At 34.1% G+C, this 64,507-nt stretch overlaps 2 protein-coding genes across 2 annotated transcripts; both read right to left on the bottom strand.

Moving 5' to 3' along the window:
* Nucleotides 1-4,043: 4,043 nt before the first annotated feature.
* LOC138328845 (sodium- and chloride-dependent glycine transporter 2-like) lies at nucleotides 4,044-16,080 on the bottom strand. The gene is made up of 13 exons (XM_069275569.1): nucleotides 15,945-16,080; nucleotides 14,813-14,930; nucleotides 13,548-13,823; nucleotides 13,028-13,160; nucleotides 12,273-12,407; nucleotides 11,864-11,967; nucleotides 10,483-10,607; nucleotides 10,212-10,324; nucleotides 9,610-9,741; nucleotides 7,769-7,868; nucleotides 7,080-7,180; nucleotides 5,253-5,420; nucleotides 4,044-4,713 (listed from the first exon to the last, which is right to left on the bottom strand). The coding sequence occupies exons 1-13, from the start codon at nucleotides 16,078-16,080 to the stop codon at nucleotides 4,597-4,599; spliced, it is 1,758 nt and encodes a 585-aa protein (XP_069131670.1). The 3' UTR covers nucleotides 4,044-4,596.
* Nucleotides 16,081-21,631: 5,551 nt separating this feature from the next.
* Nucleotides 21,632-25,831, bottom strand: LOC138329802 (uncharacterized). The gene is made up of 5 exons (XM_069277096.1): nucleotides 25,705-25,831; nucleotides 25,269-25,335; nucleotides 24,627-24,860; nucleotides 22,256-22,504; nucleotides 21,632-21,861 (listed from the first exon to the last, which is right to left on the bottom strand). The coding sequence occupies exons 2-5, from the start codon at nucleotides 25,324-25,326 to the stop codon at nucleotides 21,632-21,634; spliced, it is 771 nt and encodes a 256-aa protein (XP_069133197.1). The 5' UTR covers nucleotides 25,327-25,335; nucleotides 25,705-25,831.
* Between the last annotated feature and the right edge of the window lie 38,676 nt (nucleotides 25,832-64,507).

Below are 64,507 nucleotides of genomic sequence, written 5' to 3'. Positions count from 1 at the left end.
ACCTACTTCCTGGTTCGAAAACATTTCGGATTTGATACTCTTAAGTCACGAAGGAGATGTTTCAAGAAAAATGGTCTTTTTATGAAACCCCCTCGTATTGACACATTAGGGAAATTCGAGAGCCTATTCCTAGAAAGTTCAATGTTTATCAATATTATAATTATTGATAACATTATTGTAATGAAAATGCATAATTGCCGTGATAAGATGATCCTTCGGGTCATTTAAATAATTTTGATTACTCGTTAACTTTATATTAATTCCTTTCTCACCGCACCTGTCCAAATGCCATTGACCATAATTTTGCCTATTTAATGACACGGTGTGTTCCTTTATAGGATTCGTACCAGTGGTACAACATTGGCATGTGAAATGAGTTTTATTTGGAATTTTCTGTACTGCATCCTAGTACGTATCGAATATAAAACATTTGTCTTATAAGCCTATCCAGTATAAAAACAATACTCAAATAATAGTTAAAATGCAAACGTAGAACAGGCAAATGTGTATCATCTAAACGAAAACGTTAATGACAATAAAAACAATTCGCATCCGCCATCTTGTAAACAAGTGATTCGCACGGGCCGCAAGATAGGACAGTTCATTATTGTTAATTTTTTTAAAGATAAATGATCCGTTTACATCACAGACGACGTCGGACATTATGGCTTTATAATTCATATATAAATCAGGATTTTGTGAGGATTAAACTATCATGTGAACATAATAAATATGCTACAACGCTGAAGAATGGTATTTTTTTATCTGTCAAAACAGGAGCAGACGAAGTAGTATATTTCATCAGCTATATAGAAGTTACTTTATGCATCCTCCATCTTGTCACATAAACAACAAAAATAGTTTTGTGTCAAATGGCCACCGGATGGTGACATTTAATATTACACAAAATATATAGACAAACAAATAAAAAGTCAGACTGACTAATACATAGCATTATACATGTCAAACAAAGGAGACACTTTGTAAAATAAAGAAAAGCATGAGTGGGGTTTACCAAAACTCTGCCAAACATAAGATCTAAAACAAGAAAGCATGTATAAATAACTAACTGGAGTAAAATAAAAGATCATGGCTAGAAATCTAAATTTATATAAAAGAAATTTAGGACGGAAATATAAGAGAAATTGTGTTCCACAAACGATAAATTTAGGATGAAAGAGTGTGGGTAATTGCTAAAATTCAAAATTGGAGCTCGCACTTTCTTATCAAAATGGCGCCTTGAAATTTTTTTTCTACCCATGATCCTTTACTCCTAACAGTAAAGGGAAGTAATCCGTACAACAAATTTGGGTACTAGATCAAAGGGAGAAAACTCCTACAAAATATATGTGCAAGTATCGATATGCATAATTTAAGCTAAGTACTTAGCTGCCTTTTATGCATCCTCCATCTTGTCACATACACAACAAAAATAGTTTTGTTTTTGTGAAATGGCCATCGGATGGTGATATTCAATATTACACAAAATATATAGACAAACAAATAAAAAATCATACTGACTAAGGCATAGCATTATACATATAAGGAGACACTTTGTAAAATAAAGAAAAGCATGAGTAGGGTTTACCAAAACTCTGCCACAAAAACAAGATGTTGAAAACATCTAGGTTATATATATGTGCAAGTATCGGAATGCATAAATTAAGCTAAGTACTTAGCTGCATTTTACACTATTTCGTCATCGAAAAGTTTGAGCTTCTCCTTTGACTTCATGTTAATAATGTAATGTTGAAAATCTTATGGTTGTCTATGTTGTGGAAATGTAGAACTCCAACGCAGATGGAGTGGATGGTACGTTTATTGGAGTCTTAGGAGTCGATTCTGTACAGAGATTACTGACGAGTTAATATAGCAGTACACCGGGATAACAAATGTCAATATTTGGATATGATATCCAATACCTGGAACAGTTGATACCAATGTAGCTGCTTTATTACATAGGGAAACATGGTTACTTATTAAGCTATTGTAAATAAGAAACACATGTGTTTGACATACACAATGTAGCATATTTGAAAGCCGCACATGTAAATGTAGATAATCATATATTAGTCCAAGTTTCAAACTCTAAAATTCTTATCATTAATATATTATACCACAATAATATAAAAAAATAATTACGTACCAAAAAAGTCCCTAGCAGTATGCTATATATGGAATGATGTGCATCCGCCAAGAGCAAAGCAAATAAGTTATCTTATACTCTTTTAACATTTACATCAGTAAACATCAATTAAGTATTGTTCAAAGGAAAAGTATCCTTTATGCTCTGTCGGCGGTGAAGCATCTTTAAGGATCTGCTGCTCTGGTGAAAAGCTAAATTTTTCGATTTCAAATTTATTTCTTATATAGCTTTGTTGAAATAGGTGCTTATACAAAAGTTAAAGTGACAAAAATAATATGATGGTGTACTAGATTTCGAGCTATTGTGATTCAAAAAATAGTTATTTAAGGCGTGGCCATACACACAAGAAACTAAAGCAATATTTTCTAAATCGGTAGTGGGATTCGTAAATTGGGCAATGACAATATTATAATGTCATTCAATTCGTTTTGCTCAGAGTAGCAGTATATGTTATCCCTACCCTCTAAATTTTGAAGATAAACATTTCACGTTTTATACAATTTCTGACAAATTCAACACTTCACAGAAAGAACTTTTTCTAAATCTTTGCAGTTAAAAAGAAAAACGGTTTCTCTTTCTAAAACAATAACGAAAGTGGGGGTCAGTGAGCTTCATATTTTGTCCCGTTACAAAAATTGTTATTTTTCAGCATTTCCTAAAAATAAATGCACATTACTTTAACTTCACTTAAATGCTTAATGTGTTAATCATAGAAAACCTTGAAATGATGTATTGCAAATACGAACTTTGTAAACGCTGTAGCAAAATGTTGTCTCGCGGACGATTTAAAAAAGGTAAATTTTCATCTATCTACAAAGTATAAGAAATGCGCTTTTTGAAAATAGCCGCCAATTTGGTCATTTCGTAACATTTGAATACAAAACATCTACAAATATTATTTAACGACACATTTTCTTCGTGGCAACTTGCTACAAATAGAAATATTTTCTTTCAAAATAACAAAAACTCTTTATTTTTAAAACGAGAATTCAACGGAAATGAAACCTCACCAGAGAAGATCCGAAACATTTCAATGTTAAAGTACGGCGCCCCTTTCGACTGTGACTTAGGAATAATATAAAGGATGTGATATGATTTATTTCTTTTGATGAACATTTTGATATGCTGCATTCACGCACGCAATATGGCTTGCACTCGACTTAACATTAATGTAGAAAGTAATTCTTATGGTAATAAATATGGTTTAGATGATGTCTTACTTCCTTTAAATTTCTTTTGAAGTCCTGAGTGATAAAATGCCAGTGACATTTGTTAACTTTCGCGAAAAGGAGCGTTTCAGCTGTTGCAATTATCGATTTAGTATAAAAAGAAGAGATACCTGTCTATGAAGCTGAATTGGACTATAAAATGGTAATCATAATCTGTAAATTGAAACATTATATACATAACCTGAATCGTGTTTCAAATAAAAACATGTTTACGTCCGTAACTTTATATAAATTCATACGGAAATACGGGTATTATTTGTTAATTATATTCCGATCGACTAAAAGAGAGGAGTTGAGCTAACACTACAGTTACGTAAGGATGTTGTATTCCTTCAGAAGCAAAATACCGACCGAAGCGTACGTCATTGAAATTTGTTGCTTATTTGGTCTGCTATATTTTGAATAGGGATAGATAACATTTTTTTGAGATAAAAATGAAAAGTCTATAAATTGCAAATGCTTACTTATGTTTTGTCAAAACTACTTAGGACATCATTTCATGATTTGTTTTCCATTGTTCGGCTTGAACATTACAATTCTTAAGCCGTGTTGATGTAAAGCAATAAATACAATATACATGAATCATTACTTAATAGTTTTGGTATGAAAAAGAAAATACCTTTAAAATAATGTATCACATTGTTATGGTGTAAACCATATTATTTGTATTCGCGTTGTACATATTAAACAGGGTACGATTCGATCATGTCTTTTTCGTCATTGAATTTCATATCTGAAACGAGGAGATTACCATTTATGCAGCGCAATGAGTCAGTTACTATAGGAAACTGGGATTTTAACTTAACCTATTGGATTATATCTAGGTGTAGAACAGGTTAATAATATGTATAATTCATTCATTTCGTTTAACCGTCACCACGATGTGAACAGTCGGGCGTGTTAGCGGATGTTAATAAGATAATGAGCCCAAATACACATTCAAGTTTATCAACATTATCAATAATATTCTTCTTTGAAAATATTTTGATATAAAACAACCAGCCCTAAACAAATTGTACTATAAACATACGTTTTGTAAATGTGGATATGTATGTTGTTATCATAATTTTTAACTTTATTTTTCAAGTAATTGCCTGAATCAACCACACACCAATTTCCTCGTCATCCGGGCTCCAATGACACTTAAGCCTAGCTTATATTTACGTTGACAACATATTGAAAACAAAACTTGTGCGGATGTAGCTAAGACTGCATCCTTCCCTAATATTTGGTTGGCTGGCTTGGTAAGGAGGTGAATTCTATACCGTCCTGATTCCCATTCACGTTACAAATAGCAGGTTTCCAGTTAGCAGACGGAATGATGCTGCCTCTGATTCGCTAAAATAAAAAGTAAATGATACACTCTTGTAAATCAGACATTAGCCTACGATATTTGAATACAATCATGTTGTATATTTCATTTCACATGATTTTTCATCTTTTTTCTTGAAGTGATTGTATTCTGCGTGTTTTAATGTGAACACAACTCTAACGATACATAAACTAATAAAACATATATGCATAAATGTTCAATTAGCCGATAAAGATATGCATAAACATACAATACCATTATACGAATACATAGAAGTAGTAAGCAGAAAACTGCTGATATAACATTAAAATGCAATGTTAACAAAACAAAACAAAAACATAATTAACATTTAATATTAACTATAAGTATTCTTATTTTACAACAATCGAAAAGTTATCTTGATGAAATTAGCGAAATTATGAATTCGCGTAGTGATCATAATAGCAATGAAACGATTTTAATTACATAACAAACATTTATATATAATTAGTTCAATCAAAGTGTAGTGATTAAAGTTATAATAAATAACTAAGCCTTAAATAGCGTGAGTAAAAGAAAAGCCAACCTCGAATATGCCTCCTTTTTGTAGTGCAAGTTCTTTTGCTATTCCGAGTGGTATTGGAACAAGGGAGACAATCGCTATCATCCAACCAAACACAATGGACCATGCAGGATAGGCTTTGTTGGCGTACTCGACTGGTTTCATTTTCGTAGCATTGAATACAAAATTCAACTAAAAATATAAATTATTTTAGCAAAATTAAATTTAAAATAATTTTCTGCGAGATTGAAATTTTCCTTAACTTTACGATGTACTCGTTAGTAGCTCTAGCTAACGTGGATTTAAAGGTTTAAATTCTATAAATTTTACAATGTATTCAACACGGATTTATAAGTAATATCTACGTCCGTGTGTACAATAAAAACACCATTATAACAATAAAAGCACAATTATAAAATTAAAAGCACTGGAAGCACCATTGTAACAATGAAATCACCATTATAACAATGAAAATACCATTATAACAATGAAAGCACCATTATAACAATGAAAATACCATTATAACAATGAAAATACCATTATAACAATGAAAACACCATTATAACAATAAAAGCACTAATATAACAATGGAAGCACCATTACAACAATGAAAGCACCATTGTAACAATGAAAACACCATTATAATAATAAAATCACCATTATAACAATGAATTTAAAGCACCATTGTAACAATCATACAACACAGTTACAATTAAAGCACCGTTATAACAATGAAAGTACATGTACCATTATAACAATGAAAGCACCATTATAACAATGAAAGCACCATTATAACAATGAAAGCACCATTATAACAATGAAAGTATCATTATAATAATGAAAGTACCATTATAACAATGCAAGCATCATTATAATAATGAAAGTACCATTATAACAATGCAAGCATCATTATAATAATGAAAGTACCATTATAACAATGCAAGCATCATTATAATAATGAAAGTACCATTGTATCAATGAAAGCATCATTATAACAATGAAAGTACCATTATAACAATGCAAGCATCATTATAATAATGAAAGTACCATTGTATCAATGAAAGCATCATTATAACAATAAAAGCACCATTATAACAATGAAAGCACCATTATAACAATGAAAGCATCATTATAACAATGAAAACACCATTATAACAATGAAAGCATCATTATAACAATGAAAGCACCATTGTATCAATGAAAGCATCATTATAACAATGAAAGCATCATTATAACAATGAAAGCACCATTGTAACAATGAAAGCATCATTATAACAATGAAAGTACCATTATAACAATGAAAACACCGTTATAGCAATGAAAACACCATTATAACAATGAAAGCACCATTGTAACAATGAAAGCACTATTGTAACAATGAAAGCACTATTGCTATTAATATACTTTTTTGCGAAATTAGGGAAGTATTAGCAAATATGTTAAAATGAACAAAGATTCGAAATATTGTATACGCTAAATATAGTGGTAAAGATGATCGATTGGAGTGCATCTCACTGCGGCAAGAAGGTTATGGGTGATTCAGATAAATTACATGTTCAATTTAAATTTTGACATTTTAAAATTAAAAGCAATAGTTTATCTTTACTTCTTTTTGCAAATTAGACTTATAACATATCCCTTCCCTATAATTGTACTATGTAAAGTTAAATGCTTTGAAAAAAAAATCTAGATTTGTTTTGTAAACCAATGTTTATTATTGGTGAATTTGTCTACATATTTATTTAAATAATTTGGACAATTGACGAATATGTATTACCTTTTTATCAATACACATATTGATATGACCGATATGTATATATTAATTAGTATTTGGTACCAGAAATTTCTTACGAATATCACAGATGGGGTTATAAACTTCCACATCACTTTCCAAACAGGATTGGGTCTTTTTCCTATCATCGTCTCTACGTCATCCATAAGCCTGTCAGCTCCTGTAAATAGGGTTATTCTTAATTTATTATTTTATTGTACCTAGGTTGTGACAAATGAAAAAATAAAACAAAATAAAATATTATACATGCATTCAAAACGTTATGTAAGTGATAGCTAGGTATAGTGTTTTTTCGTTTTTATTTTTTTCGATACTGTTAAACCAATCTTTTTTAAAGTGAGATTTCGAATATATGATAAGGGACTACAGTGCTTTGATGAAAATCATAAAATGCTCCTCGGATTTTTCTTGATTTATTTCCTAAGCAATGGAAGGGATAAATGCAATAAGCTTCCTAAAATGTCAGTAAATACCAATGAAGATACATTAGCATTGCTACCTATAGATCCGGCAATGATTAATAAACGTCATTATAGTCAAACCTGTCTATAAAGACTACATAAGGGACCATGAAAGAAAGGTGTTTATATGGTGTCATACAATGAACAAAAAATGTGTTAAAATTGGCCATTGAGACCCAGCTAAAGTGGACTTAGTACGCAGGTAGTCTTTATACATAGGTGGTGGCTAAGGCAGGTTGGACTGTTTGTTAGTCTATTTCTTACAAACGATAGCCGATACTACTTACCATAGATCCATGCCACCACAACAATCTCAAGTAGAGACAGAAACATCACAGAAACACTAGAACAGTACCAGTCAATCAAAGTTAGGACGTAAATACCACCCTAAAACATAGGTTTTCAGTAATTTTCAATAATAAACGGCAAAACAAAACTGCCTAAAATGATATTAGCACTGACTTTAATTGCACTTTTGAATGACGACAAACTTAAGTAGAAGAGCTGTGTAGGAATTTACTTTTTAAAAAGCCATAAACGTCAAAAAAGTTTACATCCCATCGATCAAAACCTACATTTTGTACAATAATCTAGAGCTGGTTAATTCTTGTGTATTTCATTTTCAATTAATGTCAGTGAAAATCGGATTCATGTGTAAACGCGTGTACCTCTTTTATTTGGATATCAGAAATCTGGTTGAAAAATAATTAAAAGTTTTTAAAAACAATCGCAAAAATACCGACTATAGAGTATTAGGATACTGTAAACTGATTTTTTTTGTGTGTGATTATCGCGGTTCAGCAAATATTTATCCCGTCTAATTATAACAGGTACAGACATGACTTATATTAAGAGTATTTTCAATTAAATGTTTAAATCCGCAAACGCGAATCTTCGCGAACCTGTATTGAAAAACAAATCGCGAAATTTGGTAGTTTTTGAAGTAAATGAGCTGTTCAATAGTAAGTCGTATGTTAAAACCGACAAGAAATAAAATCAGTTTGTACATTTGAAATTCACTGACTCATAGACCTATTTAGTACTATTGTGTCTGTTACAACCAACGTTATTCTATTCTATAAATTCATATACTGACTTATCGACTTATTATGAATAAAAGTGTGTCATGAACACTAATGCTGGCCAACTGTTCAGTGTATGGGGATAGGCTAATTGGAAGGTCCTGAAAACAGCTGGGAGATATGAACGATGATGTAGATAAGCAAGATAAAATTGAGATCCAAAGCGTCATAAATATCACAGCTTATGTAAAGATTGGTATCTTCATTGTCATATTAATGAAAATGAGGGGAAAATATTTTAATTACAATGATAATATCTTCAATAATAAAACAATCGTCGAAACAACAAACAGAAAGCGAAATAAGCATTTTATGCTGAATGCATTAAATGAGATTTCATTGCCGTTATTACGACGTCATAAATGTATATACATGTTTTCATTCATGAACAACGCTTTAATTTTTCCTGTTTGGAATGGTAAACTTTCAAAAATTACAATATACAAACGGAAATATAATTAGAAAAAAATAACACCTGTTCATTCAATATTGGCATCAGAATAATAGGCGTTTGTATTGTACCTTTTACTTTATTAGAAGTTGAACAATTATAAACTCCTTTATTTGCTTTTAGTATGTATAAGAGAAATAAAATGGAGACTGAATATTTCAGCTTTTTGTACCGACGCCACATAAGCTAAGATATGACCGCATCCAAACTATTGCAATTTGTGGTATCCATAATTATCCTCATGGCAGTAAATTGTAGTATACTGTCATAAAAATATATTTTATATAATTTTGATTTACGTTATATTCTTAATATGTCAGAAATAATATTAATTATTAATAATAAAAAAAACATGTGAATTACATAGACCTAATATGGAAATTCGTTACTTCCTTATGCGTAGGTGAATGTTAAGTACAAGTGCATTTGCGCAAATGTATTAACATTCTATGTATCCAATTAATAACATAGTACATTCTCAGATAGATTTTGTATAATATTGATAATAACTATATACATTTTGATATGAATATAAATTAATTAATTACATAGATAACATGATTAATATGTTGTGATGACAGACAAACAAACGCACCTGCGTAACACATGACATTCCCAGTAGAAAACTAGTTAAGCATACAAATGCCGTTAGAATGGTACTTCTTTTCTGAAGTAATCTTGGGAAGCTGTCTGTCAAGGCACTTGTAATTGTTTGAACCAGTACCATCTGCAAGATAGATAATACAGATTTCCATTAAAATTCCAGACGGTGTGCACGTAAACGTAACTATGGTAATTTCGGGATTGCATTTACTAAAATTAAATCAAATATTACTGTTAACCTTAGGTTCACTTGCAATTACATTTCGATTTAATCGCGAACATATATCGCCCCCAAAATGATTCGGAAGTTGGTCCAGTAGACACAAATGAAGCAGATTAAAATCGCTGTCGTTGGGTAGGATAAATCAAGTCGACACGAAAAGTTCGTTTACAATGTATGAGTATCATATATACAGGTATATAAATTTTTTCAATGTTTGATGATTGAGAATCTACTAGTGATTTGACGCGATACATAGCACGTCCTTCGTTATAACAATGACAAAATGGCTAAAAGTACATTAAACTAATCATTAAAGGTAGCCATATGACAATATATACATATAGGTATGTAGATGAACAATACTTGATTACCTGACTGTCCAGTCCAACAGTAAACAGCATGAGGAAGAACAGGACAGACCAGAACTGCGGTAGAGGCAGCGTCGACAACGCTTCTGGGTACACCATAAAGGCAAAACCAGGACCTGCAGGTTGGCAATAGCAAACCAATACGGTTAAAAAATGCGACTCAACATATTTTGGATGTAATATTTCCATTTATAACATCAGAATTATGACGAATGTTAAGTTTATTCGATATAATTTTCTTAGCCTCCTGAACACATGTGCATCGTGGACTTACCGCTAGATATCACTTCCTCTATGTGTACACCAGCTGTCTTGGCCATGTAACCAAGGGTAGCGAAAATAACCATCCCAGCGAACCAGCTAGTCAGAACATCGATGAGGGGAAGGAACATGCCATCTCTATATAGAATTTAAAGACGAACTGTTAAATATAGGATCTTAAATGAGTGTTCATTTCATATCAGATTTTATGAAACGAGTCTTAAGAAATTTTTTTCCGAGCCTGAAAATAAAAACTTCGAGACGAGTTTCATAAAATCTCATATAAAATGAACACAAATTTAAGATACCTTTGACCACGTAATTACAATATTATACACTTCGAAGAATCTTACCTCAAAATATATTGTGAAATATCAGCGTATGCCGCCATTTTGTCCCTCGGTCCTGTCATTTTTCTTGACGTAATTTTATTGTTCCTGTAATGACGTCACAACGAATTTCCAACCAATGGGAATGGCTCGAGGTCATATTACAGAAGTGACAATAATACACGGGCGAAATCACTGAATATCAGGCGGATTATGCGATAAAAATAATAAACACTTTCGGGGCTAAGAATCAGATTGCGATAATTAAAGGAGAAATCATAATGCATTTCGAAGTCATAAACGATCCAAATTAGGCAGAATATGTAGTCTATAAAAATAAGAAAAGCTAAATGTCGGCAGTATTAGACCTCATCTTATAAATATATACATTATAGACATGTATTACAAATGAAAATAATGAAATCTCTAAATTTCAAAAAGTTTTATACCAAACAGTTTTTCTGTGCCTTATGATACGAAACTATCCTCTTTAAAATATGCGGTTTTAGAGACAACTTTGTGCATTCCGTTAAGATATTAGTTCTAAGTTGGGATACACATTTGGACCCGGACTATATAAGGACGGCATTCCATGTAGATGGTATTTTGCTTGTGTGAAGTGCGTGGGTTTGGAAACTATGGTATAAATGTGTTGTGTCTTCTGGTATAGTGGAACTCTTGCCCATTTTTATAGTGCAATATCACTGAAGCGTACTGTCGAAGGCAACAAGCAACACATCCCATCCGGACACAGGCGAACCAGTCGTCACACCCCCTTAATGCCGCGCTGAGCAGGAAGTACCACTTTTATAAACTATGTTGTGTCTTGGCCAGGGGACCAAACCAAGAGACTACATCACAAGGGCGAGTGCTTAACGGAACACTAAAAGTGAAGCAATATCAATTGAGATGTTAGAAAGAAGAAAGATAGTTAGGAAGAAGAGAAAAATAAAATTCTAGATTCATTCGTCTTTTACGACATCATGCCATAAGGCAACAGCTAAAATTCTACCAGTGATTAAATACAGGTAGATTTTGTGATCATATTAGATAGGTTTTTGGTACCTGTAACAGTTGTTGTTGAAGTGGTTGTAACTAGCTAGAGTAGCCATGCCTCCCCATCCTATTCCTGCTGAGTAGAACATCTGAACGGCTGCATCACCCCAAACCTACGGCCAAAAAAAACAAATATCGGTTATCTAATTAATTCGTAATATCATTCTCAGATGTTGCGTTACACCTAACATACATTCGGTCACAAAGGATTTAGATTGGTATGAAAATGAAGTTTTATCTTACTAATGCAATTTATACCTCGATTCAACAACGAACGTGAGGTAGAAGAAATAACTGAAATATTTTTAACTAATTGGCCTATAATCGCTTAAATACAATTGGAGTTTCTCCAGTGAGACGACTTGACATTTTTTAAAACCCAGCTGAAAAAGTAAGTTTGGAAAACCTTTCAACGTACCGACAATTTACCTAGGTCTGCCCACCTGGGAATGAGGTAATACAGAAGACCTTCTTTCGATCCCGGCAATGTCATTCCATTTACGAAGAGCACGAACAGAAACAGATAAGGCACTGTCGCTGCTACATACATCACCTGCATATCACGTAGAGGAAAATGTTTTTTTTTTGACATCTGTTGTTAAAAAACAGTTTTAGTATTAACGTGATATAACATATAACAAGATATAACACATCAATGCGAGTGTACTCTAAATAAACCTTGAAGCGATTTATGATGAAAGTACACTCAGTTGTTTTTTTCATATATCTCCATAACATTAAACATCTGTACTAACTAATTTAATATATTAAAGATAATCTCTTCAAAATTCCACAATTATTTTGGCACCTTTTTCATTGAAATCAGTACGCCGATGTCGCTGTCATTCAGAAGCAATGCTATAAATGGCGAAGATAGCGGAAGATTTGGTTGTGTATTTTCGATAAATTGTAATTTGAAGGGGGATATATAAGTGTTCATTTATCACTTTCGACACTGTGGTTATGTTTATATTGGAAGATAGGAATAAGACTTAAAGCGTGAGCTGCAATACATGTGCTATATACTAATTTATAATCTATTAAAAGTGAGGAAGTCATCCTGGATATGTTTTGACTATTAGCTTTAATTGAACGCTGAAGGTAAGTTTTTAAATGATATAAAATTCATATAATTATACGACCAGATTCATTCATTAATATCAAAGACAATACCTTGCCAGATGTTTTAATTCCTTTGATGAGACAAAGAAACACCATGAGCCAAGCGGAAAGTAACCCTAACGCTAATTCCCATTTGATGTTTCCTATTGTCTCGATACTAGAAGATATATCAAGAACTTTCCGTCTAAAACAAAAGAAAATATGATTTAATTATTGTATGCATCTTATACATTACAAAATAGTAAATAATGTGGTCTATTATATAAAGGAACTTAAATTAGTGTTCATTTCATATAAAGTTTTAAGACAAAACTTACGGGTTTCATAAAAATAAAAGTCTATTAAATGTATTTGTGTTCATTTCATTCGAAATTTTATGATACTCGTCTTGAAGTTTTAATTTTACAATACAACGCCCTCGTAAATAGTTATTTAAGATATCATAACATATTACTTACATATACAGGATATATCCTTGAAACAACATTTGAAATATATATGTGCTAAACTACAATGCAAATCACAAGGAGAAAAAAAAGATATCTAACAAAATTATATAAAACCGACTTACTGCCAAAACTCTTCACTTGCAGTCATAGCGGTGTCGTTGTCTATAATGTTGTTAGTAACCTTGATTACATTTAATGAACCATTTGTCTGTCCTATCCGGGTGTAACAAAGAGGCGTGTTCCATTCATTGCTACAATGACTCCATGGCAGTACTGACGAGAAGGACATGATAAAGTAATACAGTGTCCAGGCTAGAATGACATTGTAATATATACTGACAATGGTGGTGAAGATTACCATTCCGTAACCAATACCTGTAGGAATAAATCGTAGTGGAAGTGTTTGTGGCAAGGACATTCTTGCCAATTTGACCATATCTCCGCGAAGATATACACATACGACCAGTGTTCTTGAGAGTAAAAGACGTTTTTTAACTACGATTAGTCCCACCTTCTGGTGATTGTGACGTCATACATTTGGAATGAGTGTACGGTGTCGCAAACACCAAAACGATATGGAACAAATTATTCTTAAAATCACGTCAAATCATTATTTTTATATAAGTTATGAATTGTTTAACTAAATTATCATATTTATTGTAAAAAGTAATGTTTGTGAATATTCATAAGCAGATTCTTTTCAAAAATTGTTTGATAATGATGATTCTGTAAAATATTATAAAATTATGGCATTTTCCAATTACCGGTGCGAGGCATTTAGTGAAGGATTGAATATATTTTATATAGGTTTATGGGGTAATGAACCTCTATATGCCTTGTGACAAATTTAATGAGCCGAGACAAATAGAAACTTGTGCAAATCTAACATAGAACAATCGGAGTAACCGAAGTCTGCGAATTTATTTATCAAAATATTTCTAGTAAAACATTATCATATTATTAACCAGAAACTTGTTGCTCTGCACATGTCTGGCATAACATGTGTATTCAACAAAAGTCTGGTTAAAGGAGACTAATTGCATTCCAAAGCCAAATTGATATAATTCATAGACACTGACTAAATTTAATCTTTGGTAGGTTCAACGAGTTTAGTGATTTTTGTTTGTTTGTTTGATTAATCAACGTCCTATTAACAGCTATGGCCATGTAAGGACGGCCTCCCATGTATGCAGTGTGTTGAGTGTATGTTGTGCGAGGTGCGTGTTTTGGGAGACTGCGGTAAATTCATGTTATGTCTTCTTGTATAGTGGAATTATTGAGAATATAAATAATTCCAAATGAATCGAAGAACACAGGGCGGTAAATACAGTAGTTTATAATCGACAAAACAATGCTGTTGCAATATTGGTTGATAAAAATCAACATCCAGCACATCCAGACCTTGCCAGGACCGAGATTGGAGTATTGAGAATATGATAACTCTAAGAACATCATCGGTAGTGCACACACACACATTAAGATAATGTATGGGATAAGGAAGGCACCTGAAACACCAAGATTGCTATCAAAGTACACCCCCCCCATTAAAATGGAAACAAAATAAATAAAAATAAACAAAAATAGGATTACCTATCGACTATCTGACCGATATGAAAGCGCATGAAAGTGTGATTGAGATATTCGTCTTCGAAGACAGATATGACTCAATTGTGTAATTGTTAAGATGTTCAGCAAATATTTGCGTAAATTATTTTAGTATTTTTTTCTTTCTTAAAACAGTTGCAGATGAATTAGTATTTTTCTTACGTAAAAAAACGTTACTTGCTTTACGCTATTACCATCATTGAAAAGTCTGACATTTGTATTTCATTTCAATAAGACAGTATTTAAAATAATGATTTGTTTGTTTGTAGTTTTACGGCCCATCGACAACTAAGGTAATTTAGGACCAACTACAGGTTATTGATTACATCCCGAAACATAAAATATCAATTATTGTCCAATCAATAAAAAATATGATAATATACTGTCGATGATGGTGGATTTTTTTTCGTATTATACTCAATATCTCTTGAGACGATAAAAGTCTATGATAGAGAATGCCCGTCCGTTTTTTTTTTTGTCTACGACTTCATAAACCCAAACTTTATTGAGAAAAATGCTTGTATTTTAGATTAATTAACTGAAAGAGGTACTAATTAGACATACATTTCAGTGATTTTACTTACTTTTTCAATAAAACAAATTGAGTTGTGGGGCATTGATATTTTATCCAATAATTCAGTTTGGCCAATGACTGTGCCGCTTTAAAATATCCCGCAAATACATTCTGTATGTATGACGTCATGATACTTGACGTACAATTCTTTTGGTGTATGGAAAAATATCCCCAAACTTATAACCACTAGACATTAGTGTAACATATGATACTAAATTATAAGAAATTTACGCCAAAATATAAGCATCATATATTACTAGCTTTCCATATCATATGCACCAATCTGAAACATTGTCAAAAATATGTACGTGCATTTAACTTTATATGGTGTCAATCTTACCTCCGCCATTTTTGTAGCAAATGTACGGAAATCTCCAAATATTCCCTAGCCCAACGAGACACCCAATACAAGAAAACAGATACTCATACCAGCTACCCCAGTTTCCACGCGCGTGTGCATACCTTTCATCAGACATGTTTTCCTGTTAATATAACCTATCATTCCATAGTGAAAAAGTACAACAAATAACATATAACACAGTCACCATGTGGCACAAACATGGAACACTGAGATTGTGAATAGTGAAGATAACTGGGCTGAGATTGGCAACGAATTTAATATTAAATATCTCAAATGAATTTAGTCTTCTGAAAACTTTACATACAAACTAAATTAATTATACATAGTTGTAGGTTGTTTTAAAGTTAGAGATACAATACATTACAAACAAGATCATATTTTACGCTGAAACAAATGTATGCTGAAAGTCATATGACTGGATTGCAGTAGATTTTTTCTTCTAAGTATAGACGACAAGTAATCAGACATAAGTCCGTTAAGTGCACAGGGAAATATAAACTCTGGTAAAAGATTGTGACTGGTCCAAGCTATGCAAGTCTCGTGTTGGTTAGCCAAACTATTACACTCGGGTTGAGAGACCCCTGTCCTCTTTACAAATCAGTGTATGATTCTACCTAGTTAGACTGTCACACACAGTCATATTGCATGAATACTGAACAAACTATAAATGCTTTTACAACATACTTGTTCCAAGCAGGAAAACCTGAACAGTGTTATAGAGGTTAGTATCTTAAGACCAGAGCCGAGGCATTCTTCACTGGGAATTCTCAACTAAAAAGGTAAAACCGGAGGCGGGTCAACGGAAACGTCAGAAAAACGATAATCGTTTCGGAAGAATGAAAAAATCCAACCAATTCTCAGTTATCTTCACTATTCACAAATATGTAACGGCTTATTACCAAACATTTCAGCACAGGTCAGGTTTAACTTATTAGGTAAGCCGGAGTACCCACAAAAAATCGCCACCTAGAGATGGAGGGATGGTGGTAATATGTTCCGACATCTTAACCACCTCCGCCGCTGGTGTCCTTGGGACATACATAGGGCTTGGATGTTAAGATCTTTACGCCTTTCAAGGCATGGATAAAGCAAAACTTTTTGTTGAACAATTTTACCTTCAGGTCTGAAAGATTTCTACATCATTGTAGATATTCTAATAATAAACAGTTGTTATATTCATTTAAACATTATTTATACATATATCGATATATGTACACACAAACCAAGATATTTGAAAAACAAGCAGTTATATTACCAAAAGAATCGTTTGTTGTCTCGTCCCAAGACGGATTTTGAGGCAGTAAGGCTCAAACCGTGGTAGGTAACTGAATATTTTACATATGTATATTAAATACCAAAGGTGCAACTGTCGCCATGAAATGAAATTCTTTGTTACGGTAAAACTTTCTTCATATTCTAGCGAATCACATTTCACAACAGTTCGTTTGAATCCTTTAGTTGTAAATATAATAATTTATAAAATTATAAATACACGTACTTCCGACTATATCTTAATAATTAAAATGCACTATGAAATAAACCGCATTGCAAAGAATAACAAATAACTTTATCTCTTCTGTCAGAGGGTTATGAAATACTTACAAACATAGCAAACAATATCGCTCCTGATACTTGTAGAGGCTTGACAGGAAATACCAATCTTATCGAAAAGTAAATACTGTTATTATAGATTCTCGATTGGAAAATATTAATTAATATCTAGTAATTAGTAAGTCGTTGTTAATTAGAATAATTCTAGAATTGAAAGAATATCAAATAATCTCTAGTAATTATATCCGAGTCGTTTAATAGACAGAAACAGCTGTCGTTGACCTTCATCTGCGTGATGTCATTGTTTACTACAATACAAATTTAGAATTGCATTAACGACGCAAAGAATATTAATAAATCGCTTGCAATTTTATGAATCGTTTAACAGACATAAACAAGTGTTTCATATTTCAGACTTTTATCAGAATATACTGGAGATGTTAATGAGCTATTTATGTTATCGTTACGTTAGGCCTTCTACGTACAATACTAGAATGAAAGGATAAAAGATAAACTGTTAAACAAAATAAACCAAAATGATAAGTATCACTATCAACTTTGTTTAATGTTTTGGCATCTGACACGATACCTAGCTTCCGTAGGTAATCGTAAATTATTCCGCTAACCACTAGGCAATTCTGTATTTGATACGAATGCCACAATGTTATAAGTTGGTCTTCATTTCGTTTGTGCAGTCTAGAGGAAATAAATATGGGCATAGGTATCTCTGATATGGTTAAGCGGTATTCTATGCTTATGTAAAAATGATTTATAAGTTTCAATTCCAGGACCAGTACCTATAAGAACCAAAAGTTATAATTTTAAGATACGAAACGATCTCTGTAAATAAGATAAATTTGTTAAATAATTTAATGTGTTACACAGACTTAATCAAAATGTACTTTAATTCAGTGATTTTGACATAATATATCTAACTTGAATCATACATATGTACATATGACAGAGTAATAAACATTTATGTTGACATTGGATTGCTATTTCAATAGGTCACATAAACTGTAGCAATGGCTCTACAAACTTTACATTTAATCTAACTATTGATTTGTTTACTTTTATATCAACTGCTAATGTATTCATGACGATCTTTATCGGTTTTAATTAGATGCGGAAACGAGTGATCCTGGTGGCCATTGTTATTAAACTTTCATATTTATTTGATTAATAGAAATTTAGCAAACGATATGATGCGGAAACACACTTTGTAACAAATAACGAAAACAAAGTTGGTCAAATATCTATATATATCATAACAATTGCTAACACATCAATACCTATATCATCCCCTGCCAAACGCGTTCGCGTTCGATTATTGTTTTGGGCTCCGTTCGTCGGTCCGTCCGTCCGAGATTCTTTTCTGGGCTATAACTCAAAAACCGTTCAACACAGCTCTTGGAAACTTTCTGTAAATATCAGACAATTGCCTTAGTTGTGCCTGTTGTTATTGCATACCTCCCATTTTGGTCATTTTATCCGTTATTATGGAAACTTAGTCAAAAATACCAAATTACTGTTTCCTTTTGAGTCCGGACAATAACTCCATAACCATTTAACACAGCTCCATGAAACTTTCTATACATCAAAAAAGTGTCCTAATTGTGCCTTTTCCTATTGCGGACCTTTATTTTTTGGAATATTTTTCGTTATCATGGAAACACGTTATCTGCAGGTTTTTTTCCAGTTTTATAACACTCGCATACATTTAAAGTTAAACTTGAAATAATTCTTACTTCGGTCTTGATGTGTTTGGTTTTAATACCAACTGCAGGGCGCGGGGGATAATGCCATACTTTGCTGCTCCTTGATTCATTTGTTTAACTCTCAGTTAAAGCCTAAAATCAAGTGTTTACCAAAGAAATATAAAACGTTATAAAATAAATTTTACAGGGTGATAAAATGTAGGTATTTGATTTATACAGTGAGAGTAAATTTTGGTTTGTTTTACAACTTTTTAATAGCGAACGTCATTTATCACGTGCCAGTAACCCTGAACCCTCTGTCATTAAAGGAAACTACTGCACGTTATTTGCAACTAGCAACCACTGTTCAAGAAAATATATGTATTTTATTTGAAAATAGAACAATGCGCTACAAATAATGATTTCGCTTTATGTGCCATGCGGAACTCAGATGAAGCACAAGACATTCTAATACGTTGTCCGGCACATTCATGAAATGAAAAATTATCACGATTTTACCTACACAACTAATGACTATATATTTGTTTTCTTTTTACTCTCACCCCTGACCTTTTCAGTTTTTACCTAAACACAACCGACCATCTATGACGTGTTCATTTACTTGTACTATACCGTAGATAATCATTTAGGGCAAAATTGGACAGCAATAGGTTATTCTGCAAACGTCCATTTTTAACTTTTTTTATCTACGCAATAACTGAATTAAACTTTCTGATTTTTCTTTTTCGTCTTTTCTCTACATCTTCTATTCTATCTATAAACAATGTATCTATTGTTTATGTAACAGTAGTTGGTTCCTTTCCGGTAAAAAGAAAACGCGCATTCAGAAACAAGGTATTATTCATCCTCAATACTGTAAAGGTTACCATCACTGCGTCATTTCAATCCCTGGATAATCTCATAGTAAAACTTAGGGTAGTTCAGGAGAAAAAAAACCCTCACCAATCACAGGCCGGCAGAGACTTCCTTTGAAGAGCGACACCCAACTTCCCAGCCATAAGTCAACATCAGTTTACCGTTATTTGATTGTTTTGATAAACATCAAAAGACCAAATTACCTCTATCTTCTGTTGCCTTCAAGTTTGCTTTGAAATATTGAAGTATTGATATAACGTCAGTGATAGTAACCCCTGAAGTATCGAGGAATGGTATTACAGAAAATGACATATGAAACAATTGAAAACTATGGCCAGTTTATTATGCTGTCGGGATAGGAAAATCATAACCATGTATTCATACAATGTGTATTTGGTATATATATCTATGCGTCCTCTATATCCCTCTTTCACCCGGCGTGTTATCATTTAAATATGTAATTATAATGCCATATTGTTTGTATAATCTAATGGTAAGTTGTATCATCAGAAGAGGATTCAATTTAACTTAATCAACTGTTCCAAATCTAATTGTAAATGTATGATGCAAATTACCACATCATTACTGCGCCTGATCAAAGGGGCTCGATTGCGAGAAGAAAAGAAATGGTATCGATTATATATAGAACGTAAAGGGATTACAGCCGCCATCTTTAAATAAGAGGGTACCTCGATTAAAACGTTAAAAGTATTGTCACATAAAACTATGTATGCGTTACCGTACTCGAATATCAATCTTCGTGACGACACAGTCTTTATGTTCCGAGAATCCTGTATTTGTGTTTTATTCCAACAAATCCGCTAATATCCATCACAAAAAGGTTTAAGTAAACGAATAAGACAAGTATAGCTATCTAAACGAGATTCCGCCCCTGTGAGGAAGGCTCTGGGTTCTGTCCCCTGGTCGAGACACACCAAAGTCTATAAAAGTGGTAGTTTCTGCTCCTGCTTGGCGCTCAGCATACAGGGAGTGGGACGACTGGTTCGCCTGTTGTCAGTATAATGTGACCGGGTGGTGTGTGTTGCTTGGTGTCTTCGGCGGCATGCATCAGTGATATAGCACTATAAAAAGGGCAACAGTTCCACTATACAAGAAGACACAACACTAACATACCACAGTCTCCGAAAAAACGCACCTCACACAACATACACGCATTACATCGCAAACATGGGAGGCTGTCCTTACATGACCATTGCTGTTCATAAGACGAATGAATCAATCAAACAAACAAACAAACAAACCGCAACCGGAACAATTTCTTCATCACAGGATTACATTTTATTTACAATCAATAACTAGCGTATGTGTATTGGTATGATGTCTCCAATTCGGATTTAGGTGCAATATTTACAGGTCAGGGATAGGAATGAATATATCAATATTACCACACAAATCGCCAAACAGAGTCTTCTTTAGATATTTTGTAGCCTTATGGTCGAACATCTGTAATATATTTGCGATGAATACTTGGAAAATGGTCTTGATAATGCTTTAGAGGTAAAAAAAACTCACTTACAGTTTTCAAACAATTTCCTGACATGCGTAAAACAACGTAAATGCACAAGTGTTGTCATTCAACCCAAAGAAACCTTGGACATAATGATTCACACATCTTTCTCCTGGTTTGTCCGGTATGGAGGGAGCAAACCAGATATCACTTGGTATGGCGATGCTCTCGTTATTGCTCCATCTGAAGTCATTTGCAGGACCGTCGTCATAATCGTACCCACCTACCCACCAATCATTGGTTACTGTATGGATATAAAAATATTAAAGAGATGAAGCGTAGATACATGTTTTTCATAAAATGAATAGTACCAATTCATGTTCATGAGGATATTTCCAGTATTAAACCACCACATGGCGCTACAGTAAATCATATCGGCGCTAATATAAATTTAATTTTGACAGCGCTAAAATAAAGCTATTCAGAAAAAAAAACTAAAAAGATTTATCAAATGGTTTCACTCAAGGCTTTGTTTGCAATGCAAGTTTTATAGGGTAAACTCGAATAACATTAACCTTACTTTGGATAAAATTAATGTCACAACGTGTATAAAACATCACTGAACTTGCATTTTCGATAATATTTCATATGTAGAATATTATTAAATATAACGTTCTTTAAAACGTTAAAGAACTTGCCTAAGAACTGTTCCCTGTGAATACCGAATTTTGTGGCGTTCATTTTCTTCATCGTGTCCAGTATAAGGAGATAGGCGGAATCCTGAGAACACGCCAGCGCGGCATCTTGCCAGGTCTTCTGGGTGGTATATAGACGGATACACACTCCAATATCAGGATCGTATGTGTATCCCGGTATAAGGCAGGTAGTGGGATCTCTTGCATTACCGGGGACATCTGGATGGCTTGAATCATCAGATACATTTAAACCTAAAAAGGACAAGAACCATGTTTGTTCTGTGTTACTTTGAACAGTTTAAAAACATGAAGAAATTAAGAACGCAAGCTGCCCTGATGTATTTTCAAAATATTAAAATTCATGTGTCTTTTATTAGTTTGCCTTTATTTCAGAATAAATAAATTCCTATTAATCCCAATTTTAATAAGAAAAAACACAGCTGTACATATTTTCTTCTGAAAATGGTTAAAGATGCTCCATTGCTGACAAATGGTATTTTTTCACTATCAAAAACAGGAGCAGACGATTTAATATTTTTATTCAGTTACAAAAAATACTTTCTTTACACCATTACCACCATAGAAAAGTTTGAGCTTCTAACTGTACTTTAAGTTAAAAATTAAAAAAAATAATTGCATCCCAAAAAAAATCCGTGAAACTATATCCTATATGGAATGAAGTACTGACTGCGCATGCACCGAAGGCAAACTAATTATTTATATTATTTTTTGTGTTAATTAGACATATATATATACACGATTAAACATCAATTATTGTTAAAATGATAAATATCATTTGCGGCGGAGGATCTTTAAAGATGACATATATATAAACGATTAAACACCAATTAATGTTCAAGTGATGAATATCATGTATGCTCTGTCGGCGATGGAGTATCTTTAAATATATTGAAGTAGATTTATTTATACCAGTTTCTCTTTATGACTAGTTTTAGTCACGTTGATAACGTATTCAGTGAACCGGATAACCAAGTTGTACAAATAGTTTACTTTAAAGATCCATTTGTAATAGGAAGTGACATTTCTTTTTCTTTTTAAACGACTGAAATAGAAATATAAAAGCCAAAAAAATAATGAATAAACCTTATTTTCTTTTTCAGATATCAAATTATCTTGTTTATAAATTGATAAGCTAACCATACACATTTCTATGAACAAAATTTCGTAATAAAACACATTCTATAACATTTATTTACTCTATTTCATTTTCAAGTCGGGAATTCGTTTTTATTTCATTACATAGGATTTGTTTCAAAACAACTTAATATAAATAAACTTAATTGGAAAATTGTTCAATAAATAGGCCTTTAAAACTGAGGTAGGTGTCTGTTTGTGAAAATTATATTTCACAAGTTCACTGTTATAAAACTCGCTAATATAACTCTGCATTATATATGTTATTTGGTCAGACAAGATTTGGAGGACAAAAACGTGACCTTTTGTTATAGTAAAATGTACTATTATGTTTTGATACATTTTAAACAATGTGTACTTAAACGAAGATAGCCAATGATGATATTGACTTAACAATACATACGTGTTTACTCTTATTATCGATTCATCTTTTATTATATACATAGCTAATGCATCGATGACTTTATTTGTTAGTCAGTCGGCGATACATGAAAGGCTATGAACAGATAGGGAGACAATCAAACCTGCCATAGCAACTTCAGTACACAAATATTTTTGCGCATACTAAATTTCGTTATATTTATTTCATAAGTACGCAAATGCTTTCCCTAATACACAAACTATCAATAAAAGCTAGGTTAATATTAGCTCGCTCGGATATTTTATTGAATTAATTCAATCGCAAAATTTGCGAAAGTAAATTGCATGCGAAATAAAGTTTAGTTATGGTACTATATTAACGCACCTATAGCATGATACCATGAACTATTTCTCTATTGACGGTTTTTTCTTATAGAGGCCACTTCGTGAATAGGTACATGCCTGTGGCAACTTGAAATATTCCACATGATAGATTTAAGAATATATTTGCTAAATAATGTCAGTTTTGTTTTCCGGTTGAACCATGCCAATTTTGAGTTTCAGATATAAAAAAAACTCTTTTGGTTAAAACCGTTTTTTATGTTTCGTTATAACAACTTATTATTTGTTATGAATATTTCTATGACAAATCTGACACTTTGCGAATACGAACTTGACAAAAGTCGGTAAATATAGAAAATTTAAAATTTAGAGAGGCGGATATTTAGAACACTTTAAATACTTTTTCTAAGCCAAGAATACAGCAAGTCACATACCATACAACTTTAAAAGGAATCAGGTGTATTCGTTGTAGCTTTATTTGTGTTTCAAGAGTTCATTTTGGAAGGACACTACTTACGTCTCCACATTCGAGTATCCCCTTGACTGATAGAATCATTCGACATTCCGTTATACCCTCGGCACTCCTCTGTCGTTATCGTGTACGTAATGTCTAAACATGCTGAATGCTGTAGACAGATTCGAGCACAACTAATGGCGCTTGGGGATTGCTGTGAAAAGGTGACACCATCATTGTAGATCAAGTTCACCTCTGTTACATTTTCCTTCCAAATATTTGAATGCGTGCAGGTAGCTTTAATAATACAAAAGGATGAAGTTAATTTGGTACATTTTTATAGCATTTGTCAGTTAAACAATCATAAAATTGTCTTGAATCATTTTAACTTTGATATCAGAAAATGTGAAATACTAATACTTAAAAACAAGCCTTGTATTTCAAAGTAAAAAAAACACATTAAAATTACAGGAAATGGCTTTATCTTTGATTAATATTTAGAAACTTCGACTCAAACGGAATTTTCATTCAAGATATTTTTAAATTCACGTAGATAGCTTTTATATACATTACTGTTTCTGTAAGGAAATAATCTGCTGAATGTACAAATGGTGGGGTTGCCAATCTCTCTTACATATTGTTGAAAACACAATGCGTGTATAATATTACGATATAGTAATTAAAATTATAACTCCAGTGGCTTACCTGTTGACAGAAGTGTGATCATGAGGAGCCCTATCATCAGTAAGGAAAGAGTCATCATCTTTCTTGCCTATTTCAAATTTTAACAGAAATTTAATCTATGCGTTCAATTGATATAATGATAGTATTGCAAACAAGACAATTTTGTTCTTATTCTAATTTAAATTCAAACGACCGAGTCTTCAGCTTAAAAGGAAAAAAAATGATTAATGGTGTTGTAAATTACATATGCTATGTACTGAAACTTCCCTGATTGTTGTGAAAGGAAAATAGTATAATGGAATTCACAACATACATTTAGTTCAGGACATTATGAAAAAGACCCAGCAGATATAATTAGCAATTTAAAAACAAGTTTTATAACGGGATAAATATAGTAAAATAAGATATGCTTTCTTTAAACTTACAACAGAAATGAATAACACCAAATGTGTATTACCTGTTGTTTAAAATGGATATCCTGATAAAAGTTGAGACGAGTATTCCTGGTAAGATATTTTGGACTATCGACTAACACAGATACAATGAAGCAGGCGCTATGCTGCCTGCATGTGCTACTTCACAACTCAAATGTCAAAAGGATGTTTGAATGTAAAAGCATGTTTCAACTTCAATGTCAACAGTAATCATCAGAACAAATTAAAAGGTTGTCCGAATTAATGGACGGATTGATTTACTGACCAATTCCGTCACGATTGGTTAGATTTGAAATGGATATCATAACATGGAATATCGATTTGGTACCTTTCATATATATGTATATGTTTGTAAAAAATTTGAGCACACGTCTATATCGTATTCACAGTAGGCGAACTCCACAGTATGAATACCGGACGTTGCGACCGCCGAAGCGAGTGATTAAAAAAGAGATTAGCGGGTATTGATATTCAATGTTTGTTTAATCATTCCAGGGGCATTATATATCGTGTTATATATCAAAATAGATTCAGCGATTATTTAGTTAACTTTTTGCAATCGGTATAAATATATTTATATTGATAACCACTTCATAATCGTTCATAATAAACCATAAAAAACACCAGCATTCGAACCGGCCTTATTTCTACAATTCTAATAACAAATTGGACGAATTATTGACTGATTCATAATACATGTATATAATGAACAAATTATATATGGAGAGACAACCTAACAATGTATATGAAAAAGTGGTATTTGTTCGGGGGGCTACTGTATGGCTTATAGCTGGTCATGACGGAATTGACTATATGGTTCGTAGTGATTCTACTGTCGACTCCTAGCGATTTGCTGTATGTGTCTCTTCGAACTTTTCATCGTATTAGATACATATACCAGTGTTGTGTATATTATATTAAGACACATTTAATTAATGATACAATGCAATTTAAATTCAACTTCATTTAAAATCTTAATCACATGTATCACGAATACAAAAAACAACAAACGTATACAGTACATAATGTAGAGTCTTTACGACGTTATTGATACTTATTGATGTAAAATATGTCTCAAGGTACTACATAATGTGTATTAAGCCATATTGTGATCATTTCCATTCTAGTTTGTATGTATTTCAAAGTTTCTACTTGTACATGTTAATAGCTTAGAACTGCGGATTAATTGCAATGCCGGGATGGTTGGTTTAGTAAGTAAGATATATTTTATTATAATGTCACACGTTAAAAACAAAATGCTACATTACATCACATTTGTACATATAAAATAAATTAAAATTCCAGCCTAAAAAGACTTACACGAGATACTAATTTAAAAGGGTACATTAAATAAGACAATATGCTATTTTACCATGACCATCATTTCTTTTTACTTATTCCTAACTAGCTTTCTTCTTCCTAATGTCTAAAACCGTTGGTTACGTGATACGATCTGCGTCGTTTTCCCGAAGAAAGTCTATTCGAAAATTCCGACCAATCAGAAGAAAGCTTTCATGGCGTTTTGGGAGAAGAAACATTATCAAGATATACTTTGATGTTGAAACTTTCTTAAAAACTGAAACTATTTTGATACAATAATATACCGTATTCATATAGAAGGTACATCTAAATTAACGTTTCAGTTTCATTTTAATTGAAACACATTGATTAAAAATGACAAAAAAAAAATAATAATGACAATAATTTCTTTGCGCGCATCGAACACCCGATCATGGGGTCACAGATACATCGCTTTATCCACTACACTACTTCAAATTATATCAAATAGCCAAGTCAATGGAGATGGTCTTGTTGGGAATTCCTTTTTCAAATTCTCTGGCTTCTGATTAGTCAACATTCAGATAGTGCCTGTTTTCAGTGAAAATTGCATTGGTACATTGGGGTTTTGAGGGATGCCGAACCAAGTACACATAAACACCGCAGTTTTCATTATACGAGACTTTATGCTTTCCCTAAAGGCATATTTATTTTGGAATTATTTGAAAAATCACTTCCTTAAGATGTCAATTTTACAAATGCAATTTTAAGAAGAGTACTCTTGTATACAGTGGTTAATGATGTCATCAAAATCTTCGCTACTCTCTGGGCAATAACTCCATTATCCAAGTTATCCATCTGTCTGAAAAAGGGTCTTAATTAACTAACAGACAAAATGATTAATCCAACAATGCATACAGTCATATAAAACCAAGATCGCTATCAACATACAGTCTTCTCGCTACAAGCCATACAGTTCCGTGTCAAAGAGTGCTGTTTATAATCGATGTTTAATTTGTTTTCTAAAATTCGAACGCTTTCTTTGAGAAGCATTTTGAATTAAAGCATAATCAAATGGAGGAGAAATTCGTAAACTGTAAGTGAAAGACGATCTAAGAGTTCATTATTCAAACAATTTGCGAAACTATCGGCCACAGAGAGTACTACTGGCACTGATTCGATCTATTTTTAGGTAATTATTGGTGTCATTTTTCGAAAAAGTACAAATTAGTATCAAAGGATAATGAATATAATATATATTTTCCGACATCCTTCTTAATCGTGCGAATGTATCGAAAAACTTGACCTTGATCATATGCATACTGTGTTTCAAAACAAATCTGTCGCTTCGGTGATTGGAACATCCTGTATTCATACAGTGGAGTTCGCCTACTGTGTAATTTACGTCATTTAATTACCTCGAGCCCTAGATCGAAGATACGGAAGCTCTCTAGAGACAGCATAATCAAATAGATTTTCTTAGATGATAATGTTAACATTTACTAGTGTCCAGGTTAAGTTTAATTAATATATTTTACATTTATTGCTTAATCCACACTTTGAACTTTTGAAACTTATACAACATAATTACTCAACCAACGTACGCTTTGACCCAGAAAGATACGAAAATTTAAACAAAATAGTCCGGTTTTAATGAAAATTGGTATACAGTTCGGGGACAATAAATATTAAGGGTACAATTTTAAAGTGGTCTGGAAATCCAAAATGACCGTAGCTAGTGGTCCCTAAATGGATAAAAAATAAATGATTGTTATATATCAGTCAAAATTGGTAAACAGAGAGAGGGTTTTTGGGTTACTGAATACCACGGTCATCAAAATAGTTTTATAGAGGTATATAAAGAGTTACTACGCTGTTTTCACTGAAACTAAGAGTCAACTTTTTAAGGATTAACTTGAATAGATTTTTTATGTTATGGAGATATAACACAAAATCTGAGTGTACTCTAAATAAACCGCGAAGCGGTTTATGATGAGAGTACACTCAGATTTTTGTGTTATATCTCCATAACATAAAAAATCTATTCAAATTAATCCTTATAATTCAATTTACTATAGATAATCTCTTCAACATTTAAAATTCATTTTGGGACTCTTTTGTCTATGAAATTATTACGCCGTCATCTCAGCCAATCAGAAGGGACGTTACAAACGGCGACGCCATTTTTTCCTTTATGGGCTGATAAAGTAAATTTTTAAGCCAATGGAAATGCTCGTAACAAGCAAAATTGAATTATAGTGTTATAAAGTACCCAGCTGCTTTTAGAAATAGAATATGATATAAGCAGCATATTTCTAAAATGATGTTCACATCGCTGTAGTCAATGCAACAGAAAAAAAAATCGCTATTTCAGTTTCTGTTAATCATTACCGCATGCAGCATGCAAGTATCTGTCACTTAGAAACCAATTTATCAGCATTTATGAAACCATATGAAAGTCTGCTTCACTTAAGTCTTGAAATCTCTCTGCTATATACCCACTATATCATAATATTGAAATTGATGTATATAGAGTGGAACTCACCTGAAATATAAAAACAACATGTACAACGCTCGTGTAGTGATATTTTACAACAAAATATTCCAAATGTTAGAGCACTTAGAGCAAAGAGGCACTGTACTAAAAGTGCATTTGGGGCAAAAAGGGCATTGTGCTTGGAACATGCTTGGTTTGAAAGTAGACTTCATTATGGTGATAATCAGCTATCCGAAATTAATGTGACATTTCTTATCAAAGAAAAAATAACAGTCCACTCTAAAAAATCTTTAAACCCAGAACGAAAGTAAAGTCTCATCACCACGTTTTTAATGATATTTGTGTTATTTGATCTGTAGAAAGGAAACTAATTAAATCTATAATCTTACTAGTGTCCACATGTAGTGTGATCGATTTCGGTTACGTAATCGGATGTTAGAAACATTAAAATATCACATCGAAATAAAACCCAAGATCAATCAAATAAAATCGCCATATGTATTATCTGCTTTCAAATCCAACGCCAATTTGTCGACTTAAACGGCAATGGATGAAAAATAATGACGTTACTATGTTGTTACTGTAGCAACAATCCAGTAATAGGTTACGTAATGTACGATCACTTTTTAGTAACCGATTCCCCGTTTTACATTTTATATTGACTTTATATCACGGCCTAGTAATCAGATCATGTAAACAGAGGCTTGCAAATTCTTCCTGAATCAATGTTCACCATGTTTGCGATACGTCACTACATTAATCTACAACCTTTCCAAAACATTGACCATTTATATATAGAATAGAACGCGTGTTGCCAACATGATAGGACCACTATTTTTATGTTTAAATAATTTCGTTTTATGATTTACCTGTGTGTTGATTATTGATTATTGATTATCCAAGCAGAATTTAGGGTAGTTAAACTTTTTAAAGCATCAAAGAAAGCATTACATTTCATTGATGACATACTCGAAAATCATTTGTCTTCAATTACTGCTTTAACGTTAATCAAACGAAGACCTACATTTAGAATTGGAGCATATTGCACGTTTAGTGCTCACGAGAATGCTTGTTGATGTTGATATTTAAAAAAAAACTGGAATGTATTATGAACAGAGTGCCAACATACATGTGTTTGTTTGGTTGATTATTTAAACGTCCCATTAACAGTCAGGGTCATGTAAGGACGGCCTCCCATGTATGCAGAAAGTAGCTTGTGTGAAGTGCGTGTTTTGGGAGACTGCGGTATGTTCGTGCTGCCCTTTTTATAGTGCTATATCACTGAAGCATGCCGCCGAAGATACTAAGCTATCACCCCACCCTGTCATATTATAATGACAACGGGCGAACCAGTCGTCCTACTCCCTGTATGCTGAGCGCTAAGCAGAAGCAGAAACTACCACTTTAATAGACTTTGGTGTGGCTCTGCCAGGGGACAGAACCCAGAGACTTTCCTACAGGGGCGAACGCTCAATTCAAGGCCACAAGTGCGGCGGTGCCAAGGGAGGCATTGGAAAACATAGTCAGTTAGGAAGAAGAGTAAAAATAAGATTCTAAATTTAGTCGCCTTTACAAACCATACACCAGAAGACAAGAGATATAACATTTACTTCGATTCGTTGAACATGATATTTCTTACATTGATCAAGTTTATCTTTTTGGAACAATTCAATATATGTATAAGAAATAATTCTAGTAAAAAGGCTGAATTGGGTCATGGAATACAATACATATGTTGCATAAGAACATATCTGTAATATAAAGATGTTCATCATTTGCATTGTTCATTCAGCACTTTGAAGTTTCTAAGCGTTTAGTTTCCTTTGAATGGTGGAGCTTAACATCCTTGGTCCGGTTACTAGTAGAGCAGAGTCTGTGTGAAGGCATTTGCAAGTATATCGTTAAATGCGACTAAATTTAGGATCTTGTATTTTCCTTTCATCCTAACTAGGCCTCGCAACCTCAACCCAAGTCAGGGTCGCGAGGCGATGTGGCTCTAACTGGCCACCATAAGTTTCTGCTCCTGCTTAGTGCTCAGCATTAATTAACGTCCTATTAACAACCAGTGTCATTTAAATATATAAGGACGGCCTCCAATATAATAAAAAATAATCTGCAATGTTGAATTTGTATTAAAATTCAACCTGATAATTACCTGAACTAAGCATGATCACAATTCTGTATTTATTTGACCCTGAATGTCCTTCGCAGTACAATGAAAACAACATCAAACCAGCTTATTTTAATGTCAATTGTTTGGAATGACCACGATGTTTTTTCAATGCTGTAAGATTACTCGTTCGTATTTTAACGTTGGGTGCTAATTGAAATTGAGATTTGTCAATGTGTAATTTAGGTAATGTTCAAGTAAGACGACACGTGTGTATCCCTTACGAAACAGTACAGAGACTATCCTTACACTGCTCTTGTATGGCTTTATAACCACGCAGAAGTGCTTCATGACATCTTCAATGCGTTCTGCGATCGATCAAGTATTATCCAAATGCTCTAATTCTTTGGTTTTGTTAGCACGGCTAATTCCAACACGCATGTAATGAGACTCCAAATTAATTAGTTGGAATCGAAATTCGAAACAAGGATGATAAAAACTACATTAATTAGTACTGAAAACTGTTGATGATATTGATATCTATAAAAACATCATGGCCAATCCTTCCATAGTGAGTGTGTTACTAGTAAAGGTCTGTTTGGTGAATCCTTCTTCAGAATGAGTTATGGTATACCTTGGTTACCATGATACGAATGACATAAGGTATACCTTAGTTACATGTACCACGATAAAAATGAGCTATGGTATACCTTGGTACCATAAGAATGAACTATGGTATACCTTGGTTACCATGATAAGAATGAGCTATGGTATACCTTGGTTACCATGATAAGAATGAGCTATGGTATACCTTGGTTACCATGATAAGAATGAGCTATGGTATACCTTGGTTACTATGATAAGAATGAGCTATGGTATACCTTGGTTACCATGATAAGAATGACATAAGGTATACCTTAATTACATGTACCACGATAAGAATGAGCTATGGTATACCTTGGTTACAATGATAAGTATGAGCTATGGTATACCTTGGTTACCATAAGAATGAGCTATGGTATACCTTGGTTACCATGATAAGAATGAGCTATGGTATACCTTGGTTACAATGATAAGAATGAGCTATGGTATACCTTGGTTACCATGATAGAATGAGCTATGGTATACCTTGGTTACAATGATAAGAATGAGCTATGGTATACCTTGGTTACCATGATAAAAATGAGCTATGATATACCTTGGTTACAATGATAAGTATGAGCTATGGTATACCTTGGTTACCATGATAAGAATGAGCTATGGTATACCTTGGTTACCATGATAAGAATGAGCTATGGTATACCTTGGTTACCATGATAAGAATGAGCTATGGTATACCTTGGTTACCATGATAAGAATGAGCTACCTTGGTTACCATGATAAGTATGAGCTATGGTATACCTGGTTACCATGATAAGAATGACCCTTGGTTACCATGACCCTAATAATGAGCTATGATATACCTTGGTTACATAAGAATGAGCTATGATATACCTTGGTTATCATAAGAATGAGCTATGGTATACTTACATCTTTTATTCTTACCAATATTATACTGGAACCAACCAGAACGGTTGCAAACTCATCTAGTTTGATTGATCCTATTATAGTAAGTGATACTATCAATACAATCCTCGCTGATGTAATTGAAGTTGACAACTCAATAAGTGATCATAAAGCAGTTTTTGTAATAATTGATGTGCAAAGAAATTTTAAAAAATCAGTTCAACGTAAAGTGTGGATTTATGATCAAGCAGATATCGATCAGCTAAAAACAACCATTAATAATGTTCCATGGCAAGAACAGTTTGACTCGTGTAGTGATGGAAATGACACGTGTAACTTCTTAACTACTAGTATTAGGATATAATTAGGACTATGGATATATGTACACCTTCTAAATTAGTGCAAATACGCAAACACGACAGACCATGGTTTAACAATAACATTAGAAATCAAATACGTATTCGAAACAGATTACAACACACAATGATAAAACACAACACTAATCTTAACATATCGAAATACAAGAAAGCACGAAACAAAGTTAATAATATGATCAAACGTGCCAAGGAAATATTTTTCGAAAACGCAGATAACCTTATTGACAGATCCAATTCTGACTCCAAAACATACTGGAAATTACTTATAGGGATCAACCAACTAAATAAAAAAAGACCTTCGAAATGGCCCCTGTGTATACAAGATTGAGCCCAGGATAGAATTTTAACCCGGCCGCTGATTGGCTGGCTAATTATGAATTTCAAAAGTAAAAATGTTTTCTGACAGGTAATTATTCCTAGATAATCATGATATCAGTTTGGAAATTCATATTGAGATTTAGGTTCAAAATATCAATTTTGATAATGAATAGGTAAAAACATTAGAATTTCAGGATTTTTTAGTGCAAAATGCGCCTGATTTCAATAAAGCTACCCTGGTTGGATTTTGAGCAGAAGGACCCAAACTTTTTTTTTTGTCTAGTGTTATATGAGTACCTAGACTTTAATTATAGAACACAATACCTAATATTTCTTTGTTTTGATAATACAGTACAAAACTTTAAAAAAGTTTAACACTGTGGTCTATGTAAAATTATTTAGTTGGTTGCTCTCTATACTCTTACTTAAAGGGAGAAAAAACACCGAAATATCTCTCCTATATTGTGAACATTCATCGAACTTTACTTCTGACGACACACAAAAATGCAACCTTTTAAACGATTACTTTACATCCATATCGACAATAGATGACGAAGGCAAACACCTACCTACATTTAATACACAAACTGCCTCCATACTCACCGATATAGTTATAACACCCGATGAAGTGAAAGATATTTTAAGTATTTTAAGTATAAATAAAGCAACAGGTCCTGACGGAATAAGCCATAGAATGTTGAAATTGATTATGAACGAGATTGCCCTACCTTTATCTATCCTATTTAATGCGTCCCTTCAAACCAGTTCCTATCCCGAAAGTTGGAAAATAGCAAATATACCCATATTCAAGGGTAGTGATAAACACATTGTATCTAATTACAGACCAATTTCATTACTATGTTGTATTGGAAAAATCTTTGAGCGTTTAGTATACAAACATATTTTCAATTTTTGCAACAAAAATAATGTTATTTACAAGTTACAATCAGGATTTCTACCAAAACACTCTTGCACACATCAGCTAATAGAATTATATTATTCCATGTTACTGTCTTTAGAAAATCATGAACACATAGCTTTTGGTTGGGTTTTTTTGCGATTCTTCCAAAGTATTTGATAGAGTTTGGCATAAAGGCCTCTTTTACAAACTTCAACAATATGGAATAAACGGAAACTTACTTACCTAGATAGCTAATTATCTGCCGTGTAGAAAACAGTCTGTTTTTATAAATGCATCACTCTTCTTTGAAAAATATTAATGCTGGTGTACCACCGGGTTCGTTCCTAGGTCCTCTATTTTTTCTCATTTATATTAATGATATTTCAACCCAACTGATTTCACTATGTCGTCTCTTTGCTGACGACACCTCGTTATCATATTCTTCTAAACATTTAGAAGATATTACACGTGTTGTAAATGCTTATTTTAAAACACTAGAAAAATGGTCAAATGATTGGCTTATGTCCTTCAACCCCAATAAGACAGAAATTATATTAGTATCTCTTTCAAATCTCCCTTACTAGCCACTTTTTACATTCAACAATACAGTAATAGAAATCACACACAAACACAAACACTTAAGAGTAATTTTAAGTAGCGATGCTTAATAGTCTGAACACATAGATGAAATTATTAAGAAGCTTTCGAAATATATAGCAACACTTCGTAAATTGAAATTTCTACTAAGCAGGGAAAATTAAGAAAAATATATCTAACATATATAAGACCTATTTTAGAGTATGCATGTGAAGTTTTGGATAATTGTGGTGTCACAAATTCTAATAATCTTGAAAATTTACAACTTGATGCCGCCCATATTATTACAGGCCTATCAATATATACCAAAACAGAGTTATTTATAAGTACATTGGATGGCTTCCATTATCTAAACGGAGAGAGATAAGAAAATTAACACTTTTTATAATATTAAACACAACATAGCTCCCTCATATTTATGTGATATCTTACCAGAAAACATCGGTGTCCTGACAAACTATGACTTAAGAAATTTCCAGGACGTGAGGCAACATCGTTATAGACTCCAACGCACATTAAACTCCTTCTTTCCTTCAACTTCTTCTCTTTTGAATAATTTAGATATATTTATTAGAAATTCTCCAACTTTAAATACCTTCAAATCAAATTTAAGTAAATCTTTCCTTCCAGAAACCGATTTGTGTTTTCTAAATTTTGGTACTAGACGGCTTAATATTCTCCATTGTAGATTAAGAAATAGAGCAAGTACTTTAAATTACGATCTTTTCAAATCCAATCTTGTGCCTTCAGCACGCTGTGAATGTGGATTCACGTGCGAAGACTCTTATCACTTTTTCCTTACATGCCCAAAATATCACATCATACGACAGACATTATTAAACGATCTTCATTGGTACCCCGATGACATTACATTAGATACATTACTAAGAGGAGATGCAGATTTAGAAAATAATGCTAACCTTAATATTGCAAAGGCAGTCCAAATTTGTATTGATAGTACTGGCAGGTTTTGACATTATGAGCATCCTACCCCATTTCCTATATCTACCCCGTATCTTAGTTGATTAATATATTACATGTTATACATATGTCAACAGTATAAATCAGTGGTATCTGCTGGCTGGTGTAGTTGAAAGATTTTCAAGGAAAGGAATGGCTTCGTGTGGATCTCCAGTGCAATGTTTCCTATGGAATGTGTATAAGAGACAACGTTTTAAGGAAGTAACCGATCGGTGTTTCCCAGCCAGTCAGATAACTATGTATACAATTATCTCGTTTACAAATAATTATAAGTTAATAATTAACTATTCTCCTCTCCTATACTCCTCAATCTTTCCCTTTTCTCCTTCATTCTTAAAATAGAAATTTTTTGATATATATTATATATATGTATTGTCTTCATTGCTGTCCATTATGTATTTATTCATATTATGTAATCGGGAGAGGACGTTACTAAGTTGGCAAAACTTGTGTCCAATCCCTGTTGTCAATAACTTACGACAATAAAAATGTGTTTAAAATCAAAATATGGTATACCTTGATTAAAATGAGCTACGGTAAACATTGGTTAAAATGATCTATTGCCTCTGGTTATATTGAGCCATGATAACTTTGGTTGTAATTAGATATGGTCATCTCCATAAAAATGAGTTATGGTAACTTTGGATATATAATGAGATATAATCACTTTGGTAATAAGCAATGGTTATCTACATTATAATGATATATGGTCATTTTGGTTAGAATAAGCTATGATCACTTTGGTAATACTAAGTAATGGTTATTTCCATTACAATGAGATATGGTTACCTTGGTCAGAATGAGATAAGGTCACTGGTTATAATAAATGGCCATCTCCATTAAAATGTGATATGGTCAATTTGGTTATAATAAGCCATACAATGGTCATCTCAATTAAAATGAACTTTTGTCAATTTGATTATATTGAACAATGGTCATCCCAAATTTAATGGATTATGGTCACTTTGGTTTTAATGAGCAGTGGCCACCTTAGCTATAATGAGTTTTGATCACCATGGTTATAATGAGCAATGGTCACATTGATTATAATGAGCTATGATCACCAACGTTAAATTGAACTATCGTCACTTTCGTTATAACGAGTTACGACCATTTTCGCTAGAATAAGCTATGGTGACCTTCGTTACAATAAGCTATAGTGGCCTTCATTAAAATAGGCTATGGTGACCTTCGTTACAATAAGCTATAGTGACCTTCATTAAAATAAGCTATGATGACCTTCGTAACAATAAGCTATAGTGACCTTCATAAAAAAATAAGCTATGGTGACCTTCGTTACAATAAGCTATGGTGACCTTCATAGAATGAGCTATTGTGACATTCGTTAGAATGAGCTAAGGTGTACTCTGTTAGAATGAGCTATGGTGACCTTCGTTACAATAATCTATAGTGACCTTCATTAAAGTAAGCTATAGTGACCTTCGTTACAATAAGCTATAGTGACCTTCATTAAAATAAGCTTTTGTGACCTTCATAGAATGAGCTATTGTGACCTTCGTTAGAATGAGCTAAGGTGTCCTCTGTTAGAATGAGCTTTGGTGACCTTCGTTAAAATAAGCTATGGTGACCTTCGTTACAAGAAGCTACTGTGACCTTCGTTACAATAAGCTATGGTGACCTTCGTTACAATAGGCTTTATTGACCTTCGTAACAATAAGTTATGGTGACCTTTACAATAAGCTATGGTGACCGTCATTACAATAACTATGGTGACCTTCGTTAAAATAAGTTATGGTGACCTTCGTTGACATAAGCTATGGTGACCCTCGTTACAATATAAGTTATGGTGACCTTCGTTACAATACGCTATGTTGACCTTCGTTAGATTGAGCTATGGTGACCCTCGTTAGAATGAGCTATGTTGACCTTCGTTAGAATAAGCTTTGGTGACCTTCGTTACAATAGGCTATGGTGACCTTCGTTACAATAAGTTATGGTGACCTTCATTAGAATGAGCTATGGTGACCCTCGTTACAATAAGCTATGATGACCTTCGCTACAATAAGCTATGCTGACCTTCGTTAGAATGAGCTATGGTGACCCTCGTTAGAATGAGCTATGTTGACCTTCGTTAGAATGAGCTTTGGTGACCTTCGTTAGAATGAGCTTTGGTGACTTTCGTTAGAATAAGCTATGGTGACCTTCGTTAGAATGAGCTAAGGTGTCCTCTGTTAGAATGAGCTTTGGTGACCTTCGTTAAAATAAGCTATGGTGACCTTCGTTACAATAAGCTACGGTGACCTTCGTTACAATAAGCTATGGTGACCTTCGTTACAATAGGCTTTATTGACCTTCGTAACAATAAGTTATGGTGACCTTTACAATAAGCTATGGTGACCGTCATTACAATTACTATGGTGACCTTCGTTAAAATAAGTTATGGTGACCTTCGTTGAAATAAGCCATGGTGACCCTCGTTACAATATAAGTTATGGTGACCTTCGTTACAATACGCTATGTTGACCTTCGTTTGATTGAGCTATGGTGACCCTCGTTAGAATGAGCTATGTTGACCTTCGTTAGAATAAGCTTTGGTGACCTTCGTTACAATAGGCTATGGTGACCTTCGTTAAAATAAGTTATGGTGACCTTCATTAGAATGAGCTATGGTGACCTTCGTTACAATAAGCTATGGCGACCTTCGTTAGAATGAGCTATGGTGACCTTCGTTAGAATGAGCTATGGTGACCTTCGTTACAATAAGCTATGATGACCTTCGTTACAATAAGCTATGCTGACCTTCGTTAGAATGAGCTATGGTGACCCTCGTTAGAATGAGCTATGGTGACCTTCGTTAGAATGAGCTTTGGTGACCTTCGTTAGAATGAGCTATGGTGACTTTCGTTAGAATAAGCTATGGTGACCTTCGTTAGAATGAGCTATGGTGAGCTTCGTTAGAATGAGCTTTGGTGACCTTCGTTAGAATGAGCTATGGTGACTTTCGTTACAATAAGCTTATGGTGACCTTCGTTAGAATAAGCTATGATGACCTTCGTTAGAAAGAGCTATGGTGACCTTCGATACAATAGGCTATGATGAACTTCGTAAGAATGATCTATGGTGATCTTCGTTAGAATGAAATATGGTGACCTTGGTTAGAATGAGCTTTGGTGACCTTCGTTAGAATGAGCTATGATGACTTTCGTTACAATAAGCTTGTGGTGACCTTCGTTAGAATGAGCTATGATGACTTTCGTTACAATAAGCTTGTGGTGACCTTCGTTAGAATGAGCTATGATAACCTTCGTTAGAATGAGCTATGGTGACCTTCGTTACAATAGGCTATGATGAACTTCGTAAGAATGAGCTATGGTGACCTTCGTTAGAATGAACTATGGTGACCTTGGTTAGAATGAGCTATGGTGACCTTCGTTACAATAAGCTATGATGACCTTCGTTAGAATGAGCTATGTTGACCTTCCTTAGAATGAGCTTTGGTGACCTTCATTACAATAAGCTATGGTGAACTTCGTTAGAATAAGCTATGTTGACCTTCGTTAGAATAAGCTATGGTGACCTTCGTTACAATAAGCTATGGTGACCTTCGTTACAATAGGCTATGGTGACCTTCGTTACAATAAGCTATGGTGACCTTCGTTAGAATGAGCTATGGTGACCCTCGTTAGAATGAGCTATGTTGACCTTCGTTAGAATGAGCTTTTGTGACCTTCGTTAGTATGAGCTATGGTGACCTTCGTTACAATAAGCTATGGCGACCTTCGTTAGAATGAGCTAGCTTCGTTAGAATGAGCTTTGGTGACCTTCGTTAGAATGAGCTATGGTGACTTTCGTTACAATAAGCTTATGGTGACCTTCGTTAGAATAAGCTATGATGACCTTCGTTAGAAAGAGCTATGGTGACCTTCGATACAATAGGCTATGATGAACTTCGTAAGAATGATCTATGGTGATCTTCGTTAGAATGAAATATGGTGACCTTGGTTAGAATGAGCTTTGGTGACCTTCGTTAGAATGAGCTATGATGACTTTCGTTACAATAAGCTTGTGGTGACCTTCGTTAGAATGAGCTATGATGACTTTCGTTACAATAAGCTTGTGGTGACCTTCGTTAGAATGAGCTATGATAACCTTCGTTAGAATGAGCTATGGTGACCTTCGTTACAATAGGCTATGATGAACTTCGTAAGAATGAGCTATGGTGACCTTCGTTAGAATGAACTATGGTGACCTTGGTTAGAATGAGCTTTGGTGACCTTCGTTACAATAAGCTATGATGACCTTCGTTAGAATGAGCTATGTTGACCTTCCTTAGAATGAGCTTTGGTGACCTTCATTACAATAAGCTATGGTGAACTTCGTTAGAATAAGCTATGTTGACCTTCGTTAGAATGAGCTATGGTGACTTTCGTTACAATAAGCAATGGTGACCTTCGTTACAATAGGCTATGGTGACATTCGTTACAATAAGCTATGGTGACCTTCGTAACAATAGGCTATGGTGACCTTCGTTACAATAGCTATGGTGACCTTCGTTAAAATAAGTTATGGTGACCTTCGTTACAATAAGCTATGGTGACCCTTGTTTCAATAGGCTATGGTGACCTTCGTAACAATAAGTTATGGTGACCTTTACAATAGGCTATGGATCACCTTCGTTACAATAGGCTATGGTGACCTTCGTTAAAATAAGTTATGGTGACCTTCGTTACAATAAGCTATTATGACCTTCGTTAGAATGAGCTATGGTGACCTTCGTTAGAATAAGCTATGGTGACCTTCGTGAGAATGAGCTATGGTGACTTTCGTTACAATAAGCTTATGGTGACCTTCGTTAGAATGAGCTATGGTGACCTTCGTTAGAATGAGCTATGGTAACCTTCATTAGAATGAGCTATGATGACCTTCGTTAGAATGAGCTATGGTGACCTTCGTTAGAATGAGCTATTGTGACCTTCGTTAGAATAAGCTTTGGTGACCTTCGTTACAAAAAGCTATGATGACCTTTGTTAGAATGAGCTATGGTGACCTTCGTTAGAATGAGCTATGTTGACCTTCGTTAGAATGAGCTATGTTGACCTTCGTTAGAATGAGCTTTGGTGACCTTCGTTAGAATGAGCTATGGTGACCTTCGTTACAATAAGCTATGACGACCTTCGTTAGAATGAGCTAAGGTGTTCTTCGTTAGAATGAGCTATGGTGACCTTCGTTAGAATAAGCTATGATGACCTTCGTTAGAATGAGCTATGTTGACCTTCGTTAGAATGAGCTTTGGTGACCTTCGTTAGAATAAGCTATGATGAACTTCGTTAGAATGAGCTATGGTGACCTTCGTTAGAATAAGCTATGATGACCTTCGTTAGAATGACCTATGTTGACTTTCGTTACAATAAGCTTTTGGTGACCTTCGTTAGAATGAGCTATGGTGACCATCGTTACAATAAGCTATATATAAAAACATCACGTTTTTGACACAACGACCACGTCATCTATACTTTACGCTTTCCAACAACAGTTGACAAATGATGACGTGACACAAAGAAATAAGTAATTCGGCCAAAGTTCACCGTGTTAGCCAATCATAATGCAGATTGTATAAACAAATTGGTAATCAACAGTTCATCTCTTGTATAAAAATGATGTCATTGAAGACATCATTGTATTGTAGGTGTGATGTTTGAAAGAAAAATACTGAAACAAGATGTACAGGACCGTAATGACTGTTTGTCATGTCCACTTCAATCATCGTGGATCCTTTCGTTCATCTTTATCACTACAGAGAAACATCCGGCGAACTGGAGTTAAATTTTCATATCTGCCAGACGCACGCCCTAGCTTTGTTGATCCTGGCAAACTGATGAGTGTACTTGCGTTGTGGGTCATTCATAAAACATATCAATTTATCAGCTGGTAAGTCATTGATATCACAGGTCATATGGAATCATCACGCGACGGCAGTAAATGAAAACTGCGAAGCTTTCCGAAAGGAGAATGAAATCTTCCAGCACGTGTTCCAGTTTCTTGTCTATTGGTTGTTAAAATGTTTGTGTCCGTTATATAGTCGTTTTATTTCCGATCCTTCAAATTTTGCTATGTTTCATTAGATTTCTGATGTAATAATGTTAACTCCCACGCGTCGATCAACTATCATTCTATGTCAAATATATCTGTAGCATCAGAAACCCATAAACATGATCGTATCGACAGCACCGATAAATATAAAAGAGTCATGTTTTGGCAATAAACATTGTCATTACCATTTTATTAGTCTGGAGGGCTAGGATTTATATTCTTCTGTAATCAACTGCTGTTTTTTTTACACCGTTCGTTTTGCAGTACAAATTAAAAGTGCAGAATTATACGTAGTTTCCAGAGAGACTATGTATTGAGTGTTAATAAAGACGAAGCGTCGCTTCTTTATGTTATATCATGTACATTTAAGGTCATCTCACTCCACGCTTGTCCACACAAGATGTAAGTGTAAATTGCCGAGACAAGGGCTCGAAACAACGGAGCGGTCACCCACCCAAGCGTGGACCGCGATCACGGTTGATTGAACTACGATACACAAAATTGACACTCAACCAGACAGCCACGAAAGCTAGCTGATGGACTATGCGGTTGAAATCCATATACCCCCCCCCCCCCCTTCATATAAATTGATGTTTATATGTTACATTATGATTGCTGTTATTTTAATGGATCAAATTGATCATATGTAAAACTAGCTTGACATCGAAATGAAAGCACACAAAGATCGATTTGGTTTGGTTTATTAAATTAATGTCCTATTAAGGTAGTTCCATACGTTCGGGAAATCCCATGTCATCTTTCGGTGTCCTCGAACTAATTTTTGAGATATTTGAGCTTGAAATATACCACCTGTGCAGATAGAAAAATTGATTAAATTATGTTTTTTGTAATATCAGAGTGAAAGTAGTCTTAATCCTGTTGGTTTTTGTCCTAAATTTCTACCGATAGAACAAAATACAAAACTATTGCATTTTTACAAATGCTAACGAATGTTCTTAATTTCCAAGGACCGTTTCTAAACTTATTAATTATGTTTTGCCATATTTTCGTCCCTAAAACTAAATAAATATTCAAAAAAGGAAATGAAAACCCATGTAAATTTCACAATATTTATATATGATATACCACAGGTAATACGTTTTTCAAATATCATATAAAAACATGGGGTCCTCAATCAAATTTTCACAATTTTGTAAGCTTGAAGTTGCTAAATGAGTCATATGTGTAAGCTTGAAGTTGCTAAATGAGTCATATGTGATATATTTTGAAAATCAAGCCGCAAGCAAAAAACATTCCATGTCAGCTAATATTTTTTGTGATATTACTTATGGTCAATGTATGTTTTTTATGATTTTCTCAAAATTTTGTGTCTTAAGGAAATATGTATGCGATTATTTTAGAATTCCGGAATTTCGGTCCGGATTAGTCCCCTTTAATTATTTATTGCGACGACCGTTACTTCCTATTTTTGAAAATCCATCGCCATTTTCGACAGGGACCACAAAAACCTCAGAGATATCATCTAATTTTCACTTGATAGCTTTTACTTGATTTATTTAATTATCTTAAACATTCAATATTATACGTAGGCAATTTTTATCCATTAAAAAATAATGGAAAGTCGTAGGGTATAGGAAACCATTTTGGAATTCAAACCAATAGACTGGTTCCCGCCTCAGTTACCTCCCTTGCGCACGGTTCACTGAGGACCGGTATCGAGTAGCCATTTTGCGTAGGAATTCCTATTCCAGAGTGCGCATCATTTTTGAGCATCATGGAGACGGCTACTTCCATTTAGAGAAAGTAACGTCATTAACGTCGTTCCTATAAGCACACTAAGTTATGTTACCATGAAATAATTTCAAAACTTAAAACTCAAATTCACTTATCTGTCGTTCAAATAAAATATTTAGGGTTTTCCTATGTCTGAAAAAATGATGCCATCCCGGATGTATAGATCGACCAATTAGAAAAATATCATGGTTACCCGCTACTGGTCCCTAGTGAGCGGAGCGTAGATAATTAGGCAAAATGAACCAGTCTATTCAAAACAACCCCCATAGCTTCCGGTCTAGCGTCATGGAAATAGGCGCTTTTTTCAAAAGTATGGACCTCCCTTAACAGCTAGTGTCATTTAAGGACGCCCTCCAGTATATGTGGTGTTTTGGGACACTGGTATATTCGTGTTGTGTCTTTTTGTATAGTGGAATCCTTGCCCATTTCATAGTGCAATACCAAGCAACCCATTCCATCAGGTCACATTATACTGACTACGGGTGAACCAGTCGTCCCACTCCCTGAACTTTTATAGATCATATCGTGTCACAGTCAGGGAACAGAACGCATAACCTACATCACATTGGCGAGCGCTCAACAGAAGGCCAAAAGTAAGGCAATGTCAAGGAAGACGCTAGGAAGAAGTTATAAAGAAGAGAAAAGGTAGATTCTAAATGTAGCCGCCTTTTATGGTAATGCAATAGGGGCAGCAGGTACAATGGTAGATACATTTTGATCGATCACGACATCCACAAACGGCAATCGAGACTCATTTCATATGAAGGGACCAGAATATCTTTTAAAGTGAGGGCGGCTACATAAAGCAGGACATGAAATTAGTTGTTATCTTCTTTTCCCCTACATTGTATAAGCAAAATGAACAACAAACTTATACAAAAAGGATTTTATTATCGTTACAATTTGTGCTTAAATTATTAATTTATGAAATTAAATTAAAAGTATGTGCTGTGTAAACAAGACAATATCTATCATATAGAGAAATCTGGAACACGCAATCTGCACCACTTCTTCATTTTAAATGGTTTTACTGATAGGCCATATCTTCAATTCTCCGGCGATAAAGCTAGATACCATAATGAACAGAGTATTGCATAGCGTCTGTTGTATACATTCTAAGCGATATATTTTAACGAAATGTTGTTTTTATTGTATAAAAATTAGACGGTATTCGAGTCCTCATCTGGAATTATTTTAAAGCATACTTAAGATATGATTAAGACGTCAGCCTAAAACATTGTAAAGTTGTAGACCACTTTCCATACTTGCTCGATTATAAGCTGAAATGATGCAGAAAATTTAGATATCGACGCCTATGATAACTTTTGTATACAATGTAGTGAAAATAGGTTGGGAGGCTTTAGCTGGAGAAAGTAAATCCTTGATGTTGTTCCACATATTTATCGACAGAAATATCAAATCAATACCTAAAGTATTGAATTATGAGTTCAAGGAATATTTATCAACGTAATTGGCCCAGAGTAGGTAAAATTACTAACGTCACTGGAATGATTTCACTATCACTAATACAGAACTAAATCAGAGATAAATTCAGTTTTTCTTCCTGGCATCTTTGATTCAACTCTCTAATCCCAAGGTAACACAATTGAATAAGAAGACAGGGACAGGGTACTACTATGTTTTTTTAGAATTAACTCATCACGAATATAATTTGTATCTCACTCTCCCAAAGCACGCACCTCACACTAACACAGACATGAGAGTCCTATCTAAATTAAGCCCGGTTGTTTATAGGATGTAAATATAAGCCAGACCAAATACAGCGAAACTTCCAAAACTGATCCCCTTTTGAAACCGAGCACGGATGTGATGTACAGAATTAATTCATCTTTATTTATAGAAATTAGAACTTTCCAAAACTGACCCCTCCCCATTCCGAATACCAGACCGACTTTGAGATCGAAATAGTCCAATAAACAGGCCTTACCTGAGCGACTTACTTTATTTCTTGTTTTAATCCCCCCTTTATCATTGAAAAAACAACTAAAAATGTCTTAGTTATTCGATGTTTACAAAGGTCAGTACTATCTATACAAAACACCCAGCATCCGAAAATTACGCAATGGTCTTACATTTTTTGTATATCAATTCATACCAATGAAACCGTATTTATTATGTATAGCTATACACAATACATAAACCTATGTACAGGAATGTTTTTTATCTGTGTTAATGGAACATATCTAAATTCATGAAAAAACACATTTGTTGATTGTGATAAAAATATAACGAATTGAATAAAAGGGGTACGTTTTGATATATTACCTATTGTATTTGACCTAGATTTTATATGAGAGCTGTTCAGGAAACACTAAGCTTCTTCATTTGAAGCATAAAGCCATATTTATCGTCTAAGTGTAGTGTAAACCAACTTTCTTTCGCGGCTGTTGAACTTCGCGATTTCCATTTCAAAACAAGTTCACGGAGATATGTTTATTCGCAAATTTCACCATTGAATGATAATTCCTATCAATATAGATATGAATTTTCGGCGAAAACTTTCGCGAAAATCGAGTAAATTGCAGGCGAATGATAGTTTACATTTAGTCAAAATTCATTTTTATCATGAAAATTACAAGTCGTTTGAATAATAAATAGTACTTTCTTTTTTCTCGTCATACATTGTAGATGGCGTCATGTATAGCCCGCTGGCTTACTGTTGACGTTTCGTATTTTAGAAACTTGGTATTTTATATGTCCTATTAAAATCAACCTATTTACGAATCTGTTGCTATCGGGAAACTTACGCTTACAACCTAACAAATGTTAGGCCATCGTTGGAAATATTTACATGGTTTCAATCTCCAACGAACCTTACATGCCTAGAAGAACGAGTTTAGTTGGTTGGTTGCTTTCGTTCAACTGCAGAATCAAACCAAAAATAGATTTCTAGAAATCCCCTTTCATAGAGAGGTGAATGTTTCGGAGCCTGCTGATTGGGTATTCAGGGCGCATCAGTTTTTTAAAAATATTAAATGTGTGGATTGGGCAATACATGGAGATGGAAAAGATGGCACTCCCACATAAAAGTTTAGCAAGATGGTAGATCTTAATTCATTTTTATTCACAGCTATGCGAGATGTCATTCTTCAAAATTAGTGACAGGTGACCAGACTTGAAAACTCAATTTAACCTGGACAAGTGATGGCAAACATTCATATTGTCGTCTATTGAAAATCATTTGGTTCTGCGGTCTGTATAACCAGCTCTTTTAGAGAATGCGTGACCCTAAAAGCAATGTCTGGTATGGGATGAGTTTTGAGATTGTGCATGTTTTTTTTTTTATGAAAGTTTCCATATCGGTTTATGTATTTTTCCTCTTTTTTATTTACATCGGTTTATGTATTTTTCCTCTTTTTTATTTACATGCTTTATATTTATCTTCATAACATCGTTAAGGATTAAGCAACCTGATTGTTTTGAATTATTCCCCTTTATTTTATGGCATACTTCTAAACCACGGGTTTTGATTTAATAACGCCATATTTATATCGATATTGAGCTTTGCTCTTATACCTAATGCTAAGTGTACACGAACATCATCAAAGGTTCTCCTAAAACAACCAGATATATCAACAGTTCTTTTGATATAACAAAACCGGTTTTTACCAGCGTTATTTTATTGTTAAAATTAATATCATTTCCGTTGAGTTTCATGCCTGCAGTAATGTATAGCTAAAGTATGACTTATATTGTTATCCCGCTATTGATCTCTATCGGATACGAATATATGATTAAGACTTCTGTCTTCATTTTTGAATTATTACAAACGTTGAAAATTGGAACTTAATACTTACAAACATAAAGTATATACACTTTCTATTCTTCTCGATCGACTTAGTTATTAGGAAACTCATAGTACTACCGCTGGTAATAATTTGAAATAAAAGGTCTATTTATTTTAAAGAGATGAAATTGTTATTTATTTGCTTTCATATAAAGGGTAAACATGATTGTGTAATATACGCAGCTTTACCTTTCAAGACCCTCTCGTAAAGAATGTACTTGATTTTGTTGTACCCATTTTGCTTGAGAATTATAATACTTTCTTCTGCTGTTGCGATTGTGATAGAACGAACTTTGAGTGTGTTATTTTTGAATGTACTTTTATGTTAATATGTCAAAACCTCTAAATTACTCAAAGCCTTTCAAGCAGATTTTAAATTTTGTCTAAGAAACACTAAGTGTACATGTATGTAGGAATCATGAAATTTTAGGGTTGTTTTAAAGTACATCTGATAGTTTTGTATGTATTGTATACGATTTTACGATTATGCTATCTAGGTTGTTCACAAGTGGAAGACTTATATAAGTATCTCTAAAATATGAGACCGATTCCCCTCTTAATGAAAAACGTATCCTCGTCGTAAACATAATACATTCTTGTCCTCTGGATTGTCGAAAACCATTTAATACGAAGCTTATGTTAAGGTTTGAAGGATGCAAGATCGCTTGATTTCACGCTTATCCGTAAGCTATCTAAATATCCAAGATGCATAATGTTTTGGATTCATGTGAAATAAAAGAAGTTTGAATTTCAACTTAAATATATCTAATCTCTATCTTGAATCGTGTATATCAAAGGATCACAACTACTCATGATGAAAGCATGAAGCATGACTTAACTATGTTTCTCACTTTCTTTTAATTTTCCGAGTGTGTAGAAGATAATCAACGACATCAATCTGCCATGGATCGACAACAATTTAGGGCCTATATTTTCAGTTAGTCGTTTTGTTCCACAAATGAGTATGTATAAATGTTTGTCTGAGGCTAAAATATATTCGTGTTGGGTCTCATTGTAATAATAGTACTCTTCTTATAGCGCTACATCAATTTTTAGACTATGGTGTGTCTCGGCAATGGCCCTGCATGATCGCAAAAGGCGACTAAACTTAGGATCTTATCTTTTCTCTTCTTCCTAACTGACTTTATCTTTCCTTATGCCTCCATTGGCACTACCTTCACTTTTGGCCTTGAGTTGAGCGTTTGCCCCTTTGAGGTAGGCTCTGGGGTCTGCCTCCTGGCCGAGACACAGCAAAGTCTTTAAAAGTGGTAGTGTCTGCTCATGCTTGGCGCTCAACATACAGGGAGTGGGACGACTGCTTCTCCGTTGTCAGTGTGATGTGACCGGGTGGGGTGTGTTGCTTGGTGTCTCCCAAAATACGCACATCGCACCTGGCTTTTAATACGACGTTACAATAATCAAACAAAGAAAGAAATATGCTTTTATAAGGTATGAGCTGATATTTCTTATTTTTATAGGGAGTCAAATCACAGATATCCCGTTAAAATAATCAATCAAACAAACAAAAATGTCTCATCAAGGGGACATATCGCATAGTATAGTATAACTTTCAGGCTATTTGATTGGTATATACATTAAAATTTGACCAAGATACTTTTTTTCCTCATTGTCACGTCACAAAATCAACTTAACGTTATCTATGATCGAATGACGTCATGTTATTGTATTCCAATCGATGCTTGCAGAACAAAACACAGTTGTAACCCAATTTGTAACGGGGACGAAATGCCTTCCCATTGATTATTAACTGAAAATTTATAATTGTTTTTGATCAGTGGTATGTATTGACGTACGCGGACCCTTTTGAATGGTTTAGTTAGATTCAACGCATGTAGACCGAAATTGAAGTTAATAACACTAGTTGATAATTATTTAGCAGAAAGTAACTGACACTTCAAGGTAAAGTAATGCAGATAAAAAAGGCGTTCAGTAAGTAGGAATATATCATATCATACATATATTTGTTTGTGTGATTAATTAACGTCCTATTAACAGCTATGGTCATGTAAGGACGGCATCCCATGTATGCGGTGTGTTGCGTGTTGTGCGAGGTGCGTGTTTCGGGAGACTGTGGTATTTTCATGTTGTGTCTTCTTGTATAGTGGAACTTTTGCCCTTTTTATAGTGCTATATCACTGAAGCATGCAGCCGAAGTCACCAAGCAACACACCCCACCCGGTCACATTATACTGACAACAGGCGAACCAGTCGTCCCACTCCCTTTTTGCTGAGCGCTAAGCAGGAGCAGAAACTACCACTTTTACAGACTAATTGAATTAATGTATAATCGATACATTCTTTATGCAATTATTTTTTTTAATATCAATAAGAATATTTTGCTAAAGGAGATATCAACACGCATTATTTGCATACATGTATGTAGGCAAATAACGTTTTTCTTAATCTGGCCTGCTTATAAATCATTTATTGTGGTAGAAACAGCTCACAAGTAGATATGGAATTGATTTCACACTCGTTAGTTATCTTTTAAAAGTTACAAAAACATATCCTCAACATGTTGTGTCTTAAGTAACGTGAAAACAAATAACTCACTCGTGTGAAATAAATTTCATATCCTGCAATAACACGTTGTGTAACCTCTGTGTATAAGGAGTTTGGCGAAAACGATAAGCAAACAACACATACATAAACTGGTTTTCGTAGTCGTAGCCCACGCAAAAAGGATATATGATATAGGAGTATGCGATGTATATTGTCAGGATTTATAGTTTTCTTCTGCGATTGATAAAGATATATAATGAGTTACATGCTTTATAACATTCTTTTCAATTTTAAGGTACTGTCTAGCTTTTATATGAAACAAAACAGAATGAGCAAGTAATATACAATCTTTACGACTTCCTACTTGGAGTATACTTTTTTATTTGTAAATAACAAAACGTTTCTCTTAAATCGATCTCTGTTCATACGTTAACAGAGCATACTCTATATACTGTTACATCGTGCGGCCATTGCACGTGACTTTCATCCAGTTTGAGAATTGTTGTTTTTACGTTTCTGGATAGTAAGATTAATGTTCTACATGTACCCAATAACAAAGTATGCCATTGCCTTCAGAGTTTTGTTTCTGATTATTATGACATTGTTCAATTGATATTGATGATAAAAAGGGCAAATGTCTGTTTGTTTCTTGGAGGCCGTCGTTACATGAACATGGCTGTTAAGAGGACGTTAATTAATCTAGCAATCAAACTATTTGTTTCTAAACTACTCGTGGATAATACTTAATATCAAGCAAAAATGTTAAGCGACCAAATAAGAATAAATGTATCGAGCTTGATGCCGAAATTATAATAGGAGTAATATAAGTGGTATAATTTCAATCCCTAGCATTCAATTGATGGGTTGGATAAATGACATTATTCTTTACTTTTGTCTATAACAATGAATTCCAGTCAACTCTAAGATAAGCTATAAAATATTAGATATCGCGCGTGTTTGAGATTTAGGTCATGATGAGGTCATCTCTTGTTAGAAAAATGCCATAGTCATACTTGCCATTATAACGTTTTTGCGTATACTTTTATATCTTCTTATGTCTGTATTCAGTAAATTTGAATGGTTTCTAACAAGTAATTGATTTTCCGAATCGACTATAGATCTATCTTAACACAAACACAACATTCCAATTTGATCGTGCGTTTACTATGGAACGTAGACTGATAAGCATTGAATGGTGACTAATCTGTTGATTACTGGATTTTATCTAATAAATAATACCAACTGTTCACATAAAATACATTTGAAATCGTTTACAGTGTTGTTTGATTAAAAAAGACACTGTCCTCTTTGAACGCTAGTCGCCACGTGATAGACAACGTGACCAAACTGATCTATGTCAGTAAATCATTTAAAAAGATATATTTGACAGAGTACACATCAACCATTTAGATGATGATGATCACAACGCCAAAAGTATTTCTATATTTGGCGTAGACTTTATAACTGAAATTGAAAACTGCTTTTTTGCATAATTGAAACATAATTCTATTTATGTATTGAAATGTCATCAGGCATATTTATCAAAGGTTTTAAACATAAAACTAGGCCAAGAGACGCTTTGCTGCGAAATTGAATTATATCCCGACACTTGTCAATTTTCCTTTCATTGTTATTACTATGGTAAAAAAAGCATTGCGACATCGTTTTGTACGCTGTATATTTTCTTTAAGGATTTAAGGCAAAACACCAGACGTGAAACTTAATCAGTTGATTGTTATAGGATTGAGTTTTGAGTTTAAAACCGCCTTTGGAAATAGGCACTATTGTATATATATATGCCTGATTTGTCGGTCTTTAGGTTTATGAAATAAGGCTTTTCGCACCTTAACTTAAGGTTGAGTAATTTTATCTGATATGCTTAAGATATACTGGGTGCCCTACCTTCACTTAATAGCTAAAGAAAGGCGAAACAAATAAAAATTGAAACTTTGTTATCTGTTTAGGGATCAACCAACTAAATAAAAAAAGACCTTCGAAATGGCCCCTGTGTATACAAGATTGAGCCCAGGATAGAATTTTAACCCGGCCGCTGATTGGCTGGCTAATCATGAATTTCAAAAGTAAAAATGTTTTCTGACAGGTAATTATTCCTAGATAACCATGATATGAATTTGGAAATTCATATTGCGATTTAGGTTCAAAATATCAACTTTGATAATGAATAGGTAAAAGCATAAGAATTTCAGGACTTTTTAGTGCAAAATGCGCCTGATTTCAATAAAGCTACCCTGGTTGGAGTTTGAGCAGAAGGACCCAAACTTTTTTTTCTAGTTAGTGTTATATGAGAACCTAGACTTTAATTAAAGAACACAATAGCTTACTAATATTCCTTTGTTTTAATAATACAGTACAAAACTTAAACAAAGTTTAACACTGTGGTCTATGTAAAAATATTTAGTTGGTTGCTCTCTTTAATAAGCTGCTAATATCATAAGCTCATAGGCCCTTTGGGCCGGTGAGCTTATGTTATGGCCCGGCGTCCGTCCGTCAGTCCGTCCGTCAACATTTCCTTTAAATCGCTACTTGTCATAGAGTTCTGCATGGATTGTAACCAAATTTAGCCACACACATCCTTGAGGGAAGGGGAACAGAACTTGTATAAAGTTTGGATCTGACCCCCCGGGGGCAGGAGGGGCGGGGCCCAATAGGGGGAATAGAGATAAATCCTATAAATCGCTACTTGTCCTAGAGGTCTGCATGGAATGTAACAAAATTTAGCCACAAACATCCTTGGGGGAAAGGGAGCAGAACTTGTATAAATTTTGGTTCTGACCTCCCGGGGGCCGGATGGGTGGGGCCCAATAGGGAAATAGAGGTAAATCCTTTAAATCGCTACTAGTCATAGAGGGGAAGTTTCTAGTATAGCGGACCCCGGAAGTTTAGAAACATAATAATCAGTGCGCATGTCAGAGGTTGCTACGGGTCATGTAAATATGTCGCCATTTTGAATCACCGCTTCGAAGAGCCGACGGGGGTTCGGGGGGAAACCCCCGAGAAAAGAAATAAAACCAACTCAATTTTACATCTTGAAATCATCTTAACTGTTTTTGTAGCATTTGAAATATTTAAAAACCAATTCTAGGACGTTTGAAAGGAACTTTGGCCTCAGTGTGATCTGCGATAATGTTTTGACCATGGCCAGCACATGTGAACACTGAGTCGCTGTCTTTTCCACGCCAAATTTTCCTCTGTTGAGCAATATTTACCTGACAAACTGAATAATGATCCAATTTCAATAAGCCAGTGGATGGATATTGCCACGTTTTCATTATTTCTGTCATATATCCTTCATTCGAATCGTCACCATCGTAAACTACACGTATACTTGTGTTTACAAATAAAATCGAAGTCCGTAAAATCACTCATTGCGCATGTTCAGCGCGTGCTCGGCTAACAACCAAAACGAAATCCCGAATTTTTTTCTCGTACAGTCTACAATGTTTTCCGCATGATCCCTAGTTAAAAACTTTGTTGAAAACTTCAGTTTTTAACCAAAAAAGGACACGGTAAGCTTAAATTTTAACATTTTTTTGCATAAAAACCCATATTTTTAATTTTTGACCGCCCGCTCACGCGGTCTCTATATATACAGGTCGCCGTCAATAAACTCGTGATATTTCGCGGAAAAAATGGGGTCCGCTATACTAGATGTGTTCCGTCATAGAGTTCTGCATGGATTGTAATCAAATTTGGCCACAAACATCCTTGGCGGAAGGGAAACAGAACTTGTATAAATTATGGCTCTGACCCCCGGGGGCAGGAGGGGTGGGGCCCAATAGGGGAAATAGAGGTAAATCCTATCAATAGCTACTAGTGATAGAGTTCTGCATGGATTGTAACCAAATTTGGCCACAGATATCCTGGGGGGAAGGGGAACATAACTTTTATAAATTTTGGCTCTGACCCTCCCGGGGGCAGGAGGGGAGGGGCCCAATACGGGAATTAAAGGTAAATTCTATAAATCGCTACTTATCCTAGAGTTCTGCATGGATTGTAACCAAATTTAGCCACAAAACATCCTTGGGGGAAGGGGAACAGAACTTGTATAAATTTTGGTTCTGACCAAATTTGGCCACAAACATCCTTGGAGGAAGGGGAACAGAACTTGTATAAATTTTGGCTCTGACCTTCTGGGGGCAGGCGGGGTGGGGCCCAATAGGGGATTTAGAGGTAAATATTCAAATTCCTTCAGAAAAGAAACAATGAACCTGTATTCAGAACATTACTTGGCATTACAAACCAGGTGAGCGATACAGGCCCTCTTGGCCTCTTGTTGTTTAAACTAATCAGAAGAAGTTTTAAGATTTTAAGGATTACCTTTGACCAACCACTTTTCTTATCAGACATGTACATTTGTATTTTCCTTAAGCTTATACTTAACAAATACGCACATGCAAGTTTAGTATCAACAAAACGATAGAGTTGAAGTGTAATTGACATACAAGGTTTTATTACAGCGTTAATACTATCGATACTAGATTATTTATACAAATTAAAAACAGCAAATGATTCAGTATTAATCCCTAAGGAAATCCAGTCTTGCTGTTTATAATGACCCTTCACGTCCTATTAATTTAAAAATACATGTTAAACCATATTCATAGCAGCTATGAAAATTAGAAAATACATTCAATCCATATATTTACATTAGAATGATTTATGAAAATAAAAATTATTGAAAGGTTATTATCTAATATTTAAAATTATGATACCCATATACGACGAAAAACAAGATTAATGGAACAGCTGGATGACAAAGTCGTCCCACAACGTCGCGTTTTCAAGCTTCCTCCTTTCTGTCGACCCTTTTTTGCAACTGACAAACGATAAACAAGAAATATAGTTAAAATAAGATTTACTTGACTTATTACAGTAAACCTTAGTTGATTCTATATCAAGAAACAACACATTAAAGATTATACATTAAAATATTGTCGGGATTATTTATTTTATATGAAATTGGCGTGATGTTTGAAATCAGCTGATCGATGCACGAGAATCGTTGTATTTATAGTGCTTTCATAGGCAAATATTTGTTTTCGTCAGTTGGTTGATTCATATAGTGACGAAACACACAGAATGTAAATATAACAGTATATTAACCCAATTTTAATGCTTAATTGATTATAAAAGTCACATTGAAGGCTGATATCACACTAGCCTCCAGGTCTATAGCAAGCGCTGAAAAATATATCAGTTGGCTTGCGGTTTGAGTTAACAGTCTTGAACCCTGATTGAGGGGATCAAAACAATTTTCAATTATACAAATCCTGGAGGGAAGTATGCAACCCTGGTCAATACTGACCGTAATACACGGCTCGGCTGGAGAGAGTTTCACTTTAGCTTGGTCGGTTTAGTGCCATACTAATAATACATATGTCCTTAGTTCGATATAATCTGTCCATAACTTCATGTATTAGTGATAGCAGCCTAGGAAAGAAATGATGACTTAAAATGAAGACAGCAGCGAATCAACTAGATATCTAGTGGCTTCATTAAGGGATTTATTTATTTCTTAGAAAAGTGAATCATTAAAAAAGAAAACTGTTTTGTTGGGTGATATGTTTCAACAGAAAAAAAATCGAATAAAACAGAACCTCTCCTGATCAGTGCCGCACTACGTATTATCATATCTGTCGATTCTAGAACACGTAGGACTGGTAATTCTGTTGTCACCAGTCCATCCACTGATATCAAATAAGGAATATAACGGGTTTCATTGCCCGACAATTCATCTACATGATCAATATAATAACATTATTTGATATTATGTTCTTGGGTACAGTATGTTGATCGAGTGCTCCTTTGAAGTAGGCTCTGGGTACTGACCCCTTGGCGATTGTCATTTTTTTAATTATGTATATATAGGGATTGGATTTCGTTTTTATGTTAACCATGCTTGTATGGAGCAATTCCTCTAAGAATATATTCTATGGGGCGCGTTAGCGCCCAATATTGAATATATTCTTAGAGGAATTGCTCCATACAAGCATGGTTAACATAAAAACGAAATCGAGTCCCTATATTTACACTCACACGACTTTTTATTTATATTCTATTCAATAAAATCGTCATTTGAAAGTGACGTAATTATTCGGTCAAAAGTGGGAGGAGCTTACTCAATTGAACAGCGAATGATGACTCTTCACGTAAGATAGAATTATTCATCCGCGACGAAAAAAAATTCAATATTTTAGTGTAAAAATAAACATGACAAACAAAGTAAATTTCAGAGATAATTTTATTTAATGATATCAGAACTTTAAATAGTTATTCAATTTTGCTTAAAGTTAATATATAGCGTAATAACATAAAGTATTTGTACTCGGCCACATGTGTGAACTCGGTTACCGTTATTGTGCAGCGAGGCGAGGCTGACGCACGCCTACACACTGGAGTTTTCCGAAGTTGTCAAAACACCGATGTTCAAGTAGCTAAATTTGTTTGAGATTGGCGTCTGACTTGACGATATTACATCCTTCGAAGCCATGTGATTATATAATCTACGCTTAGATCCATCGCCATCTATAGATGGAACAACTTCACTTGTGTTCGATGGATACATTGTATTTGTGGTGACGTGTGACTGTCAACACGTGGATTACTAGCGGTACATGTTTTATAATACACATGATTAAATTCTCAAAGAACAAAGACAAGAGAATATGTTTATAACTGACCTGGCTCTGTCAGAGGGTCTCACGCCCGTCAACCCCAAAGACTCGATCGTAGGACACAGACACAGAGGTAATGTTTACATTTGACATCTATCATTTTTAACAAAAATGAAAGCGCTGCACGTCGCCCCGGTCGGGATATTTTTTCCGTTTCTTTATACAATTGTTCATTTTAAAAATGTTTGTATCATATATTAATATAAAACATATATGTATTGTTTACATTTCCCCCAAATTCTATGAAAAACAGCAATATACACGTAATGTTACGTCAAAATGTAAACAAAGCCATGCGTTTCTTTTAAAAAAAGTAGCCCCTTTACGTTGCATAGAACATTTTCATACGCAAGTTCAAAGTTCAATGTCACCATGCAGTTATGGTAAACAAAATCGGCTAGAAAATTGCGTATAGTGAACAAGCCTAGCAAGCGTAAATATTATTGCATGGTACTATACCGAGATTTTATGAAACTTGTCTGAAGTGTTGCTTAATATTTGCCCTATATGTGTAAAACAAAATTACACGACATTGATATTAAACAATTTACGAGGGTTATCAATTATGATACGACACACTCATAATGTATAAATTAATAGTACGTCTGTACCTAAACTATGTCTTGTTGCTTTATGCTTTGAAATGGTATGCTTAGCAGGCATCGAAACAATAGTCTAGACCGAGGAAACTATGTTCGCTAATGATGCGAATTGTCAAACTCTTTATCCATGGCGGAAATCACGTCAAGTTCGCGTCTAGATCATCCCCTGGGATCCCATAAAAGTGCGGATAAACTCAGTATATATCTCGGTTTCATTTACATAATAATGAGAAGCATGCAAGGTCCAATTTACGTAATCACCGAAACAGGATTACAATATCGCTGTCATCAAAGCATTGGCTAGACTTTCGTTATGTGAAAGTGTTTCCAAAGGTTTTATTTGCAAATCAATTTGGAGCCAGGATAATTTTCAAATCATTTTTATTTGAATCAATTTTATGGGGTTTTAATGGCTCTCATTTTCTGAAATTAAGTTTAGATGTATTCTTTAAGCTATGACAGATGAAGTCTAAAGACTAGATTAAATGGCAATACATTTTGTTATTTTTATGATGACATGAGAGGAAATATCCTTTAACTTTACTATATGTCTATAATATTCATGTTTAAACTACCACGACATTAAACAGATTTGAATTACAACAGCACAAGAGCATCTCTTAGTAGAAAATATATCGACATTTATTAACATCTTGTTGCATTTGGCTTGTACAAAATGAAACACAATGACAGACATGTAACTTAGTGTGGCTTGCTTTATAATATTTATGTCCTATTAACAACAATGGGCTTTTAACGACGGTATTCCGTGGTGTGGTGTCCTGCGTGTGTAGTACGAGTTGCGTGTTTCGGGAGACTGGTAATATGTGTGTTATAAGTTCTTTTACAGCTGATCATGAGCTCTTGCCCATTTTATAATGCTGTTTCACTAAAGTATGTTGCTGAAGACAAAACTATACTCGCTCAACAAAACGTTAGACAAGACAAAAAGACACAGGTAAACACCACACCACAGAATACCAGTCGGTATTCCGTGGTGTAGTGTTCTGCGTGTGTAGTACGAGTTGCGTGTTTCGGGAGACTGGTAATATTCGTGTTATAAATTCTTTTACAGCTGATCATGAGCTCTTGCCCATTTTATAATGCTGTTTCACTAAAGTATGTTGCTGAAGACAAAACTATACTCGCTCAACAAAACGTTAGACAAGACAAAAAGACACAGGTAAACACATTGTTGATTCAGTGATATAGCACTCTAACACCCGCATCTCATACACACAGCACAAAGCATACATTTGGAGGCCGTTAATTTAATCAAACAAACAAATTGTAGAATTTCAAATATCGAGTACACCATTGATACTATAAATATGATGGTTGTGTATAATTGCAGTCGCTATGATAACGATGTCAAAACATGATTACCGTATGAAAATGTTGCATTATGGTCAATTTTCCCAATCTTTTGATTTTTCCTCTAAAATCTTTGGAGCGCAAAATGAATAAAGTTTACATTTCTCCACAATATGTACATTGTATTTAAAGAACCTACATATTCGCAGTAAAACATTTTGTTCAAGATTGTATTCTTTTGTTTCTTAGAAATTAACTGTCGAATAAAGAAAAAAAATTGTTAAATTCTTTTTAGTCATTCACATATCTGATGAATAACATGACAAACTTCCATACTTAACATTTCGAGTGAAACACCGTAATTTGCTTACAGTTTTAAAAATCGATGAATTAAAGACGTCAAGGGGCTGGGCGGATCCAACAGAGGAGCTTTACTAATGTTTTGCTATAAAGTTATGTAAGTTTTAAGTCTTTTTTATAAAATAATTTGTCAAGTATAGGTTTCTTATTGTATATCATATCGGTGATCAGAATTATAATAAGTATGTCTTCTAGCTTAAGAAAATACTTATCAAATGCCCTTGGACATCAGGTCTTTGGAAATTCAACGCATAAAATATTTTGAAATTTTAAGATATTCTCCATACAAAACCTTAATCATTACAATGCAAGACTATTTTTTTTAAAATATAAATTGTAGTTTCATTATCACAACACTTCCAGGTTTTACTACCATCATGATCGTCATGAAGGTCTGATATTTCGCCAAAGTGTTTCACAGTACATCACTCTAATAACCTTCCAGACATCATTATCGACACCGTAGAATCAATAGAAAAAATTTAGGTCAACAGGAACTGAAGGAATTGGATATCTAGTTTAATAATATTGGTCAGAGCAAATGTGTCTCAAGTTAAATGTCTGAAGTTAGGGCAACAAGGTCCGTTCCGTACTTCCGGGTTTCTCCTCGGGCAAATGAAACTTGAGTCCGTTTGAAATGGCTTGATGTTTAGGATGTCACGGCTTCTGATACGATACCTTCTCGAGAGTTTTACTTCTATCTCCTGTCACAACGTGGTGTAGGGGCTAGCTACGGCAGATTTACTCCAACAATGATTCATATAATGATGACTGAAAATGGATGAGGAAAAAATATACATCAATCGTAATTAAAACTAGAGAGAATGTCTTACTGCACAAAATATCTGATAAATGGACATGATAATTTGAATAACGGTAACTGGGATATCATTTTGTTTTATCAGTTCTAAAGATTCCCAGTTCACATTCCTATATACATGTTTATATTTGTCTTGTATTTGTTGGATGAAATGATAATAATACCAAAAGTCTTTCCAATGTTAGTATATGTACGATGTTTCATTTAGCTCGGTTTATATTTACTCAAGTAAGCGCGCTCACAAGGTCCAATAGTAATTATTAGTGTATAGGGCAATAACGCCGTAAATTACTGTTGATCTATGCTGATTTTCGAACTCGCCCAAGATCTGTCCAATGTTAATCTACATACAAAGTTTCATAAAAGCCCCCGTCACACATTCACGGATAACCTCGCCGGATTAGCTACGGATACAAACCGGATTTATTCGTGAGATTCTGTAATGGTCCGCAGATTTCCGTATAGTAGCCGTTGTCTTCCGTAGTTACATTTGGAAGTATTTTCAGTCCCGTGGCAAATTTGGCTACGGTTCAAACAACGGTGGTATGTCCTTACTTAACCGTTTTGGAATGTACTGAACCCTGTCACAACCGTATTAAACCGTACGTATCAAGTATACAACGGGTTGTTACGGTTAACTACGTGTTAGTGCGGTTCAGCTACGTAATTGATAAGGAACAATACGGTTTGGTGCGGATGGTCACGAAACAACACGATACAGTAACGTTGCTTTACGGATAGGTCAGAATCGGTAAACTACGTAAAATCACGATGGAATACGGATTATTAGGATCTACCATGAATACTGTCACAGACTGGCAAGTAAAAACTAACACGATACCTAAAAGGCCTCGTATTTATATTGCCGATGTAGTGATATGTCATGGCGTTGAGATGACCAATAAATGGTGCCATTTTAACACATATATACAATGATGCGTTTAAAATGTTCGAGTCGAAAAAAGTGACTGGAGGCAGAGAAAAGGAATGGCTTTTCTGAAGAATCTTCTGTGGTTTTTGTGCTTAGATTCAAGTTAAATATACAGTTTTTATAATATGTACATGACATTTATCCAAGGGCTATGACGTACAAGGTATTGTGCCGACATTTTTATTATCCGAAACTGAAATTTGCTATTACAATGTGCATTACTTGGCTACAAGGGATGGTTACCACACGATGATAAATTGTGTCTCTATATGGCAAAACAAGATAATACCTATATTAATTACAACTATAAAGCTCATCATGTACTGGTTCTATCAGCCCTTTGCCAATTTCGAATTCAAGTTGTTTAATGTTGGTTCCCAATGTGGTACTCTGACGATCAGATCGGTAACACCAGAATGAATTGAAGAAGGACTTTGAAAATGGAATATTTGGCATGGTTATAACATCCAAAATGACAAACCACTAGGCTATCTTAACATTATTGGCGACAACGTAGCAAACCTGGCTTCTGTAGTCTTTCTACAGACGGATGTCGCTAACGACTTTTCTAGGGATGAAAGAGTTATGGATAATGTTTGAATTAAGAATGTAATGTTTCTCTCAATAATTAACTAAAGCCATTAAGTAACAGCTCCTTCACAGAGCAAAGAGAGATGTTTTTGATAGATCGTGAATCATAATTAGAAAAAGTAAAATAGGTATATATGAATGAGATATTTCAATTTTATTGAGGCAATCGAGTTAAGAAGACATAGGTATTCCATATGTGATAAGTACAATCTTACAAACATGCTACATCGAAATTTCCTGTCAGTTTTATGCACATGTGGACTTATTTATTAAATCTTTGCTTCAGTAATTGGACATTTTGATGTTCTTTCCCTCGTTTAGATTTCAGTATTGTGTTACTTAAGGGAACGATTTTTAATGTCAAGTATGTTATTTATTGTCCGTGCACATTAACAATATGTTTCACTTATGTTGTCAAATTGCCCACAACATTGACTACCCTCAGTATATTCGTGAAGACCCATAGACACACCGTTGCAAAACCGTATTATAACCGTATCGGACATTGAAAACTAGCTTTTGTCCGGGGCCATCCGTGAAATTAAATCCGTAGTGGCACCGTCGATATGATCCGTGAATGTGTGACCGGGGCATCGCTCGGTTTATATTTACTTAAGTTATCACGTTCACAAGGAAATGTTAACGCACTACGGACAATGCACGATCACGGACAAAAGACTATCGCAATAACTCACCAAAATGGGGATAACATTGTTTCGTATTTAACTTATGAATAGAGCGAAATTGAAATATATGTAGTAATATGGTATCATTGATGAAATCAAATTCATATGTATTATATCTGTAGATTGCAGAACTGTATCTTCCTTTGCTTGTTGGTACTTATTGTGACCCATTTTGGCTTGCGTATCGTCAGAGAAAACGAGTTTGATTCACAGATTAATTACATCACAATGGATACCTACCCGCAAGGGAAGTAATTTGTTAATATACAAAGCCAGAGTATTGCGCCAGAAAGAAAATCAAATAAAACAACAAGACTCTTCAAACCTTTATATACGGACAAACATTGGCTCTTAAACGTGATTCCAGTACAGTAGAGCGGTGTCGAAGTTGAGATCAAAACGTGTTAGTTTACATACAACCAAATTTGACACTCGGGTTTGCCATCTTCAAAAGTGAAGTATCAACCAATGTTATGTTCAATCAGAAGTACAGCTCACACATTTAGTTAAATTGGTTTAGTTTTCGATTGGTTTTATATTACTGATGTAAGAATGGAATGTGGTTATATGATAGTCTATGATATCCCCGTGTTTGTCTCCTTGTAATAGCTTTGTGCTGATTTTATTGTGCTTTAAAACTGAGGAATACTGCAAATGACGCCGCACAGCCAGCCCAAACTGGTTATGTCATATTGAAAGCTAGAAGTTATACATCAATTACGCTGAAGATTAAGAGAGAGCAGACAATAGAACAAAAGATAGAAAAATGAAGAATGGAATCTTAAAATGGACGTATGTTGTTGCAGGATATTGCAAACAATGCATGTTTTTCATGAAGTGGAAAATGTCTATTTGTAAAATCAATATTAGAAGAAAACGATCATTACTCGTGGTAATTATATACAAATGTATGTATTATTGGTGACATTTATTTCCATAATAAGAGCGTTTTTCGATAGATTAATAATAAAACGTTGTAAATCTGCATCAAGTCCGAAAACCTCAATTATTCCAACTATGGAATGCTGTTTACTAGGTTATCATGTCTGGTAGATTTTTTCTGGCTTCTCACTACGGTCATTGGAATAATGACTAAGTTCAATGATCTGTTTTGATCTGATACTGAGAGAGGCTCGGTACACCAAGGTCGTTTGCAATTTCGACTATTTTTCAAATCGAGAAGTAGATATCTGAAACTATTATGAAATTATTATCTCATTATAAATAATACATGCGCGAGAATGATTGATGCATAGACTATGTTGATATGTGTAAAAAAATAATGCTATCTAATATAATATAATGTCCAAGTGATGTGTCAAATTATAGACATCTATATGTTACAATTGAACAGACATTATCCAAAAATTAAGGAATTTACGGCTATTTTATAATATTTCTGTAAAGTGACGCGTTATCATGGCAACAGAAAAGAAAACTAGCATAAACAATCTACACATAGTCCCCAACATTGCTGACATATTTCATTGAAATTGACCCAGTGGGTTCGGTGGAATTAGACAGACACGCTCTTTACAGAAACATGATCCGGCTTTATTATCTACGGAAACAGCGTATGTATAGCGTAATTTTTTTTTAAAAAGTGACGAAATGCGCCAATTAACGTACATTATAATTCAACATATTCCGCCAATGACGCTGATTATTATCAAGTTATTGGTATTGAACACAAGACAAATATCACCTTGAAATGTTAGGCATTATGTTAGATCGACTTGATATTTCGGTTTAATTTATTTATCACAAGATCAGTTAAATCCCTAGCACTTATCGGCAATACTTAGACTATGACATATATGTACGTTAGATTGTAGTTATAAATATTTTTTATGTAAAAATCTTCTTTTTCAATAAATGGATTGCATGTTTTTTACAGTGATATAAACACTATATAAGGAACCATAGCGGCAACTTATTTTGCAAAATTGAAGCTACTGTTATCAAATACTTTTTGTATTATATGAATGTTTACGTCGTTATAAATGGCAATTACTTCATATCAATAGTAATCACCGGAAAAACAAGTTATCTGGTTCAATGTTATAAGTACAGTGTTTGTAGGTGTAGAACTGAATATTGACTGGTGACACGGAATGGTAAGGTT

Source organism: Argopecten irradians, chromosome 8 (assembly GCF_041381155.1).
Source record: "Argopecten irradians isolate NY chromosome 8, Ai_NY, whole genome shotgun sequence".
NCBI classification, from domain to species: domain Eukaryota; kingdom Metazoa; phylum Mollusca; class Bivalvia; order Pectinida; family Pectinidae; genus Argopecten; species Argopecten irradians.
The sequence above is the reverse complement of the archived record's forward strand: the minus strand, read 5'-3'. Positions and strand labels throughout refer to the sequence as shown.

Coding starts and splice junctions, on each gene's coding strand:
- LOC138328845 (XM_069275569.1), bottom strand. CDS start 16,080: ATGTCTGATGAAAGGTATGCACACGCGCGTGGAAACTGGGGTAGCTGG. Junction 9,742..10,211: donor CTGTTGGACTGGACAGTCAG/GTAATCAAGTAT, acceptor TCTATCTTGCAG/ATGGTACTGGTTCAAACAAT. Junction 7,869..9,609: donor GAATGTCATGTGTTACGCAG/GTGCGTTTGTTT, acceptor CCTATGTTTTAG/GGTGGTATTTACGTCCTAAC.
- LOC138329802 (XM_069277096.1), bottom strand. CDS start 25,326: ATGATGACTCTTTCCTTACTGATGATAGGGCTCCTCATGATCACACTT. Junction 22,505..24,626: donor GGATACTCGAATGTGGAGAC/GTAAGTAGTGTC, acceptor TGTCCTTTTTAG/GTTTAAATGTATCTGATGAT. Junction 21,862..22,255: donor TCACAGGGAACAGTTCTTAG/GCAAGTTCTTTA, acceptor ATATCCATACAG/TAACCAATGATTGGTGGGTA.